Here is a 72,089-nt window from a genome sequence, read left to right on the forward strand (position 1 = left end):
GCCTAATGCTTCCTGACTAGGGTTGAGTATTAGATACTAGATTTGGATTCCAGTAAAAGCTAAAACCTTTTACTATCTGAGCAGCCAACTTAGCTGGGTATGAATATGCCACTTCACAATACAAATTCCCATTCCAAGCAAAAGATACTGTATGCTTTAAAGTAGATTTTTCTGCCCATTCTGTAATGCTGAGGTTCTGAAGGTTTGGTTTGGTTTTTTTTTAAAGCTGCATGTTCAAGCATTTTTACCTGTACTGACAATATCTCGACCTTATATATGTTACATATGGCAGCACTGTTGGCAGCAGCCCTTTTCATCATGACTGATGTGTCAGATTTCACAAGATCAGCATGTCTGCCATGATGACAAGGGGAAGACCTGGAAAAAGGCATTCTCTCCCAGTGCTTTCTACTGTATTTATTCCTAAGTTTCAAGTTACCTTCTTTACAAGTGTTTGAGCATATGAAATGCCTTGATTTTTCTGTTTTAGTGATGGATCTCTCTCCAGTAATTTTACTATTGCATTTACATTGCAAATAAATAATTTTTGACTAAGTTTTCTTTACTCATTTAAAGATTACAGGAGTTGGTACAGCTGAAGCCATGTCAGCATTTTAACTTGTATTCATCTTTAGAACAATTTAATCATCTTACCTGTTTGGACACACAAAGGATTTCAGCACTCTCTTACTTTAGTCTGTAAAAACTAGCTAACAGGATGTAGATCTACATCAGTCATGAGCTGTAGGTTGCAGTAGTGACTTCAGGTTAATTAGTTCCAGCTGCTGATGTCAAGATAGTGAAGGCAAAATATTTTTCCTTGCTTTCACAGAAAGGTTAATATGGCTACTATTTACCTATGCCACAACCCTGGCCTGTTAAATCTGTGCTGCCCACTGGACAAATGTCTCAACTTAACTAAATCTAGTATAATCATATGCAAGATTAAAAAGCTGTGTTATAATAGCTACATGCTAGTTTTCATTAAATACTGAGAAGACCCTACCTCTGCGCATGAGTTCCTCAGCTATAGCTTAACTATCTTAAACGTATCCCAAGACTCCATTATATGTTAATCTTCACCATTTGCCATTTTCTGTAGGGGTTTTTTTAAGATAACCTGGTCAGGGAGTCAGTACAAGAATCTATATATTCTCACTGTTATTCAAGTGGCTGATGAAAATGGGGTGCGCCATTTCCTTCAGTCATATTCTTGTGATTGCAAGATTTAATTCAACAAAGATGCACATGTGGACAAACGCGGGTCAGCTGAGGTAAACATTCTGAACTAAAGTAAAAATTCCAGGTATGCTTTGAAGTGTATCTCAGTCTGCTAGCTAAACAGGCTGGCTTCATGTTACCTTTTGCTGCACCAAAATTTGGTATCAAGGAGTCCCGATGTTAGGCTTGCAGCTTTGGAATTACTAATTAGCATCAGTCTATTGCAGTACTACCTTTTATTCTTATTTTATCTCATTGCTACTTAGCTTTCAAGATCTAGTTGCTGCCACAGACCTGTGTTTCTTCTATAGAAGAACACAAGAAAGTGGTTTATTCTGTGAGTTTCTGGATGGTCATCTTCCAGTGAACAGCACTGAAATTTAGAAAGGGAATTGCTGACTGCTGAGGTAACGCTGCTAATGTGTGTTCACTGAAACAGTTCAGAAACAAATGCTTACAAGCTTCAAACTGAGCATTTTAATTTTGGAAGTTTCATAAAACCTGTCATAAGCTGACCATGTACTAACAAGCTAACCAGAAAGAATCATCAAATGTTAATCAAAGCTTTAGCACCAAGGTGTGTTGTTGATTAAACTCTTGCAAGAGTCAGATACCACATTTCCACACAGCCTATGGAATAAAATACTTATCTTTAAGGGACAAAGGCTGGTTCAGTCTTTAAATAATATAGCACAACTTTATTCATTTTTCTGCTAATAATGACAAATCAGGTAGTTTGTTGTGACCAGTTGTCTTCTGGGATAAGAACTGAGATAGCACTGCAAATCAACTTCATGCAAACATCCATCAGAATTAAGCTGGAAATGCCTTTTGGTCTTTTGAGTCAAAGTGGTTTTCAGTCTAACTTGAAAATGCATTACTTCACCACCTGGTTCTGCAGAAATCTAATTTGATCCATTAGCTCTTACCATTTTAACACCAATTCTGAAGAAGGAACAGTATTGACGCAGAGCTTGTGTGCCTGAAATGAGTACATAATCATAATCCAATAAAACCATGCCCTGAAAATGTGCCGCAGTTTAGGAGGGTGACACAAGGGCACAACTTATGTGGGAATCCAACTGCAAGTAAGTACATTTTCAGTGTTTCTGAAAGACCACTGGAAATAGTTTTGCCGTTTTTTCCAGTTCCTTCTCTTCCCTTTTGTTGTCATAACTGCCTTATCCTCCCTCCCGTTTCTTGTACCGGCTTTGAAATTTTAGTTGGACTTGATTTCTGACTTTTTTTCAATTGTATCTATCTCTGTTAAAACACAGGAACAGAGCAGCTGCATGTTTCGTGTGACTGTACCTGCAGAGGCAATGGGAGATAAATCAGAATAATAGCCACCTATCTCAGTACTAATTACACAACATGCATCTGACTAATGAAAGTTAGCTGTCCAGAATGCTGCCTCACTTCTCTTAAGGGAAACAAATATAAAATAAATACAAGAAGTGTCTTCCACTCCATTTTTTTTATAAACAGATGCTTAAAACTCTTCTGTTGATATCCTAGCGTGTTTTACTTCTGAGGCACCCCACCAAGTAACCAAATATTTTTTTCTCTATAATGAAGAGTGTAAAATTGGTAGAACAAAAAATAGAACATGTTCAAATACACAGGAAAGTGACAAGATCACTGGGTATTTACTCGTTGACTAGCTACTGCAGTACCACATCCTGTTGCATTCTAAGATTATGCTATAAAACATCCTTTCCACACCCCTCATCATGGTTTTCTCACATAGTAACAACAACAGTGTGCTGCTGGAGACAAATGTATAATTTAACTGCAGCGATTCAACATAAAGCAAAATTCCATCTGTGACTGATATAAAATCTACCCATCTTCAAAGATAAGATCTGGGGTGAAAACATATCAGTATACCCCTCTACTGGGCCTGGCTTGGATGCAGTTAACATTCTTCAAAGCAGCCCATCTGATGTTATGTTTTGGATATAAGAGCTGTTTCAAACTAGGCAAAGGGCTATTCCATGCCATATAATGTCATGCTCAGCATTAAAAACAAGTAGAGGAAGAAGCATGAGCATGTGCTGGGTGTCTTCCAAGGCGGTCGTTGCTTGGAGACTGGCTGTGCATCAGTCTGCTTGTGGGAGGTGGTAAGTGGTTGCCTTTGCAGCAGTAGGTTTTTTTTCCCCCGCTTATTTATTTCACTTACTAAACTGCCTTTATCTTGACTAACAACTTTTCTCACCTTTGCTCTTCCTGTTCTCTCCCTATCCTGTTGGGGGGCTGGTGATCAAGCAGCTCTGTAGGTCCTTAGCTGCTGGCTGTGGACCACAACCCTTTTCATCAACACACTCAGATTCACTTATTTAATTTTCCTTTTTCCTAACAATACCTACACCTACAAAGAAACTTACGTAAAATCTTGTTGACAAACTGAGGTCTCTTTGATGCAGGTAAATAGACTCCCAACAAAAAGACTGGAATTCCAGATAAAGCAATGGCAATTCCAATCAAGGAATTTATGGTGTCGCTATATAGTGGCACTACCACCAGAAACACTGTGCATATACAGAATATTATCGGGAAAGCCACACTCAGCTGGAAACAGAACAAACACAACAGAATGTTATTGAAATATTCATTGTCTATGGTTACAAACATTTTGGTGAAAATTACAGACTTTTCCTTCCCAACCTCACTTTAGGAAATTATCCGCTCTTCCTCTTACACATCTGGCTATTTGGAACCATAAGCAAATTGCAGAATTATTCTTGAATAGAACTGCTGCTAAAAATTGCAAAAGCAATCAAGTATGGTCGCTCTACTGTGTTGAAAGAAACTGTACAACAGCATGAAGTGTTTTCAGACAAATCCAATAAAACTCAGGAAACAAGAATTACTTTTTCGTGCAGACTATCAACTTAAAAGTATGAAAAGGTGCTAAAAGGACCAGATACTGAACTGAAACAATATTAGAGCTAAATGTGGTCCATCTTAACAGTATTAATTAACTTATGCATTCCTAATTAGAGATTTCTAATCCAAGAAAGAAGGCAAACGGGTATGTTAGCCTATTGAGACATTCTCCAGTTGACAGAAGGGACACTGATTGAGCTAACGAACAATAAATGAGTGCGTGCTATGATAACAATCACCGCTTCTTACCTAGCGGGCACGCTAGCTCTCATGGTACAATATAAAACGGAAGCCTGATCAACTTGTAACCTTTAGATGTAACATGTACGGTCCAGATTTTAGACAGTAATTTTAAATTATGTGGAAGAGAGGGATTTTAAACAATTCTGTAGTAAGTAAATATTACCTTAAGAGGCCTGGGTCTATCTGGTTCCTTCCAACGTAGATATAATTGCCCAGCAATAGACAGACCAACAAAAAACCAGTAACTGAAACTGAAGTAATTAATAAGCTTGAAGACATCTTCCACAGCCAGGTAAATAAGGGTCATAGCACACTGTCAGAAAAGAACAAGAGTGAGAGGAACAAAAGAATTTTGACACTTATTGTTTATGCTGCTTTTTGTCTTCAAGTAACACCTTATACTCCTTGGTATTTGGTATGATTTTATTCCTCAAAAATCACACTCTCAGAACTATCGCCTCAATGACAGTAAATCAAAAATTCTCTCTTGTGATTTTTTAGAAGTTTTCCTGTAAATAATTCATATAGTCACATCTGAACAGCTGAAAAGCAAAGCAAAAATAACTTACATTGAAGAGCAGTGCTGGCACAGGTGTGAACCTCTCTGTGTGGATCATAGACAACAGATCGGGAAGGTGACCTTCTCGAGAGCCTACAAAAAATAGCCTGGAAAAAAAAAAAAACCAGAAAACATTCTGAGGCCACAGGTAGGAGAGAAGGTATTACAGAAAATCAAAGGACAATACCAGTCAAAATAACTATTTACACCATTACTTTCCATCCTTTAAACTGGAACACGGGTTCAACCCTTCTTGTAAAGATGCATGCTACAACCACCATTAGAAGATACATGAGCTTTCAGGAACATGCTGTTATCATCCATTTTACAAAACAATACTACACATAAAATAGAAAGCATCTACAGTAACACAAATAAACCTCTATTGTTTTAAAACATTCTAAATCTAGCACTGAAAACATCCCAACTTATAGCAGAATAGTTTTCAATGCCCATCAGAAGAGATCACCTGGTCTCTAAAAAGAGCTCACTCAACCACGCGCTCAAAAAACAAACATAATTTTATTATCAACTGCAAATTATTCTATATTGATGACTTCACCTGGTTATGTTCATATTTGTTCTTAATACAGAGATATTGCACATACATTCAATGGACAGGAAGATGTTACAAATAGATTTATTCAGACATTTTAACTTTCACTAGCCACATCCATAATCAGTACTCAGAGGAAAGCTTCTATACTCTATCTTAAGCTTTTTGACTGCAGTTTAATAGCAGCAGCAACTTCAAAATCTTTACTGGGAGAAAAACTTAAAAGATACTAAGGTTTTTAAAAGTCAGTAAGTTTTAAGTAAATATATTCGAAAACAAGAACCTGCTAGAATTATTGTACTAAGTAAAATGGAAGATAATCCAAATAATGAGAGGGCCTGAGGACTCACCACACAGACAACATTCATTTGATCTTTAATTGTGCTCTGCAGACAGCTAGGAACACTTTGAGGAAGTAAGGCAGTGGTAAAGCTGTATGTGCACACACACAGAGGTTTATTTACATCTGTTATTTTACTGTGGCTATTCATTATAGGTTCATTTATGAAAGTATTTTTGCCACTCTCATAATAGATGAGCATAACAGTAACAGGTAAAAATACTGATGAACATTTGTCAAAGAAACATGTATGTACTACCTCGATGACGCTAGGATTGAAGCATTAAGTCCACCAAAACATGAAAAGGCTACAGCAATGGGAATTGTCCAGCTGAAGATACCAAATACCTGGTCAGCGAATGTCTAATGAAAAGGAAAAGGAAACATGAAAATATCTGCAACAAAGCATATGTAAAACAATGACATCAAAGCTTTTGCAATAGGTTAAGTGTGGAAAAATATTAATATAATATGGACAATCCATAATGCAGCACAAAGAACCACATGGCACTTTTATGTCTGTATGGATTCTAAGTCCAAACTTCTTTAGCCAAGCACGTGAACTCACATTTTCTACTCACAAAGGAAAATAAAATGCTTTTAGAATTTACTCACTAATCCTAATACATGTTATTATTTAACTGAACTACAGAACTCAAGCATAACATAGTGACTACAGAGAATAAAGGACAAAAATATTACTGCATATCCCAAAAGGGAAGTGCATATTGCAGAAGATAAGCATAGCCATCAGCACACCTACTGTTTTATGGATTCTATTTTATTTTCCTTCTTTTTCATTTTCCTAAGCAACTTTTTTTTCCTTCAGCTCCACCAGCAGGGCTTCTGGGCTCTACTCTCACAACATGGCAAATGACAGAGCAAAGGTCTAATTAGCAGTCATTTGTTAATGTTACTAGACAATACTTCAGGCCGACTGTAGTGACCTTCCATGATAGAGCTCTGAAACACAGAAGCTGGGAGCATTAAAGTTTCACAGCAAATGGTAAGAATCATCAAGTGCCAGTGACCTGGGATCTATCATGAAAATGGGTAATAATTTGCAAGATATTGTTCTGGTCAATCCTGTTCAACCTCCTGGATGGAGAAAAAAGGGAGAGACTTAGAATATCAGACAAAATGTTTGAAAAAATCAATCAATTTAATACATGAAGACTGACAGCTATTCTAAATGCCATCTTGGTCCGAGCGTTGTACATGTCTGAACACCGAGTTGAACCGAAATCCGCTCATGCTGTGTTCAGAGGACATGGGTGGAAACCTTCCTATCCCAGTTCTACCTACTGACAGCTAAATTACTTCCATGATTTCTTGTACAGAAGAAAACTAACAGTCATGGTAGCAAAAGAATCATGTCTACATTAGACAGCATACATATATATAAGTGATATTCAAATAAACCCCAAAGATTTTGTGGCTGTTAGAATCTTTTCCCCCTCAGCAGGCAGCAGTCATCTAAACCTTTTTATGAACCTTTCTCTAAATCACTTTCTTGGCTCTCTCTTGCTTTACCAATTTCAAGATCTTTAGACATAAAAAGCACATATACCTAGTTCAGCTTTCTGCAGGTTTGTCTTTTCTATTGCAAAAAATTTATTCAGTTTTTAACATTTTAGTATTTTGAAAAAACCTCCCCCTTGACCTCCCATTTTAACTATTGGTTTTCACCATAACATTTATGAGCTAAGAAGTTCAGTCAAAGTGGATTAACATTCAGAACTGGCCTTTGCTCGTAGCATATAAAGTTAGTTGGATTTAACAGTGGTCAAATTTTTAATTAATTACTCCAGCAACAAGAGCACCAAAAGCAGTGCATTATGGTCTGTTGACTGAATGTTTTTGTAAGTCAAAAAAGCCTAAATGACTTAAAATAGATTTTTTTTTTTTCATGACATGAGTGATTGATTTTCATGAGGCAAAACCTCGCATATATCGTCAATCATTAAACCATAAAACGCAGAAAAATTTACTGACATAAAGCAAATCTTGGCCGGTTAAAGTTTCCTGTTATTTGTCTGGGTTGACAATGTGCTTTGTTCAGCACATTATCCATGTGAAGGTTCAGAATCCAACTCCGCTTAGCTGTACACCATCATCTACACCAAAAAGCTATTTTTTTTCTGTCCTTTTGTGTTATTTAGTTGAGCCTCAGCAAAGGCAGATAGGATATCCTGCTGCTAAGGGACAATGCAAAAGTGTCTAATCACTTCAATGGGAACCCCGCCAAAAGGTTCCAAGGCAACGCACCAACAGTGTTAGTCACCCTGATTCTTACTAAAGCACCTCTCGTCCTGAGCTCTTTTGGTTTATACATATTAGTATAGGTTCCCTCAAAATGGAGCTTCTACACAGGGGAAAAGTGCACAGATTCTCCCTGAAATTACAAAAAATAACATGAGAAAAGTATAAAAGAACTAATCCATGTATGAATTATATTCCATGCTAAAGTCAGAACATCAATCTAGCAAAAGATCATGCCACAAGAAATGTGTTCTGTATGCCATGGATTACCCATTTTCAGTCAACTGAAACTGAACAAACAACTATTAATTTACATTACTGTATATAAAAGACTTCTGCTGCTCAAGAATAGATAATTAGTAGAACCCAAAGTGCTTTTCTCCGATCCTTATTGGATCTAAATGCAGCTCTGAGAAACCTGGTCTCCCAAATGATCCAGTGAATGAATTAAGACAACTTCCCCAGAACAAGTAACCATGAGGACAAGATGAAAATCCTAATAAGCAACTGTTGTGATATTTTAAAGGGATGTTTTAAACCTTTACTGCTGATTTCCAAAGACAAACAGCAAGTGAAATTACTAGACACCACACTTAAAACTGCCAGAGGTTTGGTTTGGTTTTTTTTTTAATATACAAAGCTAAGATACAGAACTCACTCAAGATGTTAGAGAATTAAGATGTTTAGTAAGGTTGCCTAAAGGAGAAGCACTTAGGTAAGTAATATTAACAGCTAAAGTTAAAGAAAAGAGAGAAAACGTATGAATGTAATCTTATGCTGCAGGATGCAAAGTAGAGAAACTTTTTCCCCCAAAATGCAGGTTGGCATTTGCTCTTCACAAGCATTTCCCATTTTCTTTTGAAACTACTAGTAATAGCCCAGCATGGAATGCTAATATGGAATGCCAGATGTGGGACTAACTGAAAGGCCATTTCCAACCTATAATGTAGATCTAGTCTTTCTAAGATCTGCTAATGTTGTTTCACACATCTTAGCAAACAGCAATCACTCACATGAGCAGTAAAAAACACAAAGAGTTAAGGCAAAACTACAATATCACTTCCACAAATTATACATAGATCGAGATGTTACAGATTCAATGTATTCTGGATGCAAGCTATATGATGTACAACTGTTGAGCCAGCTCAGTCTAAATAATTAATTTCCCTAATTCTGTCCAAGCCAGACTCTTCAAAAGAGAGAATAACCCTAGTGACAGCCTTTACCAAACACTGTCATTCTGAATGTACTTTCTAACGTTGTAGTCGGGATTCCTGAGAGAGCAAAGGGCGGAGCATTAACTTCAAGAGCTTAACTGTTCCCTAAGTAAGGTAATGCAAAAAAGTATTTCACTTGAGAATGACACAAAAAGTTAAGCTTGGTTTGCCAACTAGATCTGCCTGCAAAATGATCTTTCAGCAAAATAAAGTTGAAAGGTACCTGAAGTTTGGCTAAACTTTCTAGTGATACTAACTTGCTTAACATGACAAGTATACACCCACGTGCCTTCACTGCGGGTATTTTCTGAGAGGGTTCACCCTTGTTTCCAATACAAAAATAAGCCTCAGACAATAAACACACTTTTATAGTTCAGAGTACAGAGTCATAGATCCTTCAACGCTCCCATTTTAACAATGCCAAGAAATGTTTTCTCCAAACCCAAGCTACACTCTCTTGTGAACAATGACAAGACCAAAGATCTCTACAGTGTTTCTTGCAGAAATTGTTACTGAAGTGTAAGTAAAAGTGGCCACAATAAGCATTCAACTGTGTGCATATGTCAGAGGGTTATTTTGGATAAGAAGGGCAGAGAAAAGTACAAAAAGCAATCAAATTATCAAGCACATTCACCACGTGCACTGTATCAAGAGAGTAAAAAAAAGGGAGGGAGAAGAGTTAGTGGCTGCTTTCTGCTAAAACCGCAATTGTACAGTCATGAATCCTCCACAAATGAGCTAGACCTGGGCTCTGAGCTGAGCACCTGACCGATTCCACTTTAACTACCACTACTTCTGGGAGTAGTGAAGTGCATTTATAAAAACAAATGAGCTGGCAACGGGAAAGAATGGAGCATTCGCAAAGGTATGCGGAGGATGACAGAGGAGCCTACCTGGAGGCAGCTATAGCAGAAGCATTTAGTCCACCATAACAGGAGAAAGCCACCACTATGGGGATGGATTTCTTCTCAGGTTTCTTCTGAGAAAGTCTAAAGAGCGAGAAGGATTAAGATATTAAATTGTCATCTCTGCTACAGTCTGTCAAGTCCTGTAGTCCAGACTTGAACTATAACTGTTTCTAACAGCCGGGAAACAGTAAGAGAATTCAGTGGCTGATACAGCACTTGCAATTACAGATAAAGTTCTTGAACCATTGGACATGTAAGATATACATATATACACGTACGCTGTAGACAGATATGCACCTGGAATTATTGCCCTTAGTTCTGATTTTTTTTTTCCAAACCATCAACAGGGAATAAAAATGAAGAAAGAAGCTTCCAGCCATGCACTTCTCAGCTGAACTACCCTCATTTATTTCATCATGACTAAAGTGTTATATTACTCCCAGAAGAATGGTCAAAAAATGAATTACAGCTTTGTTTCAAGACATGAATGACTGATATAACTACATTTTAATTTTATCTTGGGTTAGTTTGATCTCGTGATCATGAGCTGGTAACTTGTGAATGGTGTGTGAGAACCCTTTTTTGTCCTTTTAGAGGCCCAAACAACAGTTCTATACAAACAGATTGAACTAAAAGCAGCAGTAACTGCCCCACATAAAGAGCAGCCACAAAAAAATACACAGGGTACCGCCTCACATCCAGTAATTCGAGCACACAGATGGTAAGAAAGACCCACATGTATGTTAAGAATCACAAGATGAGAACCATTTCATCATGCTTAGCTGCACACAAAAAGTGCACTTAGAGGCACACAAAACACGTCAGACTACACTGAGAGCATATGGAGCTGCAAGCACATGCCAGGTTGGCAAAGAACTGAACAGTATTGATCAGATGGATAAATGCAAGGAAAATGTAGTCTAACATGAATGAGAAACTTACACAAAACTATACCCAAAGGTTATAAGGTGCTTCTATTAGGAAGGCTTAAAAGGCATCTACAGAGCCTCTTTACATAGCTCATTTCAAGATCCTCTCACACGTGCAAACTGTTCCAGGCTCAGTTCTATAACATTCTTACCCTAAAAGTCATATAGAGCAGTAAGGAGATTAATATATTGGAAGTGAAATTAATTCTCCTTTGACTTTTATCTTGAGGCAGAATATAAATACGTTGCCACATTACAGGATTATCTGGCAGTCAGAACTACAGTCTCTCTTCTCAATTTTCAGCTTCTCAGACCTTTAAGGAGCTATTTCCTACAGGAAAGAAACTCTGATTTATGGCAATAAGGAAGCCACACATGCAAAAAAGTTACTGAGTAGATGAAGTTTTCTTCCACTCCCATAGATTACATCTGTCAAGACACTGTAAGACATCTGTTCAGTTTGACCAAATTAGATTTAATGTCACATACATTGGAGAGTGCACATCAACTGAAAAGAGAGTCAGAAAATTGTAAACGTGCAACAGAAAGCAATTTATATGATCAGGTTTCCCGTAATTCTTGTTTCAGCCACCATTCTGTTGATTGATTCTACTCAGACAGACATAATTATCTCCTTGTATTATTAACAATGCCTCTTCTTGGAGAAAAAGATAGCAGGGCAGTGCAAGGTTCAGCATGAAATTCCCTCTTCATCTTTAGGTCACTCAGTACAGTCTTATGGTAAGAGAAACCAGCACTACTCTACTGCCTCAATATATTGCATGTCTACTGCATGTAACATGGCTCTTCTGCATGGCCCACATTAAGATTACAGGTGTCAGCTCAAACAGTAAAATAGTTTTGGTTTTATCTTCATGAAGGTGCTGAAGATACTTGATCTATATCTTCTCAGTTATTTATCCTGTTCTGAGCATTTTTAATAGCTAGCTGTAGGATACGAGTTCAATGTTTTTCAAAGTCTCTTACCTTTCTCATATTGAAAATCTTAAATACCACTGTTCCAAGTTCTGGCTCAGCAATTCGGCTTGGCCTCCAAAGCCAGAGAACTTCTACATAACTGGCACCAGGAGTGCTGCATTAGAAATGAATTACAGCTAGCTCCAAGAAAGGCAAATGACTCACTAAACAGCTCTCTCTAAAAGCAACTGTCTGTTCATAACAAAGAGTTCTTCCACGATAAGGTACAGAATGTGTATCTCATCCAAAGGAACCTTTCTGGGAGGTGCCAAAGCAAGCAAAGAAGAGGGACATGATGCTGGCAGCCAAAGACAAGCAGATTTTCCTTTTCGTGAAAGAAGCCAGTGAGTGGCCAAATGAAGGAACATAAGTAATACCCAAAAGGTCTAAGAGTAACTCAAGAATTTCTGGATGAATTCAGTTAGAAGAAAGAGACTCATTGCTCATTAAACTATATACGAAATAAGAATAAAACAGCTAAAACACACAGTCTCCCACATCCCTGGTTCATTGAGGGAGATGGCATGTCGAAGCAAAGCAAGTATGCTCTAGAATATGAGCACACCAGGGTCAACTGGATTGATCAATGCTGGACTCACAAGATGGTATTCAAAGATGCAACCAAAGTCATCATCTTTATCCCTGATCTACTAACAAAAGCCATACAGCTCCGAGAAAGATGACAGCCAGCTATGCAGGACAACCGTTTGCTTCAACCAGGAATCATTCTTAGCTTTTCCAAGTAAAAGTAAGGTGCCCAATATCACCTATTGCATGAAGTCAATCAAAAAAACCCAGACGACCAAACACAGGAAGCAGGTAACTATGCACTAACAGCCCGTATGTTCTTTCTTGTTAGAAGATGAAGCAGCCAAAAAAGTGCTTGTAGGGCCAGCTGCCCTCTTCACAAACAAAACCCTCAACGGTTCTCTCAGATGCAAACAATCGTTGTCCAGTTACAGGGGAAGGTGAGATGAAATTTCTGCTTTTCTTTAGTTCAGTGTGTTTGTGCTACAGAGTGACTGCTTCATAGGCATAAAATTTAGCAGTAAGGGTTGTGATGGTTTGCATAAGAAGGTAAAATAAACTAACTGTGAAACTCTGATAGGAATCAGAGGATTTTCAAATACAGACCATTACAGTCATTAGCTCCTTTTCCATATTCACTAGAAAACTGTGGGTGCATTATGAATGTTTTATGTTGGATCACAAGTGCACTTTTGAAGCAACTCTCCCAGTTAATATCCCTTACTGCTTTTTGGGTCACATTTAGAATTGGAACTAAAGGGAGCTCCCCTTTTAGAACATGCTAAATTTGAAGATGTGCTTCAAGAGCATACCATTACCGCTGCAATCCAACCCCGCATCAGCATTTGGTCCATGGGACCACATTCACTGTAGTCCAAAGTAAAATCCCCCTGGAGTACGTATGGTACACATATGGTCCTCAGTGACAACCCTTCTGCTCTACAAAAATCCTTCTAGAGGTCCACACTACTTGCTACTCTATTAGTAGATCAAGCTTAAAGTTGGTTTCATAAAACTGGGCAATTCATATCAGCAGCAAAATGGAATCTTCAATGAGTCATGTGTTAAGTATTAAACTTCAGCTGCACTTTCACCTTATCATTCTAAAAGTACAGGCAATCCAAAGACCATTGTTTGCCAGGTGATGAGACATCTCAGCAAAAATTCCTTTAGATACAACATTAGTTAAGCTTTTAAGCACAAGTATTTGGCAAACCCAAGATCCAGTGAAAAAGTACAGCTCTAGATTTCCAAAGTCATTAATTCTGTTAAGTTCCATTAAAAGTAGCACAAGAAGTAAATCCTCTAATAACTTTGGAAATTGCAAACATAGTTTTTCATTCTTATCCTGGTTGCCTGGTATCTCTGCATGCAATTTGATTGACTAAGCACTTTATAGCATTCTTAAGTGTTCCTTCGTTCTCCTCCACCTGTGATGCATCCTGTACCAGAGAAGACGACCTGATCTGTCCAGTTCTGAGTATTACAATTTCATGTAAAATTCCACAGCATGTGTATATACATAAATGTATACACCCACAGAAAAATAAATTTATACCCACTTTTGGTCAAGAACAACGTCAAAGAATAAATAAATTATAAAATCATAAGCATTTAGGCCTGGGTTTCACATGTATAGTAAGGCTCACGTATCCCTTGTCCCTCCTTTATGTGCCCACCACTCACTGCTGTAGTGCTGCAACCTGCTGTGTACAGCAACACAGACTGGACAGGCCCACAGTGAATCAATCCTGTCACTCCCCCAAACTCCCAGGGTGGATCAGTTTTCCTGATCCTGTTCACCAAATGGCCGTATAAACCTCTGCGATGACAAAGGGCAGGACCAGTAGAGTTGACACAGAATACTCTTAGGAGATTAGGCTGGATTTCACTGCTGTCAAAGGAGTGTATTTTAGAAGTCTTTGTTAGAAAAAAAACAATAGCGTATTGCTTTACAGAAGTCAGGACAGACAGTGGACTGTGTATTGGCTTTTAGTTTTGTCTGGATTAATTAATTCTAGACAGGAATTTAAAATTCCGTTATGAGTCACTGGAAGGTACTTCACATGGTGAGAGCCTGGCCCAGGTTGCCCAGTGTGGTGGCGGATGCCCCATACCTGGAGACATCCCAGGCCAGGCTGGACAGGGCTCTGAGCAACCTGATCTGGTGCAGATGTCCCTGCTCGTGGCAGGGGTGGCACTAGGTGAGCATTGAAGGTCCCTTCCAACACAAACTATCCTGTGAGTCTATATGGGATACCATAACCTGCAACAGAAATAAATATTCCTGGAGATTTTATTACCACTTTGCATATGCTAATTCAAAATAAGCATTAGCTGTCCTTGTTTTATTTAATTCTGAAGTGTTTTACCAAGTTTTTCACAATATGTTTATGACAACTTTTTATTTCCATATTCCAGCTAAAAAGAGGCAAACAAAGTTTATTTACTTTCAATACATTTTGAAATATACATCTGCATAAGTACATTTGAAATAACAAGTTACAGCCCATATTTACCATAAACTATTTTGAATGCATACATTAAATACAAATATTTCTCAAGTGTGAAGCAAAGTCAAGTAAGTGCTTTTGCAGAACCATCTGCCTAAATACCTGAAACAAGAGTTTGCTTATTTGCTAAGCCAGTTTTTAATCATACTAATCCTCTGTGGGAACAGAGTGAATATTTCCTTCATTTTGATGTATTTAAAACTCTCCATTGTCTTTCTACTTACATTTTAGAAGTCAGTTAGGAATCTAAAAAGGAGGAAAGCCACTTCTTTTCCTCCAGTTTAAATAACCAAAAAGAGTATTAACTTCTCCAAGTCTCAAGGCTACAGGGTATAGTAACAAGAACTATCCAATTAATTCACTAGCTACAGGGCATAAAAAATTCTTCACTTTTGTTGACTGATTAGCTGTAAGACTAAACCACGTTTTGACCATCTTTTACTTTAAGCAGCTCATATATTGTAATTGGATTCAACCTTCCAGCCATATACAAAAATAATTAATTCCAAAATAAATTAATGCAATATTGCTAAGAGGGTGGTTAAAGTTATTAAAATGAGATACAAAGCTAAACTGCTGAGCTGCAACACATGCATTTACAAATATGCATTGCATCAATTATTAGCTCAACGGAATGTAGCTCAGTACAATACTGTCCTGCGTACTGCTCCAGATTTCTAAATACTGCAGCACAAAGGAACAGAGAAGACAGTTATGTACTAATGAGTTTAATTTACAATCAGCTCAAAGTGCACAAGTCTAATAAGTTCCTTTTCAAAATACACTGAAAAGCTGCATCTGTGCTTGTTCTAATAAATCTCATAATATGTTATTTCTATATGTTCTTTAATTAACTACTTTTCTATTTAAGATTAAATTATTCATGATGAGTTGTTCTGTCCTCCTGTATTCAGCAAAGTGATATAATAAGCTAAGGATTTTTCATGTTTTGTTCCTCAAAATGAAACGCATCCCTAAAAGGTGAAACGTAAATAATACAGCAAAATACCACGTGGTCAACTTACCACTGCCACAGCATCACTAGAAAGAACAGCTTCAGCATCCAGCACTGTATAGTAAGCTACATTGGTCATAATATAGATAATGGTCACAATTGGCATAGACACTGCAATAGCCAATGGCAAGTTCCTGTAAGGCAAAAGAAAAAACAAACCCACAACCCAGGAAAAAGAAAAAAATCCATTAATAACAAAGTAAACTTATTTATTTGTATCTTACTATTAAACACATGCCTAGAAAATAATAAAAACTTCTTGAGTGACATGAAAACACTGCAAGCCTCTACATGGAAACAGGTAAGTTTTAACTTAAACCTGAGGTAAACTCACAGCCCTGAGTCTGCAGCTCCACAGGGAGAATCTCTGCACAGCAGAAGCAAACTTTTAATTTTAGGCTCTGGTTTTGCTCAGCCTTTTTGCTTCCCCGAAGCTTGTAGGGATACTCAAATGTCTCAAAAAGGAAAACAGAACTGAGAGCGTTACTCTTAGATTTGCTCAGTTTGAAATTAAACATACAATGGTGACACAGATAAACATTTACCATGAACATCTTTTTCAATAACAACAACTCAACAAAAACCCAACAAAATAGAAAAATGAAATGCACTTCAGAAGTTTCCTCAAAAATTTCCTGAAGCCCAGAACTCCAGCTGGGTCTGTCCAATGCTGTGAAAGCAGAAAAGCAAACGAACACCACATGCCCTCCATATAAATCAGTAAATTAGTAACTGGGAGTTCTGACTCTGCGCACTCAGAGATCTGTGAACCTCAGCGCAGAGAAGAAACACAATTAGAAAATCACTTAAAAATTAATTCAGATATATTACACAACGCAACAAAAAAGCTGAAATAGCATTTTTAAGGTCTTTGCATCACCCAACATTAAAGCCAAGGGCCTATTTCAAATTTAACTTGAGGTTTGCAACTTTTGACCTGACAAGCATGAGGGCACTGTGAGTCAAGTGAATACAAAAAATATGTAATTCTTGGAGTAATTGTATAGAAGACTGAAACATCTCATTATTTTCAAGAATTGGCAATGTAGAAAGCTGAAATTCGATGTTCACTTCATCAGCTACAATTATTACCAAGAAAGAAGCTTGTATTAGGCAAATGAATCTAAAGACATTTTCATCAGCTAAATATCTCATGAGAATTTTTTTTTTGTGAAACGATGCATCTAATACCAGAATTATCCAGCTGATAACACAGAACAATACATTAACTTTAAAAAGATAAACAGGCATTGCAACAGCACTCAGAAGGGAAGCACTTTCAGTGAATAAAAATTTGAAGGACCAAATGACTGATGCAAACACAAAATGTACATCTTTTCTGAATACATATAACAAATCTTTGCAAGACAGTTGAAGGACACACTCTCAACCTGAAATGCAGTCTGAGTAAATATAGCTATTTTTAGATTTAAAATACTTATCTGCTATTTTATCATTTTATTAGATAACTTTTCTGGTTAAATAAATGCACAGCATAGAACTCAGGGATAACAGAACAAACTGCCAAAGTCAAAATCAGATGGGAGAACTGAAAAAAAAATCTCTCTTCCATTCTTTATCTTCCAGTTGTAGCAACCTGAGCTGTTGCTTATAACAGGAAGTAAAAGTGATCAAATGAGATTCTATTTTTAACATAAAAGGCATCTGCTTACAGACACATGACTGAACAAGATTAGTTTAGTCAGTCACACTTTTAGAGCATAAATTCATGGAAAAGATAACATTCTTAAATATGAAATCAGAATCACCGCACAGATAAACACAGTCCAGGCTACACTTACATGACTGTTTCTCTGCAATAACACATATTGTCATTAATAGCAGCAACCTCTTGAACTGAAAGCTTACCAAGCACTGAATACAGCATCCTGCAATCACCTGATTGGTTTTAGTTTGTTGTAGATTTTTCTTTTTCTTTTTTTTCATTTTTAACATAGTTTAAAACTAGCAAATCTTTGCTGATAGTTTTTCACAGAATGTTTGCTTTTATAGAGCAGTTCTACTCATTTATCTATAGGCTCAGAACTCATTAGTGAAAGCCCTAAAATTAGCAACTTGGGAACTATCCAGGTTTAGAAAGCCCAAATCGTTTACCTTTCCGGGTTTTTGATTTCTTCTGTTACAAAATTGAGTGTATCCCAACCAGAGTAAGAGAACAAGGCAGAATAGAGTGCGAGGGAAATGTCTCCAACATTAGAAGAGGATCCCTCAAACGAGTTCTCAAAGTGTGATGTATGGCCTGTATATGGAAGAGACACAATGAAGTACAGGATAATAAAACACAGCAAGTAATTTTTTTTAAATTTGGCACACAAATACAAAAAGTCTCAGAAACTCTAATTCCTTCAAAGCAGGTTATTAAACCCTTTTTCCAGTTCTGCTCTGTACTTCAGCCATGAGAATAAGCATGGCATTTAAACTACTAAAACATATGTTCTGTGAATTACACTGTTCTGTAATCAAACACCCAGTTTGTACACAATGGCACAACATGTTCAGGAACATTAAGTTCAGACTAAGCTACAAACAACTGGCAATGACAGCACTCAGGCTAAGGGTACCTTTTATAATATATATATATATATTTATAAAATAATTCACTCTATCTTCCTATATACTTTTACATTTTCAATCATTTAGCCTATGAAGGAAACAAAGATTATAGTTTATTTTAGATAGCTATGACAAAAAACCCAACACCTAGACAGATGTTTAAGTTTTAGCTATTAAAAACAGAAAACTGAGAACAATTAACAGAACATAAAATATTACTGTTACTTGAGATAAAATTTTCCCATGGTAAAAGAAAAAGCCTATTTTGCACCAGTATTTGTGAGAACTTGTGCCATCTTCTGACTTTAAGCAAGTCAAGACAAGCTCATCAATGGCAGTTTTATATATTCAGACTATTTTACATATACAGGCATACATACATACGTGTGTATATATGTGTGTGTATATATATATACATACATATATATACACAGAAATACTTTCACTTCTTTCTCTTTTTTACCCAAATCAAACATTGCTATTCACTTGCCACAGACACAAGCAAAGTAACTGCTGAGTTAGAAACAGCGAAGGGAGACAATGTCAAGGAAGTTGGTACAGAGCAAGCTCAGAATCTGCAAAACAAGGGATGGGCAGATGTGCTGAAGATTAAAAATGCCAGCATGGTGCTCACATATGTATATTCTTCTTCTATTCACAGTAATTACCCTGCTCATGGACTTTCAACAATAACCAGTTAGAGAGCAAAGCACACAAATTGCCAGATTGCCAAGGAAAGACCTTTATGGCAAGTTTGAAAGTAGGGTAATTTTTTTAGGATAACACACGAATAAATTGTCTCCAAAGGAAGCAATAAGAACAAAATTAACTTCAGAATTCCTGTAATTTGAAGGCACAATGCCAAATGCACACACAAATTAACAGAAAAAATAAAAAAATTCAAAACCATAGCAACTTTCTAACCCTCAACAGCTATAAAAGAACTCCGGATCAGAGCAAAAGAGCTGCTGTTTCACAAATCTACTTGCATGTTCTTACAAGTCTATTTTTACTTTAAGTCACTTTCAGACCTGCACTAAATTCATTTTGTAAAAAAACAATTCAGCTGATCCCACTGTAAAGTAGTATGTTCCTTACAGACGTTTACAGCTTTCTCCGCTCCCATTGTATTTTGCTAGGTCTGTATTTTGCTGTTTTAATTTCCTTTACTATTCCATACTGCAGGCTGTAAATTGTACAACATTGCTGAGCCATCAGTTACCTTCTTTTACCCAGTTCAAAGTCAACTGAGATAGGATACATTCTCATGATATAACATCATGATAATGCCTAACACTGGTATTATTGATGTTTTCAAAGTAGCTATATCATGCTTGTTCTGAAGCATTTGACAACACATAGAGGTATTTTACAGTCTTTAGACCAGTTACTCAGTTTAACTGATGAATACAAACCTTGGCTTTAATTTTAAAAGCTTACCCTGGCATATTTTAACAAGTCCAGTTATGATGATGACAATAAGAGCCGTGACTTTAGCATAAGTAAATATATCCTGCACTCGTGTTCCCCATTTAACATAGGCACAATTTATAAATGTTAGAAGACCTAAGGGAAAAGAAAAAAGTGAAAATACTATTTGAACAATATTCAGTTTAATTAATTTTTAAAATATTTTAGATCATAATCTAATATGCACTTACCTGTTATTACTAATACTGAGGTTAAACTAAGCAAAATACACTGGTACTGAAAACACATTGGTTTAAACAAAACAGTAGGAAACAGATGTTCTAAAGATTCATAATACATGCTGTTTCAAAAGATGAAAGACCTTCCCATTCTCTGATAATACACCCACTTTCCTAACATTACCCCTCAAAGCTGCACTCTACAACTATCCTGAAGAAACCACTACATGAAACCATTCATTTCAATTTATCAATATTGTTCTGATAAATTAAAGATTATCTAGAAACTCCTTCAGGCAAACATAGTAAGGGAGTGTTTGAAAAAGTTTTTCCCCTTTCCCTGTTAGTCTGAGGATAAGTTTAACATCCATGGAGTATCTGCAATACTGAACATGGTCATAGGCAATTCAATACTCTTCCAGTTGTATTGAACTCTGATCAAATAATGTATGCTTTAGGGCTAATGCAACGTTAATCTGGATTTTTAAGAACTGGCAGGAACTAATGAACATTCTGAACATACTCCTCCCTCTATCTCAAAATAAATCAGCATCAGAACTATTTCACAAGATTGTAATGGAACCTGAAGTGAGACTTTCAGATTTCACAACTATTTTAGTAACAGTGGGTGACTAAACTGATAGGATCAACTTTCCCAATAAACACTCTTCAAGCTATTGTTGAAACACATTGTTCTCATGGGTACCAACATTTTGCCTTTGCATTTATTACTTTTTCCTCAAGTGGAGAGTCAGACAACCTCTTGCCTGACCTCAAATGCTGAATATCGAATAGGATTCGGTATCTTCAGTGTTCTTTATTGAACAAAATACTAATTCAGTGCATATTCTTCTTATCCAGATTATCACTACATTATTGACACTAACCCAGAAGTTTAAATATTTTACCCAAATCTTTTTTTCTCCAGCTAGTAAAAAAAAAAAAAAAAAAAAAAAAGAGGTTATATTCTACTGTACTTTTTATCTCCAAAGAATTTTCTTGTACTATGTGTTTTAAGTATGCATATAACTAAAAATTATACTTGATAGCTTAAGAAGTAAGGTAGTAGCAAATCAAAATTAAATGATGTGATAAAATAGTTACTTTCCCATAATCCAAGAATAACATGATAACATGATACTATTAAGATAAAAATGTACTTCGCACAGTTACCGAATAGAAAAGTAATAATTTTTAAAAGCTAACAAAAGAAAGGTAATGATCTCAAAAGCCTGGCACTAGTATACTAGACAGTCTGGCCAAGTGGAATAGCTGAACCAGATTCCACTGAGCTTGGCAAGATGAGGGGAAAAAAACCAGTTGTATCAAATTTCAGAAGTCAGGACTGCTGCAGCTCCCAGAGAGCCCTCAGGAAAAAAACAACTCTGCTTGGTCTCAGCTCTTCGGTATTATTTTTTTAATGCAACTTTCATTAGCAGCAGTTACTATTAACTTCTTATTTTAGTGAATTGGACTTGGTCTCTACTTCAGATTAAATGCTACTCTGGTATCTTAAAAGAAAAAAAGATAATCAGGAGCCTGAACAGACCACATCCCCTCCCTCTTTCTCTTACTGAAATTACTATGTTTTCTTCAACTTAATTATCATTTAGCTACCTAACATTCCTGAGAACTGCCAAGTTCAGTTCTGCAGCACCACGCACCACCCCATTTCCAAAATGAGTGATGAAGTAATGCTGTATAACACTAAGGCAGATTCACACTAGATCTAGTATTGTTATTACTACACTTAAAAACAAACAAAAAGAAACCCCACAACAAATCCACTCATTCTGATATACAATCTGTACCTAACCAACATTCAGACTTTCTCTCCCAGCAACTTCACTAATAAAGTGTTAATCTTATCCAGAGGTAAGGATGTGACACAGAACATAGCCCTGCTGGGTCAGGGAGGAGTGTAGGCTTTAACAGGAACAACTCAATTAAGTTGTTGATCAGGGTGAGTCTCAGCATTGACGCCTAGAACAGGGCAGGACAAGCATTTAAACCATAAAATGGACCATTCTTGCTTTTTGATAAACTGGTTTTTATAAGGGCTAACTGCTTTCAGATGTGAGGTATCTCAAATGGAAGAGCAGATGCCCTCACACTTCTGAATCTGTGCCAGGATGCCTTGGGACAGGATCAATTTAATGAATGTGAACATGATATTACAGGTCCTTCATTTCTTTCCTGAAGTTATTACAACATCTGTCCACACTTTTTTGGGGGACGGAGAGAGTTGAAAGGAGCAGAACTGAAGAAACTGACAGCTTTTTGGAAGAAGTTTGTAATTACTCTTCCCGCTTCCTGGACCAGCACATTAGCATTTTCCCAACAAATTAACTAACAAAAATTGAAGGGGAAGCTATAATCTTCACAGTTAGTTTTAGAGGCCAAATATTTGAAACACACACCACTGTTTTCCATTTCTTTGCCCTCTTCTAGTCCTACACAGATAACTGTAACAAGGAACAACACTACAGCCATTTCAACACACTCCCTGTTGCCTCAAAAAGGAACCAGGCAGGAGCAGCACATCTCCTCCCTGCAGCATACTGTTGGCAGTAAAAACACGCAGGTTCTGTATTAGCTTTATGATAGGACTATCAGGTCAAGAGGGACGGCAGACTCTACAGCACAAGATGATGATCGCTGCATGACAAAGGATGGCCAGCAGTCCTGATGTGAAGCATGTGGACAGTTGTTCCTCTATATTGACTAACAGAGCTGGCTACTTGATTTGATCACAAACATTTTGGTGTTTTATGTGCACACAAAATTTACACTTTTCAAAACAGCTTTACAACAGGTACTGTTGTACTGATGTCACAGTTAATCATGAGCATAAAGAATAGTCTTGAATAAATGACCTTCGGAAACCCTACCAGAGTAATTATTTAGGCATGTCTACATTGAGAAGCTATTGTAAAATAAATTACAGCAGAATTTGTAGTGCAAGAGCTATTCTGCAACAACTCTTAGACCACACCAAGAATATCTTCAGGTTTGATTGAACATACCTCTCTGACGGAAAACAAACTTTTTCCCTCATTTTTCCCACATAAGTAAACTTGGAAGAGTTAAATACCTTATCCGGCTTTTGAATGAGAAAATGGTAATTCACTGACAGAATATCTGCAAGTTATTAATATGCTGGAAATTGTTTTCTTCCCCACAGTAACTCAAAGCATTGCAGATTCAGTATGCAAAAACACCTGGACTTCATAGGATTTGTTTCAATTAAGCTTAATACTGAGTGAAAAAAATACCATAGTAAACTTCAATAAATACTTACATTCACAGGCAGCTGCTATGAGACGACAAGCCAAATATGGAGGATCACAGGAAGGGAAGAAAGGTTGAACTATGTAGTTAGCAAAGGTGATGGCAATAATTGCCTGACTAGTTGGCTCAACAATTAGGAGTGAGGTCCACAAACGAATAAAAGCAATGAAGCTCCCAAATGACTCCAAGATATATGCATAGCTGGCTCCTGACTTAGTAATAGTGGTTCCAAGTTCAGCGTAGCAGAGAGCACCAAATACTGAAAAAATCCCTCCAATTGCCCAAACTACTAAAGACAATCCATAAGATTTGCTGTAGATGAGAACTCCTTTGGGAGAGACAAAGATACCTGAACCAATCATGTTGCCTACTATGAGGCTTATCCCATTTATCAAAGATATTTCTTTCTTCAGTTGCATTGTATTTTGGTTTCCGTCCTGCATTTCACAGCTGTCGCTTGGATCTGTCCTGTCTGATTTACTGACGGGGCTGTATTCAGCCAGTGAACTAGGCGACTTCGTATAATCTGTCCTTTCTCCCATTGTGGAAGGACTGCGAATTCTCCACAACTCCAAATCACAATCTAAAACAAAACACAGACAGCTGAAATAGTTATCATTTTTTTTTATCCCAAGACTTTCTTGCTAAATCTTCTTTCCACCTTTTCACCCTATGATTTACAAACGTAACTTGAGAAATTCCCTTTTGTTGCTTCATACGTTTTCTTACACAAAGGTAAATTCATGCATAGTTAAAATAAACTGAAAGACAACAAACACAGAGCAAGAGACAAATTTCAATACAACTTAAGATGAGAAAGGAACTTCTGCCTTCAGGAAAACAACAACAAAAACAAACCAAACAAACAGAAAACCCAAAACCTAAGGAAGGTCAGAATTAAGGTATTCCAACGCTGAAAAGGAAGAACAGACAGAAGCAAAGAGAGGTGATACAGAAAATCAAGCACTGTAAGACCAAGCTGGAAGTTCCATGCATGAACATAGATTTCTTGCAGTTCTAAAAAAATTAAGGTAATTATTGTACTTACACATGTAAGTTATGAATGATCCATTAACAGGTTGCACATATTATTAGTGGAGTGCGGGCTCTTGCTAAGGACAATATGAAGATATACTTACTCCAGAATCCCTTTGATCCAACTCTCAACTTCTAACTGATACTATAATTCACTCTCTCCCTGAACCTGTTCCCAGTCCTCACTGCCCCATTTATCTAAGAGTGCAGGCTGTACATGAAAAAAGCAACAGATAGTTTCCATCCAAATTCCTCCATTAGCAACTGTATTTAACAGTATGTGATAACACAGAAATGAAATAATTATTTTCCTCTGCTTCAGACCTGTTTGGGAAAGAGCCACCTTCTTCTCCAGGAAATCCTTTCATGCCTTCCAAAAGCGCATTACTGATAATACCATTTATTAGCATAAGAACATACTCATAGTTAGCACTAATTCTGAGTAAGGCCCGTTTTATAGAAGTTCAAGTAAGAAATAATCTATTCAAGGAACAGTCTCGTATGGAAATCAGCTTAAATTGCAAATGGTCCTTTGATTACTAGGTTATCAGCTGCATCAAGAATAGGCCCTACATAATTACCAGAATGTACTACCACTCAATTGCCCTGCCCTTCATGAAACGCTCAGTGCATATGTTAGCCATTTAGAACAGAAAAAATTTAAAAGTCTAGGTCAATTAGAATAAAGGAGCTGATGTAGTGGAGGGGTGGAGATTACTATAAAGCAAACATTTGTATACTACAGTACAGAAAACCCAGCTTGACATCCCTGAACTAGAATAGTTGTAAAGATGTGGAAATGCTAAAAGATTATTTTCCATTATTTCAGTTTATTTTAAAAAGTGGAATGGAGTGAAATGGAGTACAAATCATTTATTGAAACACATTACATCATTCACCTCCAACTCATGAATCTTCTAGCTTTTTCCACATTAAAACAGAGACTGTATTATTTTAAATAATGCAAAATGAGATCCTCAGTCTGTTTTGTCAGATGCCTTCTGATTTGTTTTCCCCTCAATATTTCAAAGAAACACTTTAAAGATGGTTAATTACTAAATATTTTATGATTTACATAAGTCAACATCTTATCTAGTATCACACACATAAGTCATTAAATTCGACACTTTTAATTAGATTAAAAACCTTCCAGAAACTAAACTCTGCTATTTCAGAGCTTGAAAGCTCTAGTGTTATAATCAGGCATGTAAAAAAAAAACAAATTAGACTAATTAGGACAGAGGGATCCACACAGCTTGTACAGATGAGTGTGTCCAAAACTGCAAAGGAAAATGAAAGAAAATTCAGCTCACCAGTTGTTACTGGTTGTCCTTGTTATTTATTCTTCCATCTAACTTGTGCCAAATTCATTTGCAACCACACACTGGCTGATTTTCTGTTACTGGTACAGTAGACCTAAGTCTTCCAAAAGAAACGTGGCCTATGAGCTTCTAAGATTATCTTGTTTGCTTTCCAAGAGAAAGATCTGTTATTACTGTGTAAATAAGTTATTATAATAATCAATTGCAAATATGATACACTTGTCAGAAAGCACAGATATGTAAAACAGGACAAACAATCAAAGCAGATGCCTTCATGACTAATTTGACCAGAAGAGGGTGGATTTAAACTTGTGACCTGTAAAAATAACATTCAACTTCAAATTGTGTCTTTTCATTTCTGTTTTGACTCAGACAGGACACTAGCTGAAAACGTATTTCAGAAGGCAAATCGCTCAGTGGAAAAAATAAGAATACTACAGCTATTACTATGACTTCTGACTGACAGTTTGAAAATATGCCATGTTCATTCTCAGCTCTTTCAACTAAAGCATAAAACTGAGTAACATGTTAAGAACTGACCTATAGATGTAAATCATAGCTATATGATTTCTCACTCCATATATCCTAATCATCAATCCCATTTCTTCCTACAACGCCTTTGAAAGTATAACTTGTTCAGAAGCATAAACTTTGAATACTCAGGCATTTTGATAATTTGATTTGATGTGTTTACACACAGGCAGCTTTGCACTACCAGTTACCGTGACTTACCTCATGGTCTGAAGTTCAGATGTACATTTAATTACTTGGAACTACAGACCCTGTCAGTGTTATGCCTTCACCTCAATTAGCAGCATGTGACTCTAGTTCTATATAATTTCCTTACTGATGACCTTGGCTGTTTCTTACCCTTATCTACCCAGGAAAAGAAGAACCACCGTCTCTCTCAGCCTAGCTTGTTTTGTCTCCCAGTACTTTTCCTTCTCTCCGAGTCTGCTTTTGTTACTCCCAACTTCAGGTATCTACTGACAGCTAGGATTTGCATGAAGGTGTGTGCAACAGCTGACTCAAGACCTGGCATGTCATTTTCTGCTCTAACCTTGTTTGTTTTATATCCTTGAAGCCTTCAGGGCAGGAGTTGTGTATTTGCCTGAGTTGTGTGCCTTATTACACCACTTCTATGATAGAAACAAAACAATTGGCAGGTTTTTTTTCCTACAAGCACTTCACCTCATCTTAACTGAACTAAACTGAGCAGCTTTGACCAACTGGAAAACAAAAGAAAACAAAACCAAAAAACACCTACAAAGAAATAGGCAGCAGAGACTAGAGAAAACTAGAAGCTATGTCAAGATTAGGAACACAGAGGAAAAAACACATATTAAAATACATTATTCTGTCACAAGACCATCACTTCTGTAGAAGCAGAAGACAGGTTTGGAAGAGAGCAACTAGAAAGGAACAGTATATATTTTCTAACATACAACAATCCTGTAATACTGCAGCAAAAAACACTGTTAGAATGACCTCTAATGCTCCCAAAGCCTTGCCACAGGACTGCTATGGCTAACACAGGCTTATGCCTTCACACAACTAACACGTGGATTTCCTCATTGTTCACCCTTGTGCAATACAAAGTCTTAAACTTTTTTTTGCTGATCGTTGCAGCTGTGAGGAATCTTTTTGCTGACAGAGCAACATTTTTTCTTTTTGCTGAGATGACACTGCTGTTGATATAGAAATCTTTGATATGCAAGCAGGACAGAGAGACAGACACTAGGAGTCCTTCATTGTCTCACCAAAAATACATATTCTGATAAAGCCTGTTGCACTTCAGCCATGTGCCAACGCAACTGATGAAGGTTAATGTGCGGTTAGCACAGTGCTAACACCACATTACAGGCTGGCCCTCCTTTAAGAGAAGGGAAAGAGGAACCATCTGCCAAGATCCCTCCTCTCCCACTGAGCAGGACAGCAGCTGACCGTCATTTGTTCAACTGGGGCTGAACCTGCAAGCTGGTTAATGACCTATGTGAAATACCAAACTGCTAAAAGCTTACAATGTTTTGCTATACTCTTATACAATGCCTGTTCATTAGCAAATATCTCTAGTGCCTCTATCTTTCGAAGTTGTCCTGCCTGCATAAAACAGATCTTGTTGTAACATCACTTTACATATATACTCCTATTTCTGAATGCAATGACTGGCCCTTCGGGTAAGAGTGAAGACACAGGCAAACAGCATGAAAGTCTTCAGAGTTAAGCACCAACAGAGCAAAGTTTTCAAGTCCCAGAAATGCCTCTTCCTTGCAATGTATATAAATAGGCAGTTAACAGTCTGAACACTTAAGTGGGAAAGGCTTAGAGTTTGTCTAGTATGTGTTTTTCTTGTTTCTGGTGAGAGAAGAACCACTTCCCTGCCATACATACAGTCAGCAGACAGGAAGCCCTCGTAACAAAAGCCATTCCCAATGTAAAGATCTAATCTGTTCAACCAAGTCTTTTGTGCTCACATAGGAAAACACACTATCTTTAGCCATATAAAAACAGCATAAACCTTTAATTAAATAGAACTGGTTGTAACTTTTTTTTTAAAAGGACAAGGTGTGTTTATCATGTAGAAAGGTATGAAAGAGAATTACTACATCAGTTATTCACTTGATAGTCAATCAGTGCTGGTAGTAAGTCCTGACTATACACACCCGTGACATAGCTCCACAAGAGATGTTCAGTAAATACACATACTACCCACATGTTCTCACAAATCCTGAATAAGACTATGAACATTAAATGAGGGACAGACCTATAATCAGCTTACAAACATATATTCAGTTACAATACTTCAGACACCTTTCAAAATTTAAACTACCTATCCTAGACAAATCCACCTCAGTAACATTAACCTGGATTTGAAATCAAGTCACTTTAAAGTTAGGGAGCTGCATTAGCTACAAGTGAAAAAATAACATGTCATATATGTCCTTCACACTTCTCATTTATTTTTATATTTCCAAGGGAAAAAAATAGAAGCTCATAATTAGGGATTTTGTAGTAGACTGTCTTGATTTAGACTGAAATGAAGTTCAAAGCGCTCAAGACAGATGTAATTAAAGAAACACCTGGTAAAATTTATACAATAACCCCCAGTAAAGGCAGAAGGGACAATGACAGAGTTCATTAAAATAATTTATGTTGGAAACCTCTCAAAACAGAGAAAAGTAATGTCAGAAACCACATGCTTACTTAGAAATCTACACCTATGTGTACCCTTCAGCTGTAACTTACAGTCACACCTAATCAGATTGCATTTAATATGTATCACTTAAAAACCACGTGAAACAACCAAAATCACTACCAAATGCCAGTAAACAAAGCCATGCTCGCCTGAGGGCATTAGTAAACCTACTTCAGTTCTTCCTTAAAGCCGGTTATTAACAGAGCAGGTATAATTACAGGTGCCTGTCACCAAAAAAACATCCTGGTATAAGCCGACCTGCGCACCCACCCTCATACCCGCCTGCTGCCAAGCTAAACAGAACACGTGGCTGCAGAAAACCACCCTCCGGTGGGGATGTGCGCGACATGACGGGGCTGTCGCCGGCGACAACGTCCTGAGGGCACCAGCCCTCAGGGTCCCGCCATGGGAGGGGGGATTTGGGCTTATTTCTCCCCTGGGTGGCCGCTCGTCTCTCCCCAAGCGGTGGTTGCCCCGTTCTCCTTATAAAATAAGCGATGTTCAGACATGACCCACGCCTCCTGAACAGCCTGGGGAGGGGAGCGGCGGACACCTCAGGGCTGAGGCGCGGGGCAGCCGCCTCCCTCCCGGGGCTGTCAGGACTGAGGTACCCACAGGTGCTGAGGCACCCTTTCAAAAAATAAAATTAAATTTAAGAAATACACGACATTTGTCGCACTGCCACCCCGCACACCTGCAGCCCTCCCAGTGGGGGCAACACCAGCAGCCCCGGATGCTGTAGAGGCGGCGGAGGCGCCGGAAACCTCCGCGCCCGGCGCAGGCTGCGCTGCCCACAGCCCCCCACGCCCAGCCGGGCTGCCCGCCGCCCCGGCAGCCTCCCCGCCGGGGGAGGGAGATCGCGCCCTGCCGCGGTGCCAGCCCCCCGGGGGTCCCGCAGGATCTCCCCGCCGGCTGTACCGGCGCGGCCGCCCGCGTTACCTCTGCTCCCGCCGGCCGCGCCGTTGCGTCTCGCGGGGATGCTCGCTCGTTGCCACACGACACGTGATGGCGGCCGCTCCGCCCCACGGCCCCGGGCCCGGCGCCGTCGTCTCCACTCCCCCTGACAGGAAACCGCTCGCCTCGTCTGCCTCAGGGAGACGCCGCAGGGCCCGGCTTGCCGCCCTGCCCCGCCGGGTTTACCTCAGCCCTGGGGGTGAGGAGGGTGGAGAGTCTTCTCACCCACGCGGAATGGGCGATCGCTTCCCCCTCCTCTTACCGGGAACCATCCTTCTTCTTCCCCTTTTCCTCAGGCGCAAGATGGAGAAGAGGCTTTAGCGCTGACGGCTCAGTGGAGGAGCCGTGGGCCCGCGGCCTGTCCCCGGGGCTGCCGCAGGTAGAGGTCAGTCCTGATGGGTCTGGGGGACACGGAGCTCCCGCGAAACCCGGGGGATGACACGGCACGAGGTTACATGCACATGAGTTTGCTCGAAAATGAGGGGCCTTAGAGGGTCGAAGCCCTTAACTCTTGATATTTTGGGGTGAGACTATTAGGTGGTAAGTGCCAGTCATAGTGGATATAGAAATAATTTTAGGGGACCCCTAAAATATCACCATTATTGTGTTCCTGCCCTCGAGAGGAGCACAGCCACGCCCAAAGTTTGGCTCCAATAAAGTGCATCTAATGGATCTCTGAAAATAATGATTAAAAGTGCCCAGAGGTATCTGAAAATAATAGTGAGTAAGCAATTTGCTGTTCAGCAGGCTTATCCAGGGTAATGTAAGGAAGGTTTCCCTGTTTTTCTTCATCTACCAGGTTAATATTTTTAGCATGTCTAAGCCAGTGAACTACAGGCTACAGCCCCCTCTTAATGTTCTTTTAGTGCCCTTTTGGCTGTTCCCTGCTAGGCAAAGAGAAGGTCAGTGTCTGGAAAGACAATGGGGCTCAGGAGACATGATAGTCTTTGTCTTGCTCAAAACAATCTAATTATCCCTCCCCCAGACCATGATTATTATCTACAGTCTCAAACAGATGAGTCACAGGTGGATTTTTCCCGTAAGATACACTGGGGAAAAAACTTTAAGGGCAAAAAAAAAAAAAAGTATAAGGTGGTAAAAGAACATGGAAAGACAAACTGTGCAGTGTTAATATCTATGAATGTGCCAGTAAATGTGATGGTGTAGTCCAGTCCTATTGCCATGTGGCTTACATTTCTGATTTCCATGCTACTTCCTCTCTCAAAGTTTGCACCCCCCCCCCTTTTTTTTTAACTTAATTGTGCCAGACAATCAGCATACAAAGCAACTGCTGCCTTCCTCTGCAGCTCCAGATATTTCTTACGTTGCGTTTGGACAACAGTGAATGAAGAAAGTTTTGTTAGAAGTTGACTTTTTAAGTGCACATAAGGGAGAGAACTACATTAGACTTAATTTCCAAACTACACAGCACCATAGCAAAACAAACTGTCATTTGCAGGTCATAATCTGAAGGACCAGTTTGCCTTCTTCTGGGAGCTTAACAGCCCTGATATATAACTTCTTTGTTTTTAAGCCAGGTTTACAGAACTGATAGAAGATAACTAGGTACGGACAACTGTACAAGACATCCCTGGAATATACCTCAAGCTTGTACAATATGAAACTGATTGCTGTTATAAAGATATTATGTACCAGCAAGCAGTTGTTAGATGGTAATAGTGTTTAGTCATTGTTACAAATATGGATAGTGCTCTATTTTCTGTAATACTAACACAGCATCTTTCCCGTAGATGGATACTTGCAATGGTCGTCTCGCAGATTAATCAAAAAATGGATTCAGTGTGAGTATAAAATACGCAGTTGATTTCAGTTATTGCTAGACTGCCTTTTGAGTTCTCTCATAAATTGAATCTACTGGAGATAACACTCATTCTTCTGAAAAATGGACTCATAAAATATGAGCCGATTATAAATTTGCCTCTAGGAACAAGAAATAGGTGAGAGATGAAGAGATATGGGAAACAAGTTAGTAGGCATATGCTGGAAGTATAGCTGATGACATTTTATTTTAGAAACTTGAAAGAGATTTATTGGAAAAAATGCCCATTTGGGGATTTCGAAATAGAAGTTCACCATCATCATAAGGCCAATCGATGCTTCTAAAGTGTTTGTAAGTGACCAGAAACAAACTTCGCAATAATCATCAAAATAAATATTTTCATCCATTTTGGTAAGGTTCATAACTTTATAAATTACTTCTTCAGTTTTACTGTGGAAGGCTAATGTAAGTCTGGAATCCTTATTATATTTATTGTCTTCTTGGTACAGATTACCTCTAGAAACTATATATCTCATCCCTGATTATCCAGGAGTGGCCATTGGTAAGTTACATTCATACAGGAGTGTGCATTCTTTAAGCACTAGCAGAGAAAACCTAAAAAAAGACTCTGTTTCCACTAGAATTTTATCTGCTACTAATTTAATCAAGTGAACATCACACCTCATTTAGCTTCTGAGAACAAAGTCAAACTGAGTTTTGGTAAGTCTGAGTTTTGCCCTGTCTGCTTTTTCTGTCTGACTAATATTTCCACTAAAATACATCTTAGAAAATGTAGCTCAACTCAAAAAACTTGAAGAATAAACAGATTAAATACCCTTAAACAAACAAAACTGAACTTGCATCACACTAAGGGAAACCAAATCCACAGGGTATTCATTAAATGGTTTTAGAACATGACAAAGCCAAGGTAAAAATTGCTGTTAAATCTAAGTGAATCTGAAGCCAAATCATCGGCTTTGTGCTTGTTAGCAAGTTAATTCTGATGTGCAGGGTGAATTTCAGCACATCCTTACTGTGTAAGTCCCCCAAGAATGTATTGCTCATGCACTTAATTCATGGGAAAATGGGCATGTACTGAGCTTCTTAAAGGTCAGCACTGAAGTTGTGTTGTGTACATATATGTAGTGCTCATTGCTACGTGGAACTTTTGCTGTTAACGGCCATGGAGATGTTGCTTCAGCCATGTGTTGGTTACTTTTGAAATATTGTCATACAGAGTGAGTCTTAAGACCACTGTCATGCTTCTTTTGAAGTGGACATTCCGTGGACACAGGAGTTATTTGTAGGGATCGTAAAATGATATGGAACATTAGCCAGATCCCAGCAAATGACAATTTTTATAAGTACTTAAAAGCAGAGGTTCTTTTTAGTAGTTTTCAACCTTCACCATCTCAAACAACAGTGTCAAGCATATACTCTGTAGTCTTTTGGGAGACCAAGAAAAACGGCTCAAAAATGAGTGTAAGTGCCTCTGTTTCCTATCATTGGCTAAAGCTGAGTGTTTTGTTTTACAAACATTTGTTTACAAAAACAAATTAGCTGATCCTTTGCCCCTTCTTTTTACCTTCTTCTTTTCATCATACAAATTTCTGCTGTAGGTGGTTTAAGCAGAGTAAGTATTATTTATAAATGAGAGTGACTACAAGCACCAAAATACTACGCAATTAAAAAAAGTCTAAATTTAGGCTTCTAAATTTATCTTCCCCTGCTCCTAGCTGCGTATCTCCTCCTTCTCCACTGGGCTTCAGCATTTGACTGGCTCTGGCACTTGCCTGGCCCCCTCTGTGAGCCAATTCTCTTCACTAAGCTGACAGAAAACAATACTTATGTGGAAGGTAGTTTTTTACTATCATAATTACAATAGTACAACTATGGAGTAAGCTAAGAGCAGAGAGAGAAGGAAGAGGAGGAGGTAGTGGAAAATATCCCCCTTTAAGGACCAGAAACTGTGGGATGGCTCTGTCTTGTCCAACTGCACTCTTATTTGAAGGCTCTGAAAATTAACATTGGGTATTCTTTTATGGAAGCCTTGTCTTCTCTACTTCATGTTTTTCCAAGTCAATTTTAGGGGTTTATTTGGAAAAAATAGTCCTTTGTAGATATTTTTAAATAAATTGTTTTACTTAATTTTTTAGACAACTAAATCATTCAACTTTGAGACCCTACCCTTTGATGATCCAAATTGTCTTATCTATGTTTAATTAACTTCATAAGGACCTGGCTATTTATTAATGAGAGCGGGTGAGTCACTGTCTTCATTTCCTTGGAAAACAATATAGGAGTTAGAATCATTGTTTCACCAAGACTTAAAAAGCTGTAAGGATTTTTAAAGATAATGCTGTTTGTCTGTGTCTTTTTGAAGGCTAATAAAAATGGTTATGTATAAAAAGAAGCTAAGGAGGATTTCTAGCTGTAAAAAATAGCTTCTTAAGAATAAATATTTTTTTCTTATTTCAGGTCCGAGATTAGTATGTGGGTATGCACAGATGATGAAGCCCTTAGTGGTGGCATTTGTAACCCACTTGCATAGTATTTAAATAAATTTCTTTTGGACAAGACGGTTTGAAGACATCTGTTGGGGTTTTTTGTGTGTATTATGCAACTCTCAGCCTTCTAATATAACTGCTCAAATGTTGTTCAAAACAGCTAAATTCTCATCTGTTACAGATTCCACTGTATTATTGTCAGTCCTTTATATACTCCCACACTTGCAGTACCTCTCTCTCTGATTAAAAGCAGGAGTATGAAAGCTTAGAAGATTCTGATAATACTCAGCAGTAGTTACACTGATACCCTATTTGCGAGCAGCTCGTTACTGGATGCTGGAGCCAAAGTCACAGTTTTGTTTGTATTATCGTGCTGAGTCCAAACTTTACAATTTAAATTCAACCAGATGTTCCTTAGCAGAGCTGCTTTGGATCCAGCATGCCACAGTACAACCCCACTGATGTGTCTTTGCTTTTAGTGCACTCCTGTTAACATTTCTCCCAATTACTGAATTACCCTGAAATGTTTGTACAATACAAATAAATTTATACCTTTTAGAAAAGAGTTCCATCCCATTTTGTTTATTTATAATAGCACAATACTTTACAGTGGTGGGAACAATTGCTGGGTAAACAGATGATAAGGAGTCTGTTCCCAAAACTTTCAGACTTCTGCAAAATTGTGTAGTTGTATTGGCTCCAAATTTAGGGTGTCTTTAAAGTTTTCCAAAACTTAAACCCAAAGACCTTTCTGTATAGATTCCCACACAGTGTATGCAAATCAAATATGCATATGTATGTTGACCTGAATTAATACAGTTTGCCTATAGAGGGAACAGGTTAATGAGTACTCATTTAAACATGGAAATGGTGAGAGTTAAACAAGTTCTGATTCTAGAGTTTATATAGCATAGGCATTCATTGTAAAATAAACAAAACCATGTTGTTTCACAAAGACGAGATCAGAACTGCCTTGATGTTTTTGCGAGTACTTGCCAAAGACTCTGTATGCCATGAGCAAGAGCTACAAAATGTCTCAATATTTAAAAGTACACCTTAAAAACTGACTTGTAAAATATTTTAATGTTAATAGTTTTGAAGATTGGGAAATTGCATTTTATTGAAACACAGCAGGATTTATTGCCAGTCCGTTTGCCTTTGCAGTAAATAGGATAGCCCTATTAATGGATTTAGTCTTTTGTCTGCCAGCACATTTGTTCCAATTTCTAATCCATTCTTTGCTAATATTAGAAGGTGTTCAGCCCTAAAATTAAAATTATGGTTGGCTTTGCTAAGTTATCAGAAATTATTTCTCAGCAGTCTATTTGTGTGTGTTTTGCACTTTGCTCCTTTGTTCCACACTCGGCTCTTGATTACTCGGTACATACAGTTTCCAACAGAGCAAATCATAGCAGACTAATTAAGAGCTACCAGGAGTTTCACAAGTTATGCAAGATCTCCACAACCATGAAAAGCCTTTTCAGCTCCCCAGTCACAGACTGTAAAGTGCCATAAATCAAACTTCTGAAAGCAAAGTTGTGCTGCAGAGACTTACAGGTGTATTTTAGTTCCAGCAGGAAGTAGTTACTGTTAAAGTTAACTGCTGTTGTTGGGTTTTTTTTTTTTCAGTACTGTTTTTCTTAGTTTAAATCCCACAAGCTGAGAGCATTTTGAATACCAGTAACATTGATTTAATGAGACATGATCACGTATGCAACATTGGTGACGTTGTTGTCTTCACATTCACATGAATCTGGAAGAGCAAGTGAAGGGAGAGCAAGCACTTGAGCTTTTATGTCAGAACTCAGTATGATAAGGGAAACTAAACCTCCCAGTGATGAATGTCATATTGCTGCTTGTGGAGGTCATGGAGATATTTTTACCCCGGTGTCAGTAGTATGGGAGAACTTGGAAGACCTCAGCTTATTCTGAACATATAGGAGATGGCCAAGTTAATTGTTAAGATGGGTCATCAATGTCATCTCATGCAAAAAACTTTATGGTTGGAATCCTGTAAGTGTCCTCACCTCACACATAAATCAGATGATCATGTAGGTTGCTCAGTGTCACACTGCATCAACGACTCTGTCCTTGTTGCAAAGGACTGATTTTATTACTGAAGGGTTGTATCACTGGAGAAATAGTTCTTTTGGATTATTTTCTGCTGGAATAACACACATTTTGGTTGCCCATAATCTTTTTTTCATTAATACAAAAAACAAAGACAGGTTTACATCAGGTGGTTGTACTCAAACAATCAGAAGACAGTTGCATTGCATTCAGTATATTCTGCACAGTAAAATTACAGCTGTGAAATCCTGATAATTTTATTTTGTTCTTTAGAAAGGCTTCTTTTGTCCAAGAAGAAACATCTGTGAAAATAGCCAGCTGTAAAAACAGACAAGAAAAATCCTTTCTGTGTGCCCAAGCATACCCTAAAGTAACAAATCCATGGTGAACCTTCCTTTACTTCTGCAGTTGTCACTAAGCACAGTAATTGGTACAGTTAATTGGCACTGTTACAAGCAGGAGAGGCCTGGCTGCAGTATATGGATCTGCTCTTGCTACCAAAGATGAACATTAAGGAACACTAACAAGTGACAGCTTTCACTGCTGAGGGCTGGTTTGGGCAAAGAAACTGGGAGTTGCTATCAGATTTAAAAAAAAAAAGTCTCAGACAAGAACTATATTGATATACTAGTAATGGAATAACAGAAAACGTTCCTACTGAACACATTAAAATAAAATAAAATGCAACCGCTGATGAGATCAAACCCTGTTTTTTATCTTATATAGAAAATGAAATCAAAGACTATCCAAATTTTTGGTTTTGAAAGACATAGTAATATAAAACAGCATCCGAATCTCTCTTCTCTTGAATCTTTCATTAATTCTATACCTAAGTGAGAGATTTCTTTAAAACAAATACATCTGCAGCTTTGAATACCAGCATACAGTTGGTTTTAGTGGAGAGAACAGGTTTTAGCCAGAGGTGCCAGGCTGCATCTGAACCAGCTCTGCAGGACTCAGCGCAGAAGGGAGGAGACAGGAGTATTGGCTTGTTTTGCAGAAACCTTCCCCAAGTTGAAATATTTCTTTGGCTGTAAATCTTTTTGTCTCGTACAGGGTTTAGTAAAACTTGTCTGACACATGCAGTCTATCAGAAAAACAACCAGATTTCTGTGTGAGGTCATACCAGTTCAGCACAAATCATGTTCAACTTTTTTTTTCTATTATTTTGCTTGTATTTTTCACATTGTATGTTGTACGTTTTTATGTTCCTATGGTTTCATGCCAAAAGAGGGAGGAAATATATAAACATGAAGAAAATCCCATTGTAAAAATAGACAAAGTGGCTCTCTCAGCAAGCCTTTAAGGGATTCACAGAAAACTTGCTTGATAAAGACTGCCTTTTAATAAAGGTGGAAAAGATTTTCATTGTATTTGAGAGAAGATGACGAACCATTATCTGCAGAGAAGCAAAAATGTAGGAGCGCCTTCTTTTCTTTTTAGAATTCACAGAAACACTGTAGAAGGTGGAAATAATCCCTGGGACTCTTTAATTCAGATTTTCTCTATTCTATCCTCCTGCTGGCTGACTTGCTAACAGGCACATAACTTCAGAGATAGATTTCAGTGAAATAAATAGTGATTGAGTTACAGAGCAGTTATAAATATTCGTGCTACTTAACACCCAGCAAAAAGACGTTCATTTCTCCCTTAAATCACTTCAAACATTTGTATTTTGCATAAATAAACAACAGGCCGAGGGAAAAGTCTTAGCAAATCACTTGTTTATATTAATTTTGTCAACTAAGGCACTCTGGCTCAGGGAAAGAAGTTACATGAATATTGCTTATTGCTCTGGGTGTGGGAAAGGAGTCTGCCTTTGTAACAGCCTTAAGTCTTTTTGAGTACTGGCTTGAAAGCCGCTCCAGAATCATAAAGCCGCAAGACCAGACAACTGGCTGGGATCAGGTCCTGTTTCATCACCGCATGTTCGCTGCCTCTGCTCCAGACTCCTATCTTCCCTTCACCTCCTGTTTGCTAGACCAAACACACACAATTTTATCAACTTGTCCCTACTTGTCAGGTTTTCTCACTGCTTATCAGCCTTCCTCTCTTTCCTGGGCTCTCCTCAGTCCGTGCTTAGAGCTGAATATGCTTTTCCAGCTAAACCATTGTCAGCGTGGAATGGAAAACAATGGTTCCTTCAGCACCTTGCACGCACACCAGAGACCGCGGCAGGCACTCGCCTCAGTGTTTTCCTTCCAGTTTCCTGTTCTTTTGCGACAGGATGTTTTCACAACACATCTAAGTGGCATAAAGACAGTTCTGTTGGAAACATATTTTGCAGCTTTTCCAAGGTCAAAAGTCTAGCACTTTCCCCCCCATTATATTCCTTAATCACTTGTCTCAGGTTGCCTTTTTTTTATCTCCCCCCCCAGGTAACATTCCACTGAGTTGAAAAAAAGGCTTTGATCCCTTTTTGGTCAACAAAAGAAAGCAAATATAATGTTGGCAGTTATTCTGTTATCTATGAAACCTAAAGAAAGGACTAATTGTACAGAACTTTCTGGAATACAGCCAGGTTACTTCTGAAAGGGTGAAATTCTGCTGCACTTTGCTTGTATGGATATTGCTGTTGCTATGTGGAAAGTTCACGACCAACACCTGGAAACAGGTGTTGAAAGACTTTGGAATGTTATCACATTTCAAGGGGTCAAGAAGTTTCTATTCTAAATCACTAATTATGATCTAGTTCAGCCTGGGTGAAGGATTCCATGGTTTCTTCACCTGATGCATATCTTACTTCTGTGGAAGAGGAAACATCAATCAGAAAGCCCAGGAAAGACGGCAGTTTGAGGATATGGGTCTCTCTAACTCTTACTTGGGAAATAAAGGTAGGAAATAACAAAATACGGATCACAAATCTCTATCACATCAGCACAAGCGCTGGAAGTTGTACATCTGAGCTTCTCGTCTATCACTTTTGTCATGTTGGGAGTAAGCAAAGTGCAGTGCTGCAACTACCAGCAGCCTGTCCTCAACACAAGCAGAATATAACTGTGCAATCAACATTTTCTTGCTGCTACGCTAACTTTAATGTAACATGAATAACTCATTAAATATGTTATTTGCAGACCTTGTCAGGTAATTTAATTTATGGTGGACTTACCTCCAAAATCCAGGATTTTTGTTTAACTCAGCTGACATGCCAGCTGTCAAGTCAACCGCGCACTCAGTAAAGGGAATGTAGTACCCAACAAGGCAAGCAAGGGATTACTTCCTTTGATAAATAACAAAATCAGCACTATGCCCAGGCCTTTTGAGCTCCAGTATAACGTTTTGCAAAAGGGGTAGCAATAGAATGAAGGGGAATATTTCCAGCACATTTTTCTTGATGCATAAAATCCCCAGCAGTCTTAGAGACAACATATATTACTGGGGTGTTTAGCACTATAATCAATAAATAGCAGTAAAGAAACCTAAATTCTCTGTTCCCATGCTGACGATGGCTGGGTCCTTCTCTAACATACCAGTCCCACAAGTACTGAACCCTCCTTAGAAATCTGAATTAGTTCTAGTAACTAAGGCTGCGCAAGCATGGAAGTGTTTACAAGGTTGTGTAGAAATCAGACCTAATTAAAGTCCTTGAGGTTTAGTATGTTTTGCTTAGTGCTTTAGGTTTTATACATTTTAGACTACCTACCTGGTGTAAAATTCTTCTCTGTATATTAGCAGTCAATTTTTACGTTTTTTGCATATTAGGATTTTATGAATATGTACTTGTCTTCCTCTATTCTCTGGAACCCTGATTTTAACAGGTGACAACTGTTGAGTGGTATTTATAGCTTTGTTTGTTTTGCTCTCTACTGGAAGGACTAATCTTAGACAACTCATCCCAGTACCTCAGCTTAATTTTCCACAAATTAACCTCAAATTCTAGTGCAGACATTCTTACATTGCAGGAAGTATCCCAGCTAAGATAAAGGAGGTGTATAGATAGGAAAAAGGGCAAGGGACAGTAATCTTTTTACAAGTCAGCAAAAGCTAGCTGCAACCAGCACCAAGAAGAAAAACATTACAATCAAGACAGAAAAACAACCATCTGCTTACTCCATTTACGGTTCCTTTAATAAATCTAAATAGCTTCATAGACTTTTAATATGACTTATCATTTTTAACATCTATTAATTCTAGTTTGTTTGTTGTTGTTTACGTGTTTGGGGCTTTTTTGTTTTGTTGTGGTTTTTTTTTCCCTAAGTAACTGCAAGACAGAGTTTTACTGATCACTTTATATGGTCAGTCCTGAAGTGACTTGTTTTTATTATTCTCTTTGCTGTTTTCTAGTGTTACCCATGTTTTATATTTCCTTCCTAGGAAGGAAAGTATCGTTTCTTCCCATAGATGCTAAAGAACAGTTTGATTCTTCTACTCTTGCTCAGTGTCATTTATTCTAAATTGTGTTGTGACAGCAGGAGAGCTGCAGAACCGAGAAGGACAATAGAAATCTCAGCTAAAGAACTAGCTGAATACAAGCAGAATACCATAAGCTTTAAGCACTTTTATATTTCACATCAGTGATCAACACATTACATTAAAGTCTTTGTTACGTAGCCAACATGTTATAGACCTTATAAGAGTATGTATTTTTGGTGAGACAAAATTAAATGATGCTAGTTTCAAGTCACTGTAGTCTAGTTTTGTGTCAAAACTTTTTATACCAACAGCAGTTTCATTTCAATAAACTAGTAGCATCCCTTCAAATACTAACCTTAAGTATTTCCAACTGCTGCAGCTCTCAAACCCTAATATTTACATGTTTATATTACACAAGAGGGAGTTAGGAGGAGGTCCATGCATGTGGCTACATCAACTTAAGTATGTTTATAGCAGGGCTTTGGCAGTAGTATAGCTAGTTAGGACAATACTTTTAGCCAGAGTATCAATTAAAAAAAAAAACTAACCATACATTGATAACAGTTGAGCAAGATGGCAAAAATCTGATTGTGGATAGAGTTGACTATTAAGCAACATAGTTAAAGAATTCTGTTCAAGCTCTTTTGAACATGAAGTAGCAAGTTTTCCTTTGTTTTGCGATTGATTGCAAACTGTCTTATTGGGTTATCTTTAAAAAATTTGAGTAAGCATGACTAATACATCCAGCTGTAAGGTCATATCCTATTAGAAATGTTAAATTGGAAAGCTAAATACAAAAAGAACTAAAATCTGTCTGGAAAAACAGATAACTTGTGCTCCCACTGGTTTGATGCCAGTTCTACAATTAAGACTGCGCTTGGTTCTGGCATCAAACGATATCCTCAAGTAGGCAGCTGCTTCAAGAAAAGAGCCAAAACTCTTTCTGTGTCAAAAACAGAAAGACAAAAATCAGCATAGCCTGCCAACTGGCACATCAATCACGGAAGTATGAAATGTCCAGCAAGAACAACTGAATGGAATAATTTTTGAAAATTGATAATTAAGCTTCAACAGTATTGCCAGTTTCCCATCTTACAAGTCTGTAAATATTTCCCACAGGTGAATGATTATCTGTTTGACTCTGATTATTTTATGCCTTCTAAACACACAAAATACCACGACAGCAGTTCTTTTCCTCACAAGCAAGATGTCCTTTTTAGGAGACTGATCTAGTGTGTTGAAAGTTCCCACTTAGAGTGTAGATTAAAAAAATTCAACAGTGAAGTACATGTTTAGCTCCTTTAATAGGCAAACTATTTTCAACACATTCTGATAGACATTGCTTTTAGTTGTAACAATATATTATCTCAAGGCACCCTTAATGAACTTATGTGAATAAATTTACATTTGTAGTTCCAGCAGCATCCTAGCATATGATGCAACAAATACATCTCAGATGTGCCTAGAAAATGCATCATCACTGTATTAAAAATTGCAACCTGCTGTTCCAAAGGAGCCCCAGTGGCCCAAGAGGAGCCCCAGGCACTGGCCTCTTAAATCATGGGTCATGGGTTCGAGTCCCAGCTGTGGTGACCCACCACCCTTCCAGTAGGTGCCTCTGCTCAACAGGCATGAGGCCCTGGATGTGGAATGCAGCAACTTCTGAGGAATATAAGGGGGCAAAGGCAGCACGTTGCTGCCCCTCCTAGAAGGAAGAGTGTGCGTTCCCAATAGGAATGAGGCTTCGCAAGCAAAACCAAACTATAACATTGAGAAGTGACAAAATCACGCAGCAAACTCCATCAAAAATAGCCCCACAAAGCAAAAGAAATGTGGAATTGCAACACATGCCTTTCTAAAGGGAACAGGAGCCTCAATATGCAGGCCTGACCCACTTTGGTGATGCCTCCTTGTGTCCAGGTGTAAAAAACTGGCTGCCTCAAATCATTTAGGGACATGGTTTAGTGCTAGAGTTTGGTTGTGGCTGGACTCTGTGATCCTCAGGGTCTCTTCCAACTGAAATGATTCTATATAAAACTACTGAATTCAGTTTGAAACTGCAGAGTGAACAAATGCAACAGAGAAACAGCACAGGTTTTGCATTTGAAATACTTGTAGATTGTATAACAAGTTATCATGTTAATCCAGTGCCGTGAAGCTTGAAGGAATCCCACTGTGCCTTCAGAAAACCAGCATAGGATATAACTTCATTTTCAGTAGAATTAAAATAATGTTACTACTTTCCTTTGTAGTTCAGCAGAACCACTATTTCAAAACGATCAGCTTGGCACTTCTTCTTCCTGGTTTAATTTTACATTTAAACTGCAGACATACCTAGAGAACTGCATGGATGTGAGGTATTAATGTTTTTCCACTTAGTGAATACTTTAAGCCCCATCTCTCCAAAGCACTGCTATCAGTGCCCCATTTTCAGAGCTTAGGACCATTTGTGGATGAAAATAAAATAATTTATATGCATAAGATAAAATTTCCAAGTCTTACTTAAGGCCCTGTTGAAGAAATATTTCTTGATTCTCTTAAGATTTTAACAGCTGCCTCAGATATGAGCTCAGTGAAAGGCAGTAATTTTTTTCTCCTCATCCGGCACCCTGTTATTTGCTATCCTTATTTGGAAGGATTTAGTAACAGCCGTTCTTCCATAGTGTGACCTCCAAAAAGTAATGATCCATTTTCCTCCCTTCTGAAAAATCAAGGGAGCAGGGTGTCATCTGACTTGAACTATATTTGCTCTGGTACACATTGCACTCTTCCCAGCTCTGAGGTCCAAATTAGAATTTGTTATACCAGTCTTGGTAATTTCTACAGGCAGTGGTTGACTTGACCTTTTAATCCAGCTAGCTTTTTCCACTGGAGAACTAAAATCATGGACCGTAGGAAGGATCGACTTCAGCCAACGGGTTATGAAGCATTAATGTGAATCATTGCCATTCCACATTACCAAATTGCTCTGATCCATGTAACAAATTGCAAAATGTCACAACAACAGCCTGTTTACCTTAGAAGGACAGTCTGGGCAATGGCTGCCTCGTCCCAGAGGACTGCATTTTGTCACCGAGAGTACAGTCACTACAACCTGTGCTGCCCGCTCTCCGAGGCAAAGGCAAGTGTCCAGCAATGCCCGAGCACGCCCAGTCACTGTGGGGTAAGAGGTAATTGTCTCGTAATCCATTCGGGACAACGTTTGCTGTGAGCGAAGGACATCAAGGATATGGTTGAGGCGTCCTTCTGTCATGCAGCTCAGTATGGTCTGTCTCTGGCAGGAGAGTATTTGACAGCAGTTTCCCTTGCAGCAAAGATCTTGAGTGAAAAGGAAACAAAATGAGATGAACCAAGTGCTCTTTTTTTCCAGAAGTTGTTAGCAAGTGTTATCAACACGAGAAATATAAATGCAGTAGAGGAAAGGAGTAGGAGGAGTTAGTTTATTTGCATTCTGTGTTCACAGCTAGTCTCAAAGTGTTTGTTCAAAACTCATGAAGATGAGGTTACAGAAAATAAGCGTTTCTGAAGATTATTAAATGGTCAGACTGTGTAAAGGAAGGAGATTTCCAAGTCTCACACTGTTCTGCTAGCATCTGTATCAAACTATATGCATATATGACATATATGAGAAAACAGGCAGTTCAGGGCAGCAGGGCTGTTTGAAACATGTATTGTGAAACTGGGAACTTGAATATATGTCAAAGCTGATCTAGTAGCAAAAGAAACACTCTTGGCAAAGTAATCAAGAGCTTTAGGTTCTATCTCTTTTCACAGACTGATTAGAATACTTAATGGTGACATTAGGGTTTTATAGCATGCAGTAAATACTATAGATCAAGAGAAAATCCATAACCAAAAGCCACTGTTGCTTTGGCGAATGTGCCTCTGTCATTCTGATCTCTGACTGTTGCCAGTAGAGTTCCGTGATGAATTTTTCCTGCATGAACTAGTCTCTTGATTTATTCAGAAATTACATCATCACTCACAAGTAAATTGAAATGGAGAAGGATGCGAAAACTGTCTTAGGCCAGTTTGCAAAAAGTTATCAAGTAGTTTTATGAGGCAGAGGCAGGCTTCACACATCAGAAGTTGGCCTTTTCTGCCTCTGTTCAGTAGGAAAAACTGACACCATGTAAGTAAGGAATTGAACAAACCTCCTCCTAGTCACCTCTTTCTGTAATCAATAGCTACTTTTGTAGAGGTATAGAATATACTGCTTAAAATCACAAAAAAAACAAAACAAAACAAAACCCAGACTTAAACAACTAGTGTCTTTCACATTTGATGTGTGCTATTTTTTTGTTTGTATTTTTATTATGGTCTTTTCAGAACTGTTTTCAGCCTGAATATGACCCTGGAAAAGATCAAGCCAATGTCCTCAATGCCTAATGCCTGAACTTCTCAGAACATAAGAGCAGCTACACACAAGTAGATTCATGCAATATTTTTATCAACTTTGGAGAAGTTATTACACTAAACACATGAAAGTGTGCACAAAATTTAGAGAGATCTGCGTACTCCAAACTTTAAACAATTTAATCACCAAGATGCGGCTAAGGAGAATACTGCCACCTCAAACGGGAAACAGGGTCTTACCTGTCACTGCTTGTTCAAGATGCGTAAGTTGTGGTCTGTGCTTAAGAGCCAGTGGTGGGTCCTTACGCTGACTGCTGTCTTTGCCTGCAGTTGAACCACACAGAGGAATCGTGCAAAAGGAATCGGATTTTCTGCTGTCAGAGCCTGCTGGGTGATCTAGAAAAAGTTTAAGATGAGACTGTTGAATTGAACAACAACAGAACATTATACATGTGTCAGCTACTGCAGAGGACTGGAACTGCAGTGAAAACTAACTCAAGAGCACTTAGTTATTATCAGCTTTCTTTGGGCCCTTGCTAATACATCATTATGCCTAGGAAGATTTTGGCATATGTTACTACACACATCTGACTTTTTCAAACTGTCTGTAGGAATTAGTTTCTGAACTTATGGAATATATATTCTGTCCTTAAGTCTGACAGCTACTAATCAGAACTGAAATGGAAATGCAGATGTTCCTATAAGTGAACTGACTTCCTATGACTCAACTTTTGTATCTAAAGGCATGAGGAATACAGAAAAAGCTTTTAAGGAAATGTGTCACTTGACACACATTTAAACACTTTGACAGGAAAAATCCACATTGGAAAGGCAAAGGAAGTTATTTACATAGATTGGTGATTACCAGGAATCATTCACATGTTCCTGGCAGCACATTTTTTTAAAACATCTCTTTTTTATTAGCAGATTACAAAAAGCAGGTATTCCTGGTGGCAGTGTGGTTCCCGCTGGGGACTTGTTCAGTCAGAACCAACAGGCAGTATTTGATGTGCAAGGGAAAGGCAGCTGTACATTACAGGTCAGGCTTCTAAAATGATTTACCAGAAGAAGCTTTTTGATCTATACACTTAATGAAATGGGATTGTGGCACCTCTGGTTTTCTACAGTGAACTCATGCTTCAGGTGATACCAGTAGAGGACACAGCTGTAGTCTGAAAAGGGACAGTTTTACAGGGAAAATAACATGTATATGGAAAAACTGGTCATATTTATCCTTTTCTTAGAAAAGTTGGAGCTGAATACATTTCAAGATAGAGACCTTTCTTTGTTGTTGTGTTCTGTTTGATAGTATTTGACAGAACCGTCTCAGGAATGTTTTCTCTTCCTGCATTATTTGCATCGCTATCAACTAGAATAGTTGACAGACTTGGCGCTACAAAAGGAATTTTCTTGCTGATTCCATGGTTGGGTTTCGGTGAACAGATGACCTGAAAAAAATCAAAATAGAGAAGAATTCTTAGAAACTTTTGCCCCAAAACCTTTTCTAGGCAATTTTCTCTTGGAATATAATGAACATAAGCAGCTTATGAAGTGCTATTGTAAGACTCTCATGTCATGACTCACCTCTGAATTGCACATGCCCGTCTGCAGCGTGTATGTTTGTGAACCTTTGCATGCATTAAGTGCTGTCTCCTGGAAAAAATAGCACAGTAGCTCTAGTCAGTATACATATGGTTTATTTAATGCACAGTTGTCAGGAGCAAGAATTTATATATATATAATACGTATTATATTCTTAGGTACGTTGATATATAGTAACAGTGGATTGCACAGAGCAGTTTTGCATTTTAACACATGTAAGCAGATGTAGAATCTAACACAACTCTACCCTGTTACTGTTTCTGGTGTTTCAAGTTTATTTTAAACCCCAGTTTTGACTTTAAGTTTCTAAACAGCAGGTCTGTCTTGTATTTTGGAATAAATAGCTTCTTACCAGTACATGCAACAAAAATTAACCTTGGTTCTAGCCCTAATCTGATCTACTCGAGGCTGATATTTGTTTTCAGTCACATGGGTTTGCCAGTCTGACTACAGCTGGTGACTAGAAAGAAACTGTCATATTTTTATAATCCCAGGTAGCATTCAACATGGTTGCTAGAGAGCCTCATAATACCTATATTCTACAATTCCTGAATGAACCTGAAGTGCTGAAGGGTACTCTCCAGCTCTCTGGCATTTCTAATAAAACAATGAAAACAAAACCTTCCCTGGTTTTGGACCACAAAGACTGTAACTGAAAGAATCAGGTAATGTCCTCGTAGGAGACCAAAACTTAATTTTGCACTAACCTTTGCATCCATTAGATTGTAGACTGCAGTGGAAATTGCCTCCTTATTTATACTAGTCAAAATTCCATTTAGAAGGTCTGCACATTCTGTAGGGAGAATAAAGCATTTTCAATACCACGTTGCATACGAAGTGTGTATATATTTAGGCTTCAGTGTATTGCAACTAACTTCACTATTAAGATGAGTAGCTGGATGAACTACACAAAATTAGTTTAATAGAACTTCCACCTCATACCTCCTACTGGTTTTCTTTTTGAACTGATCTTAAAGAACAGTTACAGTCACATTAAAATCATGTTTTCTTAAATGTTCATACAGATGTAGTGGACTTACTTGCAAAAGGTTTACACATGATTGTATAAATCTGTTGCAATAAAGGTTTATGTGAATCACTTCCTCAGCACTTGCATATTGCAACTTTGAAAATTGGCTCCAAAATCCTCAAATATCACAATTTTAACATTTCTTGGCTATCTTTTTAGAAACAGAAGATAAATTTAACAGTTCTGCTAAAATAAACAAGGATTACACACTTCAAAAAGAAACTAGTTATGCATTGGAATCAAGACAGGTTGATATTTGTTGAAATAGTGTGTATATAGCCGACAATATTGCTTCCTTTATTTGCACTCACTTTTGCTTTGCATGGAACACAATTTTGGAGATAAGTATGCCACCTCCGGTAGGAAGCTTCTGTTAGAAAAACCATCTACAGTACTCTGATGATCTGAAGGCTGCTTTGCCTTCCACATCAGTTCTGTCATTGATACAGAGCGCTAGAGCGATGTTCCCAGATTTGTTCTCCATAACAAATCCTGCAAAAAAAGCAAACCCTGCATGTTACCTGCAGCACGTGGTCTGGAATCTGGATCCTGATGCCAGCACAGAGCGATAAGGTACAACAATCTGTTCCTCTCTGGCAAATTGCTTGGTATAAACTTTTCTGAAATGCCAGGGCGCAAACTGCTGCAGATTCCTGTCAAAACTTCCAGCAGGGTTGCCTGACCTGCAATTTAAAGGAAAAATGTCACTGCAAAAAAACATTAAGTACCTCAGAACTCTGTTAAAATGATATTCAGCAGTGAATATTTAGTGCATTTTAAAACAAACAATGCTTTTAAAAGCAAAAATAAAAAATACGTGAACACACTTGTAAAATAGATGCGTTAACCTTTAACAATAATCAAAGCTACTTATTGCAACAGGCTGGATCAGAATAAAGAACTCTGTCCAAATAATAAGTCACCAATGGCTATGTGTACACACAGTGTAAACTTCATGCACAGATACCTTATGTATACATGTAATGTTATGAGTATATTCTAAGCACACAGTTTTACATAAAGCCTTATACCTGCATTATAAGTCCTATCGTACAAAAAACCCCATAAATATCTACTTTGGGCAGCCACAAGATGGCAGCCATAAGCTGTGTGAGCATTGGGATGCTATTCCGTGCAGTATTTCTGAAAGGTCTTCAGCCTGTAAATGCATCAGTCCTTCTATTTTGCCATGCAGAATGGAGCCCATAGCAAAGAAGCCTTTAGTTGATTTGCAGGCCATGAAACAGGTATCATTCCTAGACTGGGACAATTATTACATAATGCTTTGCAAATTAAGTTCTTTAAAACTGCTCACACTTTCACCTAAGAAACACCTGCTTCTTTGGAAACACTGAGGATTTGTTGAATGATTCTAATCTTTACATCCTGCAACGTGGAGCTCTGTGCTGTAGCAGGAATAGAAGGCAAAGGGACATCTGGAACAACTCTGCTGGTTGTATCATAATTTCTCTACAAGAAGGGAATTTGTGAAAAAGATTAGGGCAACATAAAGTCTGCACGAACAACAGGGATAAATACCTTCGAAAGGTTTCCGTCTGCTTAGGCTCTCCCAACACAGTATTCCAAAGCTGGGGAAAAATAGCAACAACAAAACAGTGAAAGACCATTCAGTAATTTGCAATCTGTATCTATGTTCTCTGTTCCAAGAGCAAGTTCATTTGTTTAATAGAAAGGAGTTTTTCAATACAAAGTCAATCCAAGTCTTTCCTAATTTGATGAGGTCCTTTTTTCTGCATTACTAAGCTTCAGTTTTCAAATGAGCTGTTCTTAAAAAATTCTGATTTATTGCTTGTGGTTTTTTTTAAACATAGGATCAATTAGATTTCAGTTTACCACCTTATCTCCCTTTGCTCTTATGAATTTCAGAACCTTCTGTTCTCCTTTGTAATTTTTGTTTTCAAGTAATTTAAATAGCAACTGCAAGAGCTGGACTTTTCAGCAGATACTGACAAGCACATCAGTTAACCCACTTGGTTCTGACCCACTGTGTCTTTATTTTCTTCAGCAAATTTTCATAGAGCTCCAAATGCCTTTTTCCTTTTCTAACGTCCTACGAAATATTCCAGTGATATCATAGATCTACATATATAACCCACAACTCAGATGGTATAAAGTAGAGTTTGATAAAAAGCTCAGTCTGCAAAATCAGAGGCAGAGCAAGGAAGCTGCTGGAAGAGAGAAAGCAGGATGAGTCAGAAGCAAAGCAATCAAGGGGAAGAAGCAGTTCTAGGATAAACTTATCCGTTTACTCATACATCTTGATGTAGTACTGAATTGCAATGTTTAGAAGAACCTCCTCGTCTGCCTTATTTCTGCATAAAACCTGAAAGTGCTTTTACTTAGGTATCCTCTAGGAAAGTATTAATGAAATGTGGACACACATGTAACTTACAGGTACTTAAGTAATATTTCATATATGACACATACTTTTGTTTGTTGCACCACTGTCTAGACATGCACCTATCTCATGCACTGAGTCACATCTGAGCATCTAAAATTATATAAGAATAACATGCTGGAAGATGAATTATGCCACCTGAAAATAAATGACCACTCTCTTTCTGTGCAAAAATCTTGTGTTTATGAATATCAGACTAGTCACATTATTTATAGGTCTCCTCAAGTGCATGCATTATCTGACTCATCTTAGAGCCTGCCTCCGTGACAATAAAGCAGGAGTTTAAATTTGCTGCCTCCATAAAAGCTCCGAGAGCAGCAGAGTGGTCATGCTTAAAAGTTATTTATAGTGTTAATCCAGAGGCTCTGTGTGCCGGTTGTAAAGATGAATGTCCATGCAGAAAACAGGTTCAATTTGAGGTTCTCTTATTTACTGATGCAACTGCAAAGCATGTAACATATCCAAAAAGGACATGTGTTAGCAGGAAGTCTTCCTCCTTTGTATAAAACACCTTAGTTAAAAAGTAGGAGTGCTTGAGTTGGCTCAGTAGACTATTCCAGCAGAGATTCCATAGGACTTTAATGAGACCCTATGGAGAGAAAGGTCTTATTTTTATCCGGGCCTCATCTGGGCATCAGCAGTTCTTCCCAAAACTAAAGCCATGCTTAGAAACAACGTGAGTTGTAGTTATTAGGTTTCTAAATGTACATGAAAAAATTTTTGCATCTATATTACACTTTTTAAACATTTATGTCTGTTGTATAATTCCTATGGTGAACTTTGAGAACTGCTCTTAAGCTTGGTATATTTTTCACCAAATATGGGGGATTTCAAATTTAATTCACTGCTGTAATTGGTCTCATGTGGAATACTATCCTACTGCACTATGTAGATCTGGTGTTTTTACTGTAGTGTCTTTGAAAATAAGTATTTCAGCAACGTTATAGAATGTAACAAGGACTAGGTATGACCTGCCCTTAAAAATCCCATTCACCTGTAAATGTCACCTTCCTGGGAAGGACGGCCTCCTTCGAGTATCTCAGGAGGGAGGTACACTAAGTCCTGGCAGTTTCTCTGGTTGCAGTTCTGCAGGTCTGACCTCAGTTGTTGTTTCCGCCAGTTGGTCAGACCATAATCTGATATCTACAGAGATGGAAGAAAAAGCAAATATTAGAAACAATACCTCAAGTCTCTATATTAAATGTTGGCTGTTAGGGTAAATATATGCAACGATAGGATGATCACTGGATATTACATTAAAAGGCTACAAGTAGAAGGTCCCACCTTGGCTCTGTACTGCGTATCCAAAAGCACATTGGAAGGTCTGAGGCTGCCGTGGCAGAACGCTGGCCCCAGGCTGTGGAGGTGATGGAGCCCTTCAGCCACATCCGACAGGATTCTTAGAAGCAGCGGGGACGGAACTTCTGGGTACAGCTGATGCTAAGTAACACAAAATACATGTTTTGGTAGTGTGAAATGGTTCCTATTCACACTTTTATTTGACAATAAACAGAAATACAATACGGAAGTTAAAGAACAGATTGACTGTGACTTCTGGTCTGTAATTTTCGTGTTGGTTGTTCTCTTCTGGTTGACCTTGTAATTAATTTCATCACATAAAAGATGAGTTTTATGTACCTCGTGGATGAGTGAGTGGAGGGATCCATTGTTCATCCATTCAGTCACTATTCCCACCAGCCCACGGTACTGGTAAATCCCAAGAGGAGGCAGGAGCCGTTCAGATTCATAGCGTCTGACTTCTGTTAGATCCTGAAGTAGCAACTTCCACTCCCTGTGATGCCAAATCGGGATAGCAGGTTAAATCCAAAGCAAAGCAAAATGTTGTTTTCTGTAACTTCAACTATTTTGTTGATATATTTTCCCTAGGATATATTTTCCCTAAAATGCTTCGGTCTTGCTTCATCAAAAGTAGTTTGTGGTTATAATTGGGAACTTTCTGTGTTTTTATTGCACATTGGAATTTTGTGGTCAGCAGGCTGACACCCATCAGTTCCTGCTCACTTGTTTTTATAATTACGACATTTACACATCTCACTGCCCTGTAACCCTGACCATTGTCCCTCCTTCCTCCCATTTCTCTGTTCCCTCACCTGTATCTGCTGTTATAGATTGAATTCAACTGAGATCTCCTCAGGGACTTCCATAAAGCCGTAATACCACAGCATGCTGAGTACTAACCATCAGGGTTGGTAGATATAGTAGCGATAATGTAAGCTCTACTTCTATAAACATTTGTAAGAGACCATAGAGCTTGTTTCTTAGCACACTTGCTCCCAGCTTGCCTCTTGGCTAGTCGGGATTTCTAGGAATGGGGATATGTGTAGGGATCAGATGATCCAGGGCATGTCACGATTCATTCTGTGCCATCGCTGCAGGTCTCTGTTGCCCACCTGCAGGGTTAGGGGGCCAAATAAGACACGTACCTCTCTGGAGTGGCCTGGCTGGTCAGCAGCTTCACCGAGATGTGGGTGTTCCAAGAGATATGAAAGGCTTTGAGTGCAAAGCCTGAGCCTGTCCTGGTCAAAGTAAAGCTATCCAAATCTTCCTGGGCTACTACAGGTAATGATTTGGCCATTTCTTGATAGCTGGCTTGGGGAGGAAAAAGGCAGAAAAGAAAATAAAGTAAGGACTACTTTTTGTCACCACTACCAGAGCTCAGTGAGGTTGCACCGCCCCTTTCTTCCCAAATAACTATTACTCTAATCCAACAGGCTTCCTTTTACCACTCTGCGTCAGACTTTCCTTATAAAGACAGGAAAAATGTGCTAATTGCAAAGGAGTGTCTGGACCGTAACTTGCCATCTGAAGCTTCAAGGTACTAATTAATTCCTTGTTATTGCCATCTGATGACTTTGAAAAGTTGGGCCATTATTTAAAATATACAATGTGATTTTAAAGTGATACTGAATTATATAGACAACAAACCAGTTAATCTTACAGGTACACACCTGACGAAGTTTCCCCACTTCCCATAAAAAAGGCAATTATTGAGTAACTCATGTCAGTGTGTTCTGCATCATTCTTACATATCTTCTTTAATACAGGATCACATGTCAGTGCAAAAGCAAGGTAAAAGGCATATTCCCTGCTGCTGTAACTTGGCAGAACTCTACTAAATTGAGCTGTGTCTTTATAGCAGCCACTAATTTAGCCAACAGTCTCTCTATACAGTACCTCTCTAAGACCATCTCAATGTCTCAGACACATTGCATAGCACATGGATTAGAGATAACTTCTGCAAAGCATCTCTGTGTTATTTCGTGAGTAACATTTTTAATTACCTCTGTGAAGCTGTATTAGGCTAGAGATAACCAAAAGTCAGTGGTGAAACAGAAAAACAAGCAAACTAGGAAAACCGATTAAATAAAACCATTGGTAAGGATTACTGCAAGATCAGTGGTCAGTGAGTCAGAAGAACTCAAACAGGAATATTCCCTTCAGGATCCAGTAGACCATGGCTGGAGAAGGGAACACACGAGGGAACTGGAGTAACAGGGCCAAAAACTTGAAGTAACCAGTAAGGACTGCTTAGTGTGAATTATGTCCTGGAAGACGGGCTCTACAAAAAGAGCTTCTGGGATGCAGAAGGCCTGAAAGTCTTCTGACTTTGAGCAGATCACTTGTTCTACAGGAGTAAAATAGAAACAAAGCCCTGAATATAAATTAGCCTGTCCTTGTGGCTGATCTGTTTCTAGTTCATGACCAATTTATTTTCAGTCAATCTCAGTATTTCACTTGTGCCATGCAGGCATGTTCACTATCACAGAGGGCTACTAAGCTCTGTTTTTGCATCTAACCACAATCAAAATGCAAATAAAAATTCAGCAGCTGATTTACCAGTTCAGCTTCACCAGTATTTGATTCTGGTAGGAAAGCACAGTTGAACTTTGTGCTAGATTATTGTAGTTTGAAAGCAGTACCTGCCTTAGGTGCTTTTCTTGTAGAATAAATCCAATAAGGTATGAGGCTGACAGGCAAGTTAAGAATTTCATAAAATTTTAGAAGGTTCTTCTGAATGAAGAAAGAAATTTCGAATGAGCTACTTAAAGTTGCAGAGGCAGAGCACACAGATCTACAAATCCTAAATATAAAGGAGGTAATCAAAAGGCTGGCAAAATTGTCTCATTTTTATTAAACACTATGATAAATAATCGTTTAAATAGCCAAAATAATTTACTCAACTCCAAATGTAGTACAAGGAAGATCAAACAACAAATATAGGATCTAAGCCATTTTTGAAATTATCTGTTCCTATTTGAAATTGAATCAAGTAAAACTATAACAGTTTTTTAAACTCTTACTAACTGGCTACTTAGATTTAAAAAACCCTAGTCGTCAGCTCCTATTTGGATTTGTGAAACCTAATTTAACTGGAGATTTTCAAAAAACAAAACTAAAACCACATCACGCTTCCTCTGTTATAAACCATGACATGCCAAGCACCATTGTCCCTGTGTTTGTGTATCTTCTTCTTTACCCAGACTGAGAGTGAGCTTCTGAGAATCTCCAAGAGTTTCACCCTAAAATGAGAGATCCTTTATTTATCAAGGGTGCTGTCCAGATTCCTGAAGCAGTTAGAGGGACTAATTATGGAATATAGGACAATCATGGAATTACAGATAACAAAGTCTCTCTCTACCGCCTACATTGCAAGTTTGGTACCAAAGCCATTTTATCAATAGTTCTGCTCGTTTGAATGCTTTTACTCCTGGACCCTTTTAAAAACTCACTATCAAACCACAAGCCCAATATTTCTTAGGTGACCTGTGCAATGAAGGGTTTCATATTCTGTTTTAGTAAGAGGCTAAAAGTCTCAGCTTTGTCATCTTCCCCTAGTTGGGCAGGAGGGAGACTGCTGTAAAAGCATTTATTTCAAGTTTCTAATGATAAAGGTAATTTTAAAAAAGTAATTCATAGAAAAGATGTTTTCCTTAGTATGAGCAAAATTCTACATTGTGCTCATACTCAGACGTCTCAATAGAAGAAATTGGAAACAAAAATCGACTTACCTCCGTAAATACAGGCATAAAAGGTGCGGAACGATGGAGTGAAACTGCTGCAGATACTAAGAGCGAGTTGGCTTGGAACTGCGTTCAAACACAGCTCGAGCTTTCCTGCATGAGTCAGCTGCGTTGTTGATCCCTCCTTTTATTGGCTGCCTGCAAACATCTAAAATTTCCTGGTCGGATATACAAACTGTAACTCTTTAGTGACTGCAGATGGCTTTTCAGGCTCATTTGTTAACTGCCTGTAATTAATGAGAGCAATTACAGAAAAAGAGGTTGGATTGCTGCCTTTTCCACAATGAGGAATGCCAAGAGGGAAAACTATCTAGCAGTGAAAAACACCGTAGTAGATACAGCCTAGATACAGAAGCATGTAGAGCTGCAGGCAGATCGTGCAGCTGATGCTTATCTCTGCAGTAGATCAAGCCAACAACACGAGTACGAAATCCCTTTAAACTTTTTGGGTCAAATTGATCTTAAAACAGGGTTAAAATTGCAAATTTTTTTTCTACTTACAAGGTAACATTAGGTTGCAAAGAAAAACTAAGGGTCATTTGGCTGGCAGGTAGCCCTGCTGAAAAGGTTTTTGGGGTTATGGTGGAAGCTGAGTTGATCCTGAGCTAATAGTGTGCTCGTCACAAGGGGGGAAATTGCATACTGGGCTTTGTTAGAAATGCAGTCAGCAAAGTGAGAGAAGTCACTGTGCCTCAGTACTCAGAAATGTTTGGGCTGCATCTGAAATAACTGCAGTCAGCTTTGGAGCCCTCAGTTCAGAGAAAATGTTGAGAAACTGGGAAGGATGCAGTAAAGAGCTACCAAGATGGGGCCCTGAAGCACATGTCTTCCGAGGAGACGTGGAGGGAGCCAGTCTTGTTTAGTCAGGTGAAGGAGGCTGAGGGGGTCTACTAGAGGTCAGTAATGAAGTAACGAAGGTCAGTAATGAAGATGGAACCAAACTCTTCTCCATAGTAGCAGATAACAACCAGTGGCACAGGTAGATATCTCTACTTCAGATGTTCAAGCCAGATGCTAGAAAAAGTTTTTTCGCCAGGTGGGTAATGCAGGGCTGGAATGAACCACGCAGGCTGCAGAGTCTCCATCTTTTCGGGTTTTCTAGACTCAGCTATACAATGCCACAGCTGACCTGATCCAGGAGAATGCTGGGCTAGAAAATGCCAAAAGTCCAGAATATCTTTCATTTTGTGAAAGCTGTGTAAGGCCTAATTGTGTTCCTGCTAGACCTCTGGCATATACATTCATACTAAAGGTTGATGGGACTGTTGGATGTAGGATAGAGACTTCAGGAGAAAGCACTCATTTCAGCTGATCTCATTTATTCAAACTTCCCGCTCCATGAAGATTGTCTTTATTTATAGAGTCTGACGTTAAAAACAGTGTCAGTCAATGAGGCTCTGTCCACAGACTGCTGTTGGTTTTGGATCAAATCCTAACCCCCCAACAGGGAGGGAACAAGCAGTAGGGCAGTTACCTAATCCTCCTATGATCACAGGAAAGTCCCTTTTGTCTAAAAATCATGTGGCCGGGGCTCTGTGGCCCAAGAGGAAGCACACTACAAGTAGGAAGTGTGGAGTATGCTTTCAAGTACAATGCGTTAACTCCTGGCAGCTGTAGCTATCTGACCAGCATCAGCTTTCCATGCCCTCTCCAAAAGTGAAACTAGTATGAGGGAGCTGAAGTAGCAAAGGTAAAACAAGTGGGCTGTAACAGTCCTGGAGAAGGCTGGAAGAATGTCAGGTTGCTGTGGCCACAGGATCCTCCTCCCCTTACCTTGGATTTATCACCACCACATCCATTTGTGTTCCTAGTCTACGGTTCTATAAAAAGTGAATTGAAAATGTTTTCCCCTGTTTGATGTATTAGCCTTTCAGGCTCGGATTGCACTGCAGCACAATCACAGCTGTTCAAAATTCTTACAACTTATAAAAGAAACTTCTTAGGGGGAGCTTTGTAGACAGTTTGAAGGCCTTAATTTTGCAGAAATTCTTTTACACTTAAAGTAGCCTTAGGTACTTCTATATTTTTAGAATATCACATGCTGGGGAAGCAGAGTACTGGAACAATCCTGCATTTCTTTACTCCTTTTGACTATTGTTTTCAGCTTTAAAAAGCCTCATTATAAAACTATAAAGCTTAATTTTAATCCACATTTGGAGAAAGCAGAAATGTACAGGCCAATTTGCAGTGCAGGTCTGAGCTGATTAAACATCATTATTATTGAGCATGTTAATTAAAAAGAATCAGTATTTTACCTACACATAATTTATCCAGAGAAATTGAAAGCCTTTCACATAATATGCAAGCTTATAGATAACAGGCAAAGAGAAAACCTCTATAGGCTCACACAAGGGCTGTGCAGTAATTAAATGAAAATAAGGAAACTAAATTTTAGTTTGACTGTCAGTAGGTTGTTGGGCTCTTTGTGTTTTATTTTCCTGTTAATTATGGAAAATACACAGAATAAAGCTTCCCAGCAAGGAATAACGGGCAAGACAGACACTGAATCTTTCTAATCTCCTATGTATAGGATTTCTTCATTGCCATACAGATACCTAAATACAGAGATACTGGAGAAGTACAGAGAGCTCTTGCCAAATCCAGTAGGATTACCTAGATGATGCCTAGAGATTGTGTGTTGTCATCAAGGACAGGGAAAGACCGAGATCATAACAGAAACACGACCAGGTGCTCTTCTGACCACATACAAGGCAACAACAAGCAGGAAGGTAATCTGAAGAGAACTTAAGATGCCCATTATGCAAGTGTCTCCAGGATTCCTTATTTCGTGAGTGAATCCAACCCTCACAGCAGCATTGGAATTGCACACAGCAGACGGTGTCTGATTAACTGCAGGAGGAACTTGGAGACAGAATATTATTTCTCATATGTACATTTGTTCATGCTAAATGACAGCCCAAGTCTTTCAGATGAGCCATGGATCTAAAAAGTCCAAAGACCAGTTTTATTTCATTCAGAAGACATGCAAAACTCTGAGCCTCTGAGTGTCAAAGAACAAAGAGTAAAAAACCACTATATTTAAACTTTTCAAAGGGTCCAAAGAAGGTCTTTTAAAACCTAAACATAACAATGCAAGAAGAACTAGAACATTTGCTTTTTCAATCCAAACTGGGTTTCGTGGCTCACTCACAAGCTGAAACAGTACATAGGGAACACAAACACATCCTTAACATCCTAAAAGTAGAAATAATAGTCATGCCTAAAGGATAACACAGTTTGACATGAGTGGTTTATAGCTCTCCCCCTCATAATAGCCACACAGAGTGAACCCAGTTACAATCAGATTTAAAACAAATTGGAAGCTTTACAAGAAGCATAAGACAAAGCCACAGTGTAAGACAGAGCATTAATAGAGTATGCGTGATAAAAGAATGACACAGTACCAGAAGATCGAAGCATTACCATGACCCAAATACCAAAGTCTCTGATGCGTGTTCAGTAAATATTTCACTTTGATATTTTCGAAGAGGTCCATCATCATTTCTCAGTCTGGTTATTCCAGTTGGGCATCTATACAGGACAACTGTTGCCAAAGAGGTAGGTTCTAAGGTGCTATTTCTTTGACATCTTGTGTACGTCAGGAGGTCTTGCAAAGAATATTAAAATGCTGTTAGTCTTCAAATTCGTGAGATTCAAATGCTCTGTATTTCACCTTTATAAAACCTAAGCTATAGTGCATGAGCACAGCCAATGATATAATCATCTTTTTCTAAAAGACAGGACTCCAACAGGCACTGTTCTTGCTCGCTCTAATGTGATACTTCAAGACACAACATTATGGTGTCCATTTCTTGAATTTGCAGTTGAACTAAGGCTTTTTTTCTTTTTAAGAAAATTGTTTCCTCAAACACCTGTACCACACCATTTTGGAAAATAGTCATAACATTCATCACCTTCTCATTAATGAGATGACTAAACAGGAGTATCACAGTTGCTGGCCTTAAGCAGTTTCTGTAAAGCAAACAGTGCAAAGCACCTCTGCTAATTAAATTGTACTACAGAAATTTATTCATTCTTTACCCAATTGGAATTGGTGGAATTTTAAACAAGTATTACACAATTCATCATTAATGTAAATAAGATGAACAGCTCCTGGACTGCAGAGAGCTCAGGGCATCATAGCTCAATCTATTAAATGGTTTGTAAGAAGTGCCCTAGTCCACGTCTCAAGTGTTTGCGATCTCATTTGGAATCTGATGTACTAAATATTAAGACAGGGCGGAGAAATGCGAAACCTCCAGGTCCGTCAATTATGTAGATGTAGATAAATAGTTCCAGTAAGGTAATGGTGAAATGACAGAGGCCCAGATTGTATGACCTTGCTCTGAATGTACAGCATAAGTATGTGAGAGAATATAAGCAGGCTTTCAAAGCCTTTACACATACTAAGGAAAACTCAAGGTCTTCTAGGCAAAGGAACATAGTGAGCACTCCCTCCTTGCACTGCTAAGGATACCTGTTCCTAGGAGAGAGAAAGTGCAGCCATATCCATCAGCTCCCCCAAAGAAGCCCATCCTATAGAAGAGCACAGCACTAACATTTTTTACCATCGCCATGCCTGCCTCCTGGATTTTCTGTTGAAAAGTGCACAAGATTTTTAATTGGTTTGACTGTAAGTGTTGTTTTCTCTACCTGACAATTTTGAAGTATGAAAATATGCAAGTAAGCACAAATAATCAACAAGGAATTAAAAAAAACAGACCTAACCTCAATTTTTTTCCACTGTGAGGCTGGTTTGTATTAGTTTGTTTGGGGATTTTTCTTTTCAGAGTTGCAATGTACATTAAAGGCATCTGAAAGATACAGATTGCTGGTGACTTCCTTTTAAATGTTGGTATAATCAAATCTGCTTTTAGGCCACTCGCATTTAGTGACATGGAGAAAGAATTCTGAGTTGCTGCGGTAAAAGTCAGTGGACTTCCAGTCATCTCGGAAAACACTCTGCTTATGGTGAAAATGTGCTCTACTAAAATTGACTTCTATTGCTTTCATATTCTTCAAATTTGTTCATTAACACACTGAATTGGAATTAAGTCCATTATGGCTGGAGATGAGTACTTCCTTCTCTTCTGTGGAAAGCAGCCAACTAACATCAGGAATGTAAAAAAAAAGATAATTTACCTTGGTTTCCCTGCAGTCTTTCCAATGATGCATGTTTGCCCTTTGCAGATCAAAGAAGCCTTTGTCAACCTGACAAATCTGAGCTGAGTTAGAATCCATTAATTGCATGAGTGATGTGAAGAGATAGCACCTAAAAAAAATTAAAAAGAGAGAGAGAGAAAGCAGGTCTTTTTATACCAAAAAAAAATAAATATATATATATATATACACACTTAAGTAACTTCAATCCTGTTCAACATTTATTACTAAAATAGTTCTAACACATCTTGCAGTGAACAAGGAGCGAAATACAAGTTTAGCTTTCATTTGGAGGCTGCCAGGCACCCTCTGAAACTCTCTTCATTACAGACCCGAGAGTTTGGAAGACAACTAAAAAGAACACACGTTGTTTTTTATTACACACAGTCTCATTCAAAACATATTTGTTTGAGAGGGTGAATCTTTGAATTTTTAAGATGGCAACATTGCATATAAACTCCCCACAGGAAGCTAAACACTGCAATCTCTGGCTTTTGCTTAGCACTCTCCTCCAGTAAATTTTTAATTGCTTAGCCCATGGAGATCACTATAATTTCTCTTGTGAAAGTGATGGGAGAACAGGGACACGGTGAGAGATGTGTAGGCAGCATCCAAACAGGCTGGAGAGCCCAAGTGCTCTCTGTGCTCTAGAGTGCTGCCTGTCCTGCTCTCTCGCTAGCTTTCTTTGGAAACCGGCATCTCATCTGTAGCAGAGACGTGTGAGCCAAAACCATAATAATTAATAGTCACAAGGTTTAAGAAAGTGTTTCAATAACGCAGTCTTCTGGGACTGATATTCTGACTTTTTAACTTCTCAATTATCAAACTATCCATTTTAATACAGGCAAAGGAACCTGGAAAGCAAATTGTTCTTCTGACAGTATCACCTTGAGGACTTTTTGCCTTTTGCTTTTTAAAGCTGAAAATAGCAGTGTGGCATGAGTGAAAACAGGCTTTCTGGAGCAGATATTGTTCTGTTGTGTTCTTTACAGGAAGTAACAACCGAAAGAAATGACCTGTTGTGAATTCCCCCTTTGTACTGTGAGAAACAAAAAACCACCAAGGCTTATCTGTGTCCTGAAGTGACATATACACCCCCTTCCTCTTGGCTTCAACAGTACTGGAAAGCCCATGGAGATCACTATCATCTCTCCTGTGAAAGTAATGGGAGAACATGGACAGGAAGGCAGGTAGCAACACAGACAGCTGTATGGAAAACATCAGAAAGGAAACATTTAGAAATTGTGCAAGAGAAGCTGATGACCCCTAACACCAGCAGGCTTAGGGAAAAGCCTTGGTCTTTCCAGCTTATGTAGGCTCAAGTTCATGCTTCTGGCATTAATTTTATTTTCACAATGGTATGCACGTCTCCAGAAATACATTTTCCTCTTAAAGCAAAACACAACAGCATACATTTGGCAGTGTGTACACCAGATTTAGTGACTCTCTGGATCAATAGGCAGCACTTGTGCTGCCACTCAGAAGCAACTCAACAGAATGAAGGAAGGAGCAGATAAACATCGATACAGGCACCAGTACAAGCTGGGGGACAACCAGATGGAAAGCAGCTCTGCAGAAAGAGAACCTAGGTGTCCTTCATAGATAAGTAGCTGAACATGAGCCAGCAATGTGCCTTTGTGGCAAAGAAGGGTGAGACACATCCTAGACTGCATTAGGAAGAATGTTGCCAGTAGGTCAAGAGAGATCTTGCTTAGCACTGGTGAGACCGCATGCAGAGTTGCATCCCCAGTTCTAGGCTTCCCAGTATAAGAAAGACAGACATACTGGAGTGAGTCTAGCAAAGGGTCAGGAAGATAACTAGATAATTAAGCAATTTGAGTATTTGACATATGAGAGGCTGAGAGAATGAAAATTGCTCAGCTTCAAGATAAGGCTCAGAGAATCTTACTGATGTATATAAACACCTGATGGGAGGAAGTAAAGAAAATGCAGCAAGACTCGTAATGTTGCCCACTGAATGGACAATGGGCTTGATTCTACTACTTTTTCTCACAGAGAGAAAACACAAACCAACAAAAAAACCAAACTAAACTGTAAAAGAAAGGCTACCATAATGACTTATCCTATTTTGGTGTTACACTATATCCATTAGAATGTTTGTTTAACCAAAAGAAAGTGACTATATCGCTCCTTTTAGCCAATATGCATTATTAGTAGTGTCATGGAGCTGCACGAGTGGGCTGCTTTGAGCAGGAGATGCAGGGACAGGGCGCAGGCAGGGACCACGTCCTTACCAGCAAGGCTGCAGCACCCAGGCAAGTGGTGTGGAACAGAGCAGGCCTGGCAGTCAACACGCAAGTCGTGAGCAAAGAGACAGGTCTGAGGGCAAATCCCAACCAGCAAGGTACCAGCTGAGCCTAAACACATGAACAAGCAGCTCAGAAAAGGAACACCACCAAGGGCCTGAGCTTAAATTCAGTTCCTGGGCCAATGGGCAGACAATGCGTGGGTGGAGGTCCCAGATGATGCTGATGAGGACAATCAGTGACTGGTGGTGCTCTCAGGGCCCTGACAGAAGATAAATTCCAGTAGTCATAGGGAGGCTCTTTGAAAGTACTAGGTTTGTATTAAAGGGTTTAAAGTGGATTTCTTAGTCTATGGTGAATTTTGAATCTGTAATTGTTCAGTAGGTTTTGGTATGATGTGTTACTGAATGTCTAACACCAATCTTTAAAAGAATATTTTTAATAGTATTGTATTCTATAATGCTGCTTTCATGCAATTTTGATTATCTGTTGGCCAAAGCTACAGAATTGAACATTGTTATATCTTCTGAAAAAGTCTCTAATTGTAGTGCTCAAAGCATCTTCTCCATTCTCTTTTTATTGATACTCCCAGAAAAGCATGTTTTGACAGACCGGCAAATAAGTTTCATTTCGTTTAGCGCAGAGACTGTTTCGCAAACATTGCAAGTTTCATGTTGGTGATGTCGTAGAGAAAACAATCATGATCTGTTTAGAGGAACTTCATCAGCAAGTGGAAAGCCATTAGGGAAGTATCAGAATAAAACAATTTTCTCTAAATAGTTTATAATAGGCTTCATATGAGCTAGCTTCTTCCTAAACTAGGTGTTAACACATTACAGTCTGCTAGAGAGTTTTAAAAGATGAAGGCTTTGCTCTTCTGCATGACAGCAGGTCTGGTCAGTATGTAAAATGACAAAAGTGATTAGAAAACACTGTATGTGACTTTTTACAAAAGCTGCCTTGAGGCCTCAGAGCTGCCTGGCGGATGGAGAAGGATTGTCCAGTGCATAAAGCTTTTATATGGACAGATAGTGACCAGTCACAAGGGTCTGCTGGCTACCGCTTGGCTTGTGGTGGTGGAAGATAAGTACTCCATGTACAGGAGGGGTATAATGAAATGAGAAGAAATACTTAAAGGTGAATAAAGACAGTAAAAATTAAATTACCCTTGTCATATGAATATACTACATTGATATTGTGACACGTTACATTCCATTTGAAAGGTTGCTGCTCTGTTTTGTCCTCTAATAAAATCCTATGCACACTTTGAAAACTCAGTGTATAGGCTGAACCACAAAGACAATGATGCTTTAATTTCATGAGGTCACATGTGCTAGCCTGAGAAGTAAAATCTGAAAACTGAAAAACTTAGCTTATTTTTAAAGACACTGAGTTCACAATGCTGTATCCACAAGGACAAAAAGGTATTAAACAAAAATCTATTTTTATTTTACCTTCTTGCACCTTTACATAATTTAATTTTGTCCGGCTACCACGTTACTACTATTTTTCTCTCCTATCATTTCAGTATTGGGAAAAATGTGGGTTTTTTTCCTGCTGTTTCATCAGTGGGGTTTTCTGGTAAATTTTTGCAGCTTTACTTGCAAAACATCCGCTTTTGTTCTGAGGATCTGGGAGCTATTTTTGGATTAACTTTAGAATGAAAACTGTCCCTTTCACCATGTGGTAACATAATTGCATTTCCTTCTTCTCAGTTCTGCTTGAAAGTTTAATTTCAAGATGCTTAGCATTGTTGCATATGTAAGGCAGAAAATAAGCAACATTACAGTTTAAAAAATAGCATGGAAAACTATTGGTTTGTTTCTGGCCTTGAAACAGATAGTTTGTATGTTGAGAATATAGTTTCCTTTGCTGGGCCGTGTTGTGTATGTGCTGTTTTCTCTTGCTGCATCTTCCACAAGTTTTCTTTCTCTTCCCTTGTTTGACCACGTTGCTTGGGCTGTGGCTGAAGCAAGGCTTCACATCGGCTTCTAGAGGACCTGATACACTTATCATCTAATGTCACAGCAAATGTGAAATACGGGAAACTTTTGTGATTGATGCAAAGAACGTTAAAAAAGGCAAGCTAGATTGTTTGCTTGCTGGGCTCATTCCAGCAAAATGCATTTTTTATAAAGGTAGGGCTGAAGCTAATGCATCATGGAGAAAAAAATAAAACAAAACAAACATGAGCTAGCCTAGACAATAAGACTCATCCTGGAAAGCAGCACCTCCAAACTGCAGGCAAGAGAGATGGAAACAGGGTGGTGATGTTTGTGTAGAGAGCAACAGCAAGGTGGAAATCTGCACAGAGCTCCAGCATATCTCTGAAAAGAATGCTGAAAAACTGGAAAGAGCAAAGAATTATTTGCTAGAAGACCTGAGAGCTGGCAAAAAACATCTCACAGCAAGACATTAGACAATGATGTTTGTTTCATTTATCAGAAGGAGACTGAGAAATAATATGTTTACAGGTTTAAAGTTCTTCCAGGAGGAAGAAGGGAGATGGGACAGAGAAGCTTTTACAGAAGAAACAAGGACATAGTAATGAACTGGAGGCAGAAATGGGCAGTGTGAAATCGAGGCACACATTTGTAACGCTGGGTGGGATTGACCATGGGAATAAAACCAAACAGGCACAGGAGTAGAGTGTCTGCCATTTGATTTACTTGGACAATATCTAGATACCTTTTAGAAGAGGTGTGCTACTCAGGTAAAGCTTTCACCTGCAATATAGGAGCTAGGGGATTGAACTGAATGGTATGGAGAGGTTTTATAATCTGAAACAGCACAGACATGTGTGTATGCATAGTGCTAACAAAATCAGAGCCAGATTGTCCGAAAACAAGCCACCAGGATAGATCAGGGTTCATCTGCTTCTTTTTAAGTTGTCATCACTGTGGCTGTTGCCCGTAGTCAAGCCCATATGATTAGACACATCTACATACCTTTTGCCTCTGGGCAGAAAGACTGGGCTCTTTTAGTGTGTCACTCAGTATATTCTTTAGAAAGTCTGTGTTTTTTCTTTCTTTCAGCAAAGCCTGATTTGAGAGCAGAACAATTTGCCATGTTCTTGGCAGAACTCCTGAAATTTATGTTCAGTATTTTGAGAATAGCTGTATTTGGTTAGCAATACAGTATATTGCACTAGCTTTCATTTTATATTCTTTAAAAACCTTCTATTTTTCCCATAATTTCCTGACACTGATGTATAAATAGAGATCTTTATAGTAGTCCTGGATGCTCAGTAGTCTAAACTGAGAAGTCAGAGCCTTCTTAGTTCATAAATCCTACCCTCCAATGCTTTCCTGAGGAAATCCATAGGTGCAATTCTAACCCACAGCTGGCATCAGTGTTTCTCTGGTACCACCAGCAAGCCAGTTCGCCGCACTTGGGCACTGTCCTTTGCCTTTGCACATCTGAGATTCAAATTTTGAAAAATCTTTTATCCTCGTTATCAGCTGAATTGGATGTTGTCACTGGCAGTAGTGAATGAGTAATAACTTCACAACGCTGCCACGAAGCCTCCTGCTTCTGGCTGGAGGGTTTGGGTTTGCTGCTTGCTCCAGCCTTCTTCCACCACGCAGAGGCAGCACGGGATCACACAGTTTGCTGCCTGCCAGCTTTAACTTCTTTGTACTGAGCAGTGTGCAGGAATTTTGGACTGTTGCAGGGTCCAGACTCAAGTTCCTCGTGTATACAATACAGTGACAGGTCCTGGTCCCTTGGAGAACGGAGTGTGGAGGGAGAAGAGGAGTTATTAGTGGGAGGAAAGGGCACAGGATAGGGTGTTTTATGCATTGCTTCCGCTGACTTAGCGGAATTTATGGTTGCTGAGTACTTCATTAGATCAAATCAAGAGGCTTATGACTGCTTTATGGGACTTGCACTCTCAAATGATCAAATGGAGTCAAGAACTGAAAACGAGTGTCTTGTCTTTTTTCCAGTTTGTGTTGCTTTGTCACATGGGCAGTGTGGAGTGTAAGGTACAGAGGTGACAGGTGCCTTCTACAGTTGGTGGGTATTCTGCTGATCCTGCACAGGAAAGAGAGAGATGATCTTGAGATTAAAGAACAGGGCTTGAAATCATTATTTATCCTGAATTTGATGCCTCTGCCATTGATTTTTGGGTGTGACTGCAGGCAACTCACCCAGTGCTTGTGCCTCAGTTTCCTTACTAGTAAAATTAAGTGGAACATTTTTATGAGGGTAGTTCAAGGTTCATCTCATGCTAATACTGGTTTTGATAACCAATGAAAGCACTAAAATGTGGTTGTGGTATATTCATGCCAGTAACTTGAAAAGTAATCTTCTGTGGTTTGAAGCTTTCCTATTACTTTAAAGAAGAATGCTCTTACCTTGAGGCAAGAATACTTGTTTTCAAAAAAGTTGTTGTTTCAGTTTATCTGAAAGAGTATTAACAGTGGGGTTAATTTAGCAGAACAAATATGAAATAGCATCAGCCATGCAGCAGAGGTCACTGCTGCATTATTTGGATAAATGATGCCATGTGGAAGGGATTTCAACGAAATAAACATTTCCCTGGAATTTTTTGGTTTTAGAAACAGAGAAAAAGCACCAGATGAGCTGTATACACGGAACTTGTACTCCCTGGATTCTGCAGCTATTTGAAAAACTTGGTCTTTACAGTTTCACAGGCTGCCAGGAAACTCACACAGACAGATATAACACTGACAGCTATTTTCACATCACGTCTTTCACTCTTAACACCCACAGAACTGACAAGAATCAGCTTTACAGAGAAGTCAGCCCAGGTTTGTGTCTCACTGGAAGCAGGGCACCCAGAAGGCTCAGGCTTCCAGTTCGTGGTGGAGATCCTCAAGCAGATGCCCTGTGGGGTGCTCAGAGCTGGTCTGCCCATGTTGTGCAAGGTGAAGCCCTGGGACTGCTTGGCCTGTCGAGGAACCAGAGGAGTCCTGCATGTACCCGGTGCCGATCCTGGGGCAGTTCAGGCCACAGTGCTGGGGTGAGTCCACTTGGTAGGTCTGTTTTGGAGACACTGATTTGGAGCACATCTGGAAGTCTGCCACAGAGGTGAACAGTTTGGAAGGGAGAGGGTGAGAAGGAGACTCAGTCCTGGAGTAGTGGACCAGGACTGTAGGCAGTAATTCAAGTAGGCAGTAATTCAAGACCTGCCTTGGATTTGATGGAAATTCATCATATCTGAGATACTCATATCATTTTAGATTAAATACATTAGCATTTTCAGATGTTGCCAGATTACATCCACTACATAGAAAACTATATTTTCTGCAGAGAAAACATTAGGCCTAAAGTAGTTGTGCCAAACAGCAACCGTAACTTGGAAGAGCATCAGTCTTATTATGTTTTCCAGTGTTTTAGGCAAGTATCACAAGTGGGTCCCTTTCACATACAAATTATTTGCTCTTTCCTATTTATAAACGCACAACAGCAGTAAATGGGACAAGTGAAGCAGTTCAGAACAAACTGGTGATATTCCTTTGAGCAATGAAAACATTTTAAAGAAACACTATTCACACAATATTTTACCTTTCAAATCAAACAATTCTGAACATGAAAATCACTTATTATAATACAAAAGGACCTCTTTCTCAATGTACACGTTAAATGTTGAATAATATGTTACTAAAGAACAGCTCATGTGCCATAAATTTGAGGTTCAGTTACTCCTTATGCATTATGCCTTAATAATACTTGCTCATTTAAGAATACTTACCCATTTCACACCACTGATCACCTTACAGTTCCCTGCAACATTTCAGCACCATTCTGAAGAGAGATTGGATAGAAGAGTCCAAGATGGAGTGTCAGATCTGGTGATGTTGATTCGATAGCATCAGGCGTCTGAAAGTTGTTTTGGGATGCTTGTCAAGATGAAAAGTAATTCCACCCTGTTTTACCCTGTGCAGATTATTGAACCTGGAAGAAGGATGAAGAAATGTGTTACTCTGTCAGGACTTTGTTTTTCCTTATTTAAGCAGAAAGATTCATTAGTAACTTTAAATTCAAATCTGCAAATGAGCATTTTTATGCAATCCTGAAAAATGTGAGCCCACGACACTTCAATAATTTTTTGGAGTGTTATCAGGAGTTATTTAGCAATTTAATCATGGTTTTAGAGAGTGTTTGGAAATGTGCTGAACTTCCTCAGTAGAAAGGAAATATATTTAAGCACAGCACCAGATCTGTCTGTTCCCAGACATAATCCTGTAAGAACAGTGACGAAGAGATAAACAAAGGAAAAGAACAGAGACCTCGTAATTATTATTTTCAAAATGTAAAGACTGCATTGGGGTCAGTCAGGATGCACAGACCTGACGGGGGCACAGAGAAGAGGGGGACAGTGCAAGACCCCACTGTTGTGAAGAAATCTGCCAAAAACATAGCGCAGGTGCAAGGAAGAGTTTTGTTGCATTCCTTTGTTCCCAGAGAGCAATGCAAAAACGATTTAAAACCAAAATCTGGGTTATGAGCGACATATGTATCAAAGCCTCACTGAAAGGGGTTGTGTAGAAAAAAAAGGGGGGGGGGGTTCGCCTGTGCCAAACAGGTAGCAGGGTTAGTGTCCAAACCGTTTCTGAACAGCATTTACATGGAGATTATTTCCAATCACAGCTGAGCCAGGTTATTATTAAAGTAAATGTCTGGGTTTGGCTACACAGTGCTGTGTGTTCTGGCTCCAGTCTAGTAGGTTATTTAAGTGTGTCCTTAATCTGCCTAAGGAGAGCTGTAGAATTCAGGAGGTGTGTAGTGACATCGAAACCCAAGTTCCTGAGACTAAGCAACACCAAAGCTACTCTGGACCATCTTGTACCCCTTGCTCAGCCCACCAAGCAAGACCCACATGCGACTGGTTATATTATCCACTGCTTCACATTTTCAGGCCACATTTTTCAACAGGAACCTCTGGATTAATGGATCCTTAGCTCTTCTTTTAAAGAGAAGTCACAAGCTCTCTTTTTAATTTGTAGCTAAGTTTGCAGCTCTGTTTGGTATCATGAGTCCTCAGGCTCTCTGAAAAGCCAGTCCAAGCTATTTATCAAACTGAGCTACCAGCACAAATGAAGAAAATATAAACATAAACCTCTAACAAACATGTGGATCTGCCCATGCTGGTTGCAGATCTGCAATGGATACAGAGGGTGAACCTCCAGTGATTATGGATCCTGCCAAATTCAGTGTGAGCTGAACATTTTTAAAGCAGGACTGAATATGGATTCCATCATCACCCTATGCATGGAGCTTGTATAACTCCTTCCTGGAAATTCACCAATTTTAGATAGTAGATTTTTACATATTATGATGACACATCAATGTTGGCATGACGAACAAATTCCTACAGTTAATAAATAAAACCAAACTGTCCCAGGAAATCTTAATATGAACACTCTTTTCCGGAGTGATTTTGGCACTTGTCCCTGGCATTTAATGTCCTTTATATTGTTCCATTCTAGTCTGTTCTGTTTCTAATTATTTAAGAAACTAAGCACCTTGGATAAATTCCCACCTGATAACTATCAGGCAAGAGCTGTGGAGTCCTTTATATAACTGTCCTTCAGCAGCACATGCTGGAGAGCAACAGTAATAGAATAAAATTTAGTAAAGAATGACAATAAGTGCAAAAACCTGTTGGTATTTTCAAGTGAGTTGCACCAGAGACATGCTGCCATCATGCTTCCACTTAGCCAGGAATGTCTGGACCAGATTAAGTGTTCAGCTGTCTGCAATACTGACAATGCAAAACAATGGAGATGAGCGTTTTTAGAAGCATCCAAGTGACTTATGTGCTTTCAGAAACTTTGCCCAGAAACTTCTGTGTGTAGGCATAACTTGAGCTGTAAAGGATTACTGATTGAAAGCAAAAAAAAAATCAAAAGCAAACAACAACCACAAACAAAACATCAACACCCAACCAAAATCAAAGCATTGCTTTAACATTTTAGTTAGAACTTAAATGAAGCAAAAAAATGTGAGCTATTTCCTGAGGCGATAGTTGCTCTTGCCAAGGTCTACAATGAACTCAGTCAGGAGTGGTACTGCATCCTCATGATCCCTGACCACACTGAAACAGTTTTGAAACCTCCTGCTCCTTTGACTCCAGTGATTTCCTGCTTGTCCACCCTCCCTCTGATCATTCCCTTTGCTGTATCTTTGGAAGTTCTTCCAAATCCTCTCTCTAGTTTTCAGTATACAGGATGCCTAAATGCCTCTTTTCTGCTACATTTTTTGCTGTGATTCATATATAAAATTATCCACCATCACTTGTTGAAGACCAAGAAATCTACCTTTTTATTTCAGTCTCCTATCCAGAAGAGAGCCTTGGCTAGAAGTTATATTTGTGGATAACTTAACATGTTCTTGAGTTCAGTGTGGCTGAACAGGACAGTTGGGGTTGAAAGGGACCTCTGGAGACCATCTAGGGGACCAGCCATGACCAAACTGGAAACCCTGCCTAGGGTCTTCCTGCTCAGGTTACCTGGAAAGGTTTGTAGTTACATTTTTCCTGAGCTGCCTTTCATTTGGGAGAGTTTCATTGTGTTTCAGCTTGTTCTCTTTATAATAGCTTGCTTTTCTGATACATTACTCACCAAACACACCATCAGTGAGAAGCAAGAAGGGATGCTGTGCAAGGGAAGGGGAGCAGGCAGGGACTGTCCTTCCCAGCAAAGGCTGCAGGCCTCCCATACCCAAACAGGAGAGCAGAAGGGGTCTGGTGGTCACTGCACAAGTTCCAAGCAGTAAGACATGTCTGTAAGCAAGACAGGAGCAGTAAAACACTAGGCCAGGCACAGCTGAGACCAGGGCTAAGAGCAAGGCCTGGAGCTTAAGTGCAGTTTCTGGGCCAGTGGGACGACAGTGCGTGGGTGGAGGCCCCAGATGCCCTCATCAATATCATCTGGGCCTCGATATGTTCCAGTAGGTAGAAAAAAATCGTGCAAACAAGATTTTGCTTTTGTAAATGGAAGTCATATGTTTAGCAATGTGAAGGGCTAAAAGAATGTGAGTGTGGCATTAGCTGAGAGAGCAGGAGGAGATCTGGGCCAGGGTGCCAGAAAAGCTTTGTACAAGGGGGATTTTTTATTCAGACTGTTCCAAGGACGCGTGGTTTTGGAATGCCTTGGAACAAGAAAACCAACTTATTTTTCTGCCTTTTATTTTTTTTCCCTTTTTCTTTTCTCTTTTTTGTTTTTTCCTTTCCTTCCCCACTCCCTTGCCTCCAGTTATCTAACACTGTCTTGGGTAGGAAAACTTAAGTTACTTTTTTCACTATCTAAATTTCTGTAGGAAGGTTTTTTTCTCTACATTCCCTTCCTCCACATA

At 38.8% G+C, this 72,089-nt stretch overlaps 3 protein-coding genes across 4 annotated transcripts in view; 1 reads left to right on the forward strand and 2 right to left on the reverse strand.

Annotated features, from left to right (window-relative positions):
* The window catches only part of SLC7A6OS (solute carrier family 7 member 6 opposite strand), a 6,069-nt gene extending 5,514 nt beyond the window's left edge, over positions 1-555 (forward strand). For both annotated transcript variants that reach the window (XM_080351798.1, XM_080351799.1), the window contains exon 5: positions 1-555. This exon is cut by the window's left edge and continues 371 nt beyond it. The gene's annotated coding sequence lies outside the window, so the exon portion shown is untranslated.
* A 1,885-nt stretch (positions 556-2,440) lies between these two features.
* SLC7A6 (solute carrier family 7 member 6) lies at positions 2,441-30,253 on the reverse strand (the record flags this gene model as incomplete). The annotated part of the gene is made up of 10 exons (XM_080351797.1): positions 30,165-30,253; positions 23,683-24,255; positions 20,173-20,298; positions 18,274-18,418; positions 16,169-16,292; positions 6,068-6,171; positions 4,923-5,019; positions 4,517-4,666; positions 3,609-3,792; positions 2,441-2,532 (listed from the first exon to the last, which is right to left on the reverse strand). Exons 2-10 carry the CDS (start codon positions 24,212-24,214, stop codon positions 2,441-2,443), a joined length of 1,554 nt encoding a protein of 517 aa, XP_080207923.1. The 5' UTR covers positions 24,215-24,255; positions 30,165-30,253.
* Positions 30,254-43,884: 13,631 nt separating this feature from the next.
* On the reverse strand, positions 43,885-52,892 carry LOC308044938 (receptor-interacting serine/threonine-protein kinase 2-like; the record flags this gene model as incomplete). Its single annotated transcript, XM_080351922.1, has 11 exons — positions 43,885-44,207; positions 45,486-45,641; positions 46,525-46,693; positions 46,830-46,898; positions 47,555-47,640; positions 48,399-48,560; positions 49,417-49,466; positions 51,291-51,439; positions 51,581-51,736; positions 51,935-52,088; positions 52,741-52,892. The coding sequence occupies 11 exons, from the start codon at positions 52,890-52,892 to the stop codon at positions 43,885-43,887; spliced, it is 1,626 nt and encodes a 541-aa protein (XP_080208048.1).
* Between the last annotated feature and the right edge of the window lie 19,197 nt (positions 52,893-72,089).

The sequence above is a fragment of the Nesoenas mayeri genome (assembly GCF_963082525.1).
Source record: "Nesoenas mayeri genome assembly, chromosome: 12".
Lineage (NCBI taxonomy): Eukaryota > Metazoa > Chordata > Aves > Columbiformes > Columbidae > Nesoenas > Nesoenas mayeri.